Genomic DNA, 65,000 nt, shown 5'->3' on the forward strand with positions numbered 1-65,000 from the left:
TGTGCAGTGGAGCCATTGGTCTCATTGAGCCGGTTTATCCCTGGGCTGTTGCAGGTTTATCGCTGCCCTTTGGCTGGTTAGTGTAAGAGTATCGGTCAGATCACCTACCGTGTGTGTGTGTGTGTGTGTGTGTGTGTGTGTGTGTGTCAGATCACCTACCGCAGCACCTAAAGCAGGGTCACCCTTGACTGTGTTGATGCTTGGCCATTTATCTTTATGCCCCTTAACTTTGGCTCTAGGGTGTGTTTGTGTGTGTGTGTGTTTGTGTGTGTGTGTGTGTGTGTGTGTGTGTGTGTGTGTGTGTGTGTGTGTGTGTGTGATCTGGTAACATGTTGGCCTTTTGTTGCTGTAATTTATTTTTAAACTATTCCACCAAATAAAAAAAAACACTACTTGGCCTGCTCATTGGGTTCACAACCTTAATAAAACTGCAAAGAAAAAATTAGAAATCAGTTCCATAGAAAATATGACCATTTACATTTGTCTTACATCTGAGAACCACTCTCTGGTAGAACATAGTGTCATGTACTTTATTTGCAAGTATGATTACATACACCTAAGTGTGTGTGTGGTGTTCAGCAGTGTTGTTCACCGATCGACTGCATCTGTACAACACTTTTCAAAAGCAGTCACTAATAATCCTCGTCACAATTAAGCATATGTCAATACATGTTTGGGTCTGGTAATAAGATTAATAAGAGCAGCTTGACAACAGCAACACAAATATACACTGAAAAATGTGCTGCCCTTTGCACAATGATGAATGTGACGATGCCATTACGCAGGCTTTAAAGAGGTTAGACATGCAAAACAGCAGCAGACGTTACACCGGGCAATATCAATGAGGTCCGCTATTAACACCGGGTATGACGGCAAATGCTATTTAGAGCGATGAGCACTCCCCTTAACAAGCTCAACTCAATTTTCCGACCAGCCAATTCCCGGCCTCCCCCTCGGTTTGGAGCTATCTCGCCACCATCTCGCCACCATGGGCCACTCTTCAAATTACAATTGAATTCATCTTTCACGGCTTCATCTAATATAGGCGTTTCACCAGTCAAATCAACCCGCTTCCTAATGTGTTCATCAATATAATGCCCACAGTCTGGCAGGGACAGTCAGTAAAAATAACTGAACGGGAGGAATCTGTTTTCATAAGCGAGTCGCAGATTATGTACCTGTGACGTTTATTAGCTTTTTTATCACCCGCAAGCTCAAAGAGAAAGCAGTTGGCACTGTCGAGATAGCGGCATCGCGGTGACACTGTGCAGAGCTGAATTGACAGACCCAGTCAGACAGGCATAGTGTTATGCTCGCTTTTCTTAGGGTTTTAGTAGGGATGTCTGTATCCCAGAATTCCTTTAACACATTGCCATTCACCATAGGTCTGTTTCTCCTCACTTCAAAGGCCACTCACTCGACGATTTGATTATCACTTACTGGAATACAGGCAAGATCCATTTGGAACAGTTGGAATGAATAGAGTCTGTTATGTGTAATAGTAATCATGGCGAGCACCAGAATAGAAGTAAACATACGCACTGAAGCACAGTGTGTCAACACTGTGAATCGATCCATTAAAGTGGGTTAGGCAGTTAAAGTGTAGTAAAAAGGGAATTATTATGGGGCCACTATCGTTAGTTCATTTGTGAGTTAAATTATGTTATGTGTAATTATGTTGCTCGTATTTGATTTGATTAAACAAATGAATTCACAACTATATTAAAAAAAATGTGTCTCTTAGTATGCTGACAAAGTTGTGCCACCCGGCTGTAAATGGGATTTGCCACTCTTTATGTACACACTCTCAACAAGCTGATCCAGATCAAAGTGTGAATAAACAGCTAGTTTAATTTACGCCATAATCTTGAATCCTGTGTTAACTCTGAGCGCTGAGTTTGTGTAAGTGATTGATTGGCCCTGAACTGCACAACTGGCTGGAGCCAACTTATCTACAGCAGTCCCACCGTAGCGGCTGCAGATGTTCTGCCGTTATTGATTAGCGGCCTGAGAGAGGGAAGCTTTTGGGAGATGGAGGGGAGGGGAGGTAACGTTCCCTCAGGCTGTTTATAGACCTGAGTTCCCCTTCGCCTTCAAAAATGTTACCGCTTTAGCCACTGGGGGACTGTAGAGCCCTCACCAGGAGCCAAGCCATTCTTTGCACACACACACACACACACAGACACAGACACACTCACACACACACACACACACAAGCGCATGCACACACACACACATGTGCACACACACACACACATACACACACACACACACACACACACACACACACACACACACAAGCGCATGCACACACACACACATGTGCACACACACAAGCGCATGCACACACACACACATGTGCACACACACACACACATACACACACACACACACACAAGCGCATGCACACACACACACATGTGCACACACACAAGCGCATGCACACACACACACATGTGCACACACACACACACACACACACACACACACACACACACACACACAAACAAACACACACACACTGCTTTCTCTAGCTGTGTATCTATTTACCTGCCTAACTATCTGTCTTTCAATCAGAGGGAACGCTTGACTTCACCTCGCTGCAATCACTTTGCTCTCCACACTACACAGACAATTCATTCACACAGTATGCTCAGATATACATGTTAATGTATGCCTATGAATGATATATACTTGAACCTGTATATCAATTTCATAGTGCAAAATCTCTTTTTTTGCACATAGTGATCACATAGTTGTGATTGATTGATTGTTTTTTTTTTTTTTTTTTGAAATCAAGAAATCTGTTGAAATCAAGAAATCTTGTTGTGTAGCAACAGCAGTTAGTTTTCCCATTGCCAATGACTAAATAATCTCCCTCCGAGTCTGTGATAACATTACTGAGCATGCAACCCTGGCATTTCAAATGAAATCATTTTTCCTGAAACTGCCCTGGGCGTCCAGTGATTAATTGCAAGCGCATCATATTGGTTTATTGTGTCATCGTATTAGGGCGCACATTATTGCTCCATGTGTTTAGCGGCAAACTGTGAGAAAGTAAAAACTGCACCAGCACCAGTTATTTCTAATTGTTTGAAGAACGGGCATGGTGATTATTACGGACCATTCCCGCTGGGTTTGATTTGTCATATTTTACCTAACGTAAGTCTTGCCGTTCAAAATTTAGTGATGCAATAGATGTTTAGATCAGAACCGGTCAATGAGGTGCTAAAATTGTTAATGTAGACCTATAAGAAATAAATGGCCCATAAAAAGACAGTGATACATGTTAAGTGTTATTTCTGAAGAGCTTCAAGTGGTGATGGTTATTAAAGAGGCTGTGGTCACAGTTTATGTGACACTGTACAACGTTGAATGGGATGCTCTCACATGGCCAGAAATTGACTGCAGCATTTATGAGCAGTAATGCATTTTATGGGAAATCTATTTATTACACACAGATGCAATGGAGATGTCATTTGTGGTTGGTTAGTTGGGAGGGTGGGTGGGTGTTTTGACAGCCACCTTATGAAGAAGAATTATAACTGCTTTTAAAAAGGAGGGGGAGGGATACGCTTGATCCTTTGAAATAAAAAACCGATATAGAGTAACAACATGCCATTCACTGTATATATTTCCCCTTCATCAATTAACTTCATAATTGTAATCAGTGGCCTGATTATGCAAATGTGATGAAGTACTTGTCATCCCTATATTATTTCAAAGGCTTTCATTTGAACGCCATCCAGCGCCACAGATATAACTGGTCCCTTCTCACCTAGCGCAGTGTGAGTCGGTCTAGCCCAATAGTCGAGGCGAGAGGCGTTCATTTCAAGGCGAGAGGCTGAGCTGCTGCCCGTGTTTTTAGCCTGTGTTTCAATTCTCATAAGTGGCCGTGCCAGCTACCCCGAGGACAATACTTACGAGCACTCAGCTCCCTGTGACCTCCTGGCCCTTTGAAAAGCAGGGTCTTAGACCAGGGCTTCCAAAGACTTAACCTGTTAGTCCCGTGCTAATCCCCTCAGAAATCCTTTTGTAGACTTTCACTGTGGAAAACAGACATTAGTGGCACTGGAGCATGTTTTCCATCAGTGTTACCTTTTGGTTTTACAGGGTGCACACAGGTTCTTTTTTTTTTTTCAAAGGAAAGGTTGCGTGTTTGAATCATTTGTGGTCACAATTTTCAAATTGCTCTAGTAAGTGTGGGCTTTCATTGTCTGTTGTGTGAGCTGAATTTCTCCCTGGCAAAAAAGAGAGGGTGATCTTTTTTTTCTCACGCATTAGCGTTTGGTTATAGAAAGAATAAAAAAAAATTAAAAAAATTGAAACAGGAAGTTGTTTGCATTTACATTTAAATGCATTTGACCCCTAGCCTGGAAAATGGCAGATAATTATTTTCCCCCAAGTGCTTCTTGTTTGTGGGGAGTGGAGCAATTGCTTTAGCATGGTTCCCAGCTCCACCAGCGAGCCCGGCAGAGTGGAGCAGTGGCGGGTGCAAATTGCCACGCTGGGCTGTTTGCTGTTTCATCAACATGCAGCCACTGCGGCGCAATTGCCCCGGATTTTAGAGCTCGAGCTCTTCTGCGTATGCAACCCCAGCAACCCCCCGCCACAGCATGCGGAGGAATGGATTTCTGCCAGCCCCCCACTGTGGACGTCTGTTGAGACGAGAAACACGGGAGAGGCTCATTGTTTTGATGCGTGTATGTGTGTGTGTGTGTGTGTGTGTGTGTCTGTGTGTATGTTTATGTGCATGTACTGTATGTATGTGTGTGCATGTGTGTGTGTGTTGTGTGCATGCATGTCGGCAGCAGCAACGTTTTTTGATGTTGTTATCTGTTCGCATAAGAAGCATTGTGGGATAGCGTGCAACACCATGATGCGCTTCTCCACCACCCAGAGAATGGGCATATCTGGGAGAGAGCCCAACTGAGCTCCATTGATAACTCCATGGGGCTTCTGACACACACTCTGGAACAACAACATGCTGCAGGATGATTCTCTCCGTGCATCTCAACAGTAAACAGTGGCTGAGGAGGCACATACATGACGAGACCTATGCACATCTTTATTTTTATGTTTATTCACGTAGTATAGTATGCTGGACCCATGCACAGTCCACACTTTTTCTCAGTGTGTGGTCTTTCTAGGAAATGGTCCCAAGATCTTAGTGGGGCGTGTATGTTGCTGTACCTCACCAGCCTCGTAAAAAACATTTTTTTGTAAATCAGAGGATTAGAACTGTGGACAAGGCTCAAACAGCAGTAAGTGCACTAATAGCATGAGCTGGCAGTTTTAAAAGTGCATACTTCTCAGTCCGTGGACTTGTTTCGCTGCCAAATACCACGTCTTCTCATGCGTCCATCTCTAATTTATTTATTCAGCTAGTTATCGATTGCTCTTTGTTCTCTGCAGAAGCTTGTTTCATTCCCCAGGACATGATGTGTGATCTCAAATTCTGACTGCAAACTTCTCCCCGACCTTTGCTCCACCTCATGGATCAGATTAGAGTAAGCTACTTGCGCGGTGCTTGAGAGCTTTATTAGGTGACTAATACAGATGTATATACAATTTCAAAGTTTTACTCGCAAACAAAAGGCAAAAAAAAAGAGTGAGCGTGTTATTGCCGCAGTTCGAGCCCTTGCAATTATCCGCACAAAAACAAATAATTTTCTCCGATTTATATCCCGCTGTGACCCCTTAGCACAGTAGCTGGGTTCAGTGTGCAAAACGTATATGCGGTAGTGTGGGAGGAATGGAGCAGGGTGCCCACATGCTTTTACGCTTTTACTGTAGAACTAGGTTGACTGTGCCGCCAAGTGCCGCCAACGTCATGTTCCATGTTTTGCTTTTTTTGGCTGTATAGATACGCACAAAAGGTGAGGGGGTGGGTTGGGAAGCCATTAGCAATAATCACCTGGACCAGTAAAAACCTGACGACTGCTGTGAGAAACACTCTTAAAATGAATGTGTTGAAAACAACACAACTTGCATTGTTTTTTTAACACATCTCTGTGTCCAGATAGGGACAACACATTTGTTTTAATAGTGAAGGATTTTATCTCAAAACGGGCCCCACTTTCGGCTGCTGCTGATTCCATGATGTCAGTACAAGGAGATGCCAATATAGCGAGCCGTTTCATCTCTGTCGCAAACTAACGACATTATTCCTATCATATGAAAAGGCTCAACCCCGACACCCCAAGGGTGTTTGAATCATCGCATCCCCCACCCTGTTCACCTCGTATCTACACCCCCAGCCCCACACCCCACCCTGGGTGTTATTCATGGCTTCCATCTCCTCAGAGTCACAGAACCCTTGCAAATGCATGCCATTTACCATTTGTTTACTTACTCGGAGCCAAATTAAAATATGTAGATCACAGACATCTTAGAGCAGCATATTCATGAATCTCTTTACCTCGTAAAGCTGTGTAATTCTGGGGTGTTGTGCAAAAACCCGGTTTCATCATGACACAAAAAAAAAAAACACAAACATAAGACGTCAGGTGTATTTTTTTAGCCGCTCTTTTTTCCCACTGAGCGGCTGCTAAAGGGGACTTGTCTAATTACTGACTCGGAGGCAAAAGTTCAAAAGGGTCCAGGGGAGAATTGCTTAAAGTGAAATGTCCATCTTCAGCTCTTGAGTTATGTTTTAATGCTGTAATGTTTCAAGCATTTGCTATGGCTGTGTTTGATAGTTAGCCTGACAAAGAGTGCACAGAGTAGAAATAATGAAGCATTATGACACATTTCAAGCATATCAGAAAGCAGCCGAAGGTTTACTCTATCAGAACCTGCACACCCACCTGTCTGGTCACAGCCTACAATATTAAGTGATGTTATACCTGGCTGCAAGTGTCTCCATAATTGCATGTGCTCTCCAAAAACAATAGTTTGCTAATCTTGTGTCAAGGTTAAGATTATTTCTCAAGTAACCTTTTGCGTGATACGTCTGTTTTGTTGATTGCTATGATCACTGTTAGTTACCTGGATGTGTGTTTTAAGTGAGTTTGCACACAGAATGTGCAATCCTGGTGAATTGTACCATTTATTCTCTCCAAAAACATCCCCTGAATTGTCTGAAATTGACCAAGAATCAACAACAATTCGGCCAGCTAACACTATGTGCAATGTTACATAACATGTCAAACAGCATTTTGACTGCACATGAAAGCAACCCCCCCCCCCCCCCCCAGTGAGGCAAGCGCACCCTGTAATTGGATTACCACTATGGGCGTTCTATACTGTCGAAAGTCTCCGTTTGCTGTACCTACAAGCTGATGGAACACAGACACTCTGTAACCAATCTGTCATTTGCTGTGTGTGTGTGTGTCGGGGTACCACGTTCAAGAGTGACTGCCACTCCCCGTTCTAAGCCTCTTAAAGGCTGTAGGTCAGAGTAATAGAGTGATATGACAGCAGTGGTTGTCCCCTAGGTGACGGAAGTTGCTGCGGACGACTCAGGCCTTGTTCACCGTGACGACCATAAGTCATCGGGGCTAAACTCTGCTTGTAGTACCACACTGGAGTTACTGCTTCGCTTGACATTTCAAGTTTGCACTTTGCCTCTCTCCACTTTATGGGTGATGATGAAGTTATGTGTGTGTGTGTGTGTGTGTGTGTGTGTGTGTGTGTGTGTGTGTGTGTGTGTGTGTGTGTGTGTGTGTGTGTGTGCGTGTGTGCGTGTGTGTGTGTGTACTTTTTCCCAGGACAGCCTTTAACTGCAGTCAACACTGAGAGGGTGTTTGAGTTGAATACTCAAAATATTAGATCACATTTGTTTATTTTAACCACACTGATTCAAGTGCAATAGCCTGTAATGATTTGCATCATTCTGCGGGTCTCCCTCCTCTCCTCTTCTCTTCTACACTGCTCTCCTCTCCTCTCCACTCCACACTGCTCTCCTCTCCTCCACTGGCCTGGCTGTGAAGTTGTAAACATATCCCTGACTCATTTTTTCCAACAGAGGGGGATAGACATGGTGAAAAAGGAGAAGGGAACTTTATCCCCAGCCTGCCTTGCTTTCTCTCTCTCTTTCTCTCCCTCTCTCTTTTTCTCTTTCTCTCTCTCTCTCTCTCTCTCTCTCTTTTTCTCTTTCTCTCTCTCTCTCCCTCTCTCTTTCTCTCCCTCTCTCTCTCTCTCTCTCTCTCTCTTTCTCTCTCTCTTTCTCTTTCTCTCCCTCTCTCTCTCTCTCTCTCTCTCTCTCTCTCTCTCTCTCTCTCTCAAGCAAAAAATAAAAATGACCCAACAGATTCCTTTGCAGTGGCCACAGAGAGGAATGTAATTTGCATATTCTGTCGCCACTGTTTGGGATACTGTGGGATTTGGTTTGTCTGATGTTTTTTATTGTTCATGATGCAAATGCTTTAGTCACATTTACGAAGGGCCCCAGAAGTACTTAGATCTGTTCTTTTATTTTAGGAGATGGTAATACATAGGTTTGTGCAGCATAGGTTTGTGCAGCATAGGTTTGTGCAGCTTTTTTCACAAAGGCTGGGGGAAAAGGAAAACTTATTTTTGTTCTATTTCATAGTCAGTATTTGACCACTGTGTGGCCTTAATGTTTGGTGTATTATCTTACTTTACATTGTAATAATAACAAACATAATCTCATTGTGTCATATGGCACAAATGTTGATTCACACTACTCAAATAATTAATAACCTGTGGGATGGATTAAACTTGTGTTGTCGTTTTTTGCTTTTTTCATGTGTCAGAACTCAGTGAATGGCTTGCATTAAAATGGAAAACAAAATGAGGAATTTGGCAGTTGTTATCATTTACTTTGCTTGGCACAAGATATGTCTTACAGTTGAAAAATATTAAATTCTTCACACTTTCCTCCCTAACTGCAACCTGAAAATATTTTCCTAGCATTAAGATGTTAGTTTTAATATAGTTTTGCACTGCCAGTGACTCCTCATACATTTATAAGCATTAGTCAAAAAAGCAAACAATAGACTAACTAAAACAAACTGGGCCCAAAGACAGGCTTTGATCTACAGGCCATCATCATGGGTTCAGCGTTTCACCTCGATTAGTCCCGTCTGTAGTTTCACCGGGTGGCTCAGGTCCACGGTCAAATGAACCAAGGGTCAAATTATAATATTTTCTTGGAAGGAATCGGTAGGTTTCTACTTCCCCCTGTGTGTATATATCAAACTAATAGAATTTCAACCCTAAACCTTTGACAGATCGCCTGGAAAATTGATTAGTTCAGATATTTAAAGCAACGAATTAAGCTGAGAGTGTGTGACCAATGGAAAACTCCCATGCTGTCTAATAATACCAATAAAATCAACTAGACCTAAAGTCGCAGTACACACTAATACTTCATACTGCATGTCTCTGACACTCAACTGACTCTTGTCATCTTTACAGCATCACGTTTTTGCCTAAATCCAAATTCTATGTGCCATAGAAATAATAAAACCGAATACATACTTTGAAATGCTGTGTGTTGATTTGGTAGTTGATTACCCTGATGATTCGCTGTCCACTCATGAATCAAGATAGCTATTTATAGCCTGCAAAAAGAGGCTGACCACAAGTATCCAAACATGCCACTGTTTGTGCAATTATAGGGAGCAAGAGGTGAACGACTCCCAAAATACCACATTACTACTACTGAAATTATTGGGACAGTTTAAAAAAAGTGTGTGTGTGTGTGTGTGCCTACTGTATATTTCTGTACATGTGAATGCATGTGTGTAGATGTGGTATGTACTTATATTTCAGTACAGCAGTCTTGTACATATACATTGTGTTTATTTTCCTCATATAACAAGTTTAGTCTGAAAATCATAACCTCAGATGCTAAACATTAATGTTTACATAAAAAAATGTTCTCACCATCTCTGTCCACACTTCCCAATCCCCTCCCGTCTCCCGTAACAGTTTGGTGATAGTCTCATTCCACGCACAAGTTGGCTTGGCCGACATTTTCCACTATATCACTCCACATTCCATATCATGCAAAAATGTTAATCTATTGTTACAATCTGTAGTTTTTTGGGTGCATTACCTTTTCCGTGTGTTGGGCAGACAGGAGGTTTCTGCGTCCAGGTTGAGAGGAAGTTCATTGCCACGGTCCGGCCTGGTTAAACAAGCATCACCACGGGGCTGTCGCACGAGTGTCATCAGGGTAATCCCTCAACCACACCTTATCTCATGTACTGTTTTGTTTAGCCTGGACACGCCATAAAGCGTAGGTTTATGCTTTGATTTCTCCTGTAGAATGGCCTGACGTAATACATTTTCGGTGGGAGTAACTGTTGCAACCAGGGAAAAAAACTGCTGTAGCAAAATCTTTCTGTTTCATTCTGGCGATAGTTTGGAATTTGAACTGAACTTCTCAACTTTGCAATCTGTTGCAGAGTTGAGAAGTTGATAATATATTAACAGAATTTGCAGCTATGACCAACACAGCCTGAGCAAACGTGTCTTTTAATAATTAGGCCTACTAATCAAACCTCTGCTCCAACAGGTTTCCCCTTGTCTCCAGGACTTTAGTTTACAATCTGGATTTTAGTGTTTGCGACTGGCGGTGGCCAGTATAAATAGCGTTATGTGTTTGAACATGTTGACAAAGCGGCCACTGCTCCTTGCGGGGGTTGATGGATGGCTGTAGCGCGCGGCTAATTATTAGAGCACATAAAAGGATGCTGTTATTTTCTGCTTGGATCCTGCAGGCTTCGCCTCGTCCGGGTCACTGGGTAAACGTGCGCCGATCAGCCCTCTGCCCATATCACTCAATCTTGATGTATGAGAGCGGAGGTACAAATTAAACCTTTAAAGGGGGGAGTGTACTGGCTCGGCAGGATGCTATTTGGGCTAATTTTGCCCTGTTTGAATCAGACAAAAAGGCACTATGCCACGCTCTATAATTACTTATACACACATCTGGATTCAGGTTGGAATCTAATATACACACAAAATGGAATCCAGCTCTGTTTCTTAATGTGCAAAACGTGCCTTAATGTGAAATGCAGAAACGTTCAATTGATATTCTGTTTTTTGCTTAATATGTAAGCTGTTAGAAGCAGTAAGGTTACATTTAAGGTTAGGAGCTTGCAAGCTTGGGTGTGCTCATCCATACACAGAAATCAACATAAACACACAAACGTATATACTTATATGCAGACACACACACACACACACACAACACACAGACACACACACACACACTTGCAAGCACACATACTCACTCACTCATACATACACACACACACACACACACACACACACACACACACACACACGCACCTGAAGGTAAACTGAGGACAACAACAGGATGATGAATGTGAAGGAAATTAAGGAAAAAAAGGAAATGAAGGGAAAAAAACAAAAAGATTTGCTACACATAGTAGCCTTAGACTGCATGAGTTAGACAATCTCTCTAGATTATGCAGACTCACAGGTCAAAGTACAAATTGAATGTGCCATCAGAATGCACTTGATCACCAACGCACATCCGTAGATAGTTGTCTAAGAGCAAACTCACTCTACTCACTTGACAGGATTTGCTGTGAAAAGTATGGTGGACACCACTCTGAATGTAAAGCCGAAAGATATCTCAGGGCTTGAGTGTGATTGGCCCTCACCAGCAAACTCTGACTTTCACTCAGTTCACAGCAGTGATTGAGAGGAAGGATAATAGTGAAGAAACTAGAAGTACAAGAGGTACCACAGGCCTGTCAAAAGCCAGAGCTGTAACTCAAACACTTGAGCACTACGGTTGCCTTCCGCTGCGTCAGTAACCTGATGCAGCCAAGGCTTCAAGCACACATGTTATAAGACGTGTTACTTACAAGATACAGATCGCCACTACCGTTTTACAGCATCACAGGAAATAACAGCGAGCTATATCCACGTTTGATCGTTCTCCTATGCCCTTGAATAGCTTTCTGTTACTTTTTTTTTTGGTGTATGAATTTCATTTGCTGCTTTGCACCTCTGTATGGGCCACAAACAGGAATTAAACTTTGGATTTGTTTGACCTCCAGCTATGAAGATATGGACACCTTGTTAAAAGTTCTATACACAGTTACTCTTTCTTAGAATGTTACACAACATTGTAAGGCTCTAAAATGAATCCTTATGAAGACTTGATCACTGTCAACACTCTAAGGTTTTACAATCTCCTTTTGTGTAGACTTGCTGTATTAATTTAGAAATATAGACTTTTGGATAGAGAATCATGTTGTTTATTTTCCAGAAGTTACAGAAGAGTGTCATAAAACCCCATTACAAATATGTATAACTTTATTGATAGTTTACTTGTACAAGATGTACATTCATATTTTGTGAATCAGCAGAAAAAAAAAATCTCTATGGTGAATCATGTTTACGCATGCTTGCATATGAAATGCCAATAAAAGTACTGATGGGTATATCAACAAATTTCATGGAGCGGTATACGTAAATCGCAACACAAAGTCTTATGGTTTGATCCACCATCCCTGAAATGTTTTGTAAACCCAGACACGCTACATTTTAGCCAAAAAAAAGAAACATAATCCGCAATCATACTTTGCTATTCAAAATGGTGGCAAGGGAAAAAAAAGTTTACATTTAAAAATATATAAAAATAAATGCAAAGCCATGTAGAAATTTACACTTGTAGTCCAACTATTTTCCTTCATAAACCTTTGGACAACATAATAAATAAAAGCACCCATGGATTTAATTTAAAAAATGGAAACATCACTAAAACAACTCTACAGGCGGTGGATAGAGCAAATGCAGCACAATATGTCATACCGGTGGAGGTAGACCTTTCTGGGTTCTACTGGTTTGAAGGCAATTGCAAACAGTATGGTTATTCAAAACATACTGAGAGTAGTGTTGCAAACAATGCCATTTTTCCCCCACACCCACATCCCAAACTGGTGGCAACTACCCAAGTGTCTTCAGTTATTTTCAAATGGATAGCAACATAATGACTAGCATGCTTGTTTTTGTGGCAGAGAGACAGTTTTCTTTCAAATGTACTCCGTGCCATTCAGATCAAAACGGTTTTGATCGTCATCAAGCAGTTATGCCATACAAAGAATGGCAGAAGATTGAAACCAAATCATAGAAAATAAATCTGCGTTGAACGTTAACTTTGGTGGACTTTTGTTACCCTTGCTAAACCCAGAGATGTCGATGATACCTGATCCAAGCAGTTCTGCTGCTGATCAGAACAGAATTGAACAGAATCGTTTCGTCTACCTCAGCAAGTTGCCATGGTTTCCTTCAAAATGTACAAAAACTATGTTGCAATACCATCAACTTCTGCAGATGATTTACCATACACAGCCTAAAAAAGAAATTGTGTCTGTTTGGCAAAGAAGTTTCATACACCGATATCAGTGCCAAAAATGACTGAAAATCGCTGTTCTTTTAATTTTTTTTATTAATCATTAACAATTTTAACCGCTATTTTAACTTTTTCATATTTACAGTATTGCACTTTAACTGCACATAATTGCATTTCAGTTTAACTGATGCCTCCTTGATATTTTAAATTACAAAATTGCAGTTACCCTTTCTCCTTTTAAAACGTGTCACTTGAATGCCTTTGTGATGACATGAGACCCCCCCCCCCCCCAAAAAAAAAAAAAAAACACCCTCACCCTTATTCCCCTTATCCCCCCATACACACACACAAAAACTGTTTTTATATTCCTTCCCCCTCCCCCTTTTAAGAAGTAGTATCTTCTTGCAGTGCGAATTGTAAACTCCTTAAACAAGACCTGAAGTGCAAAGGCTATCATCACTTCTATTCCCAGGACACAGCACAGTTGGACGAACGAAAGCCAAGAGAAAGCCGAGAGGGAACACTCCAAAGCAAAAGCTCTTCCAGACATGCCCAGAAGAAAATACAGCAATATAACGTTACCAAACAAACCAAAAAATAGATAGAATCAGAATTATAATAATAATCATAATAATAATAATAATAATAATAACAACAATAACTTACCCCAAAACTAATACTTTTTTTCTCGTTTTTGTGTTTTGTTTTTTTTTTTACAGGTGGTGTTATTGCTGCTTCCTAGCTCTGTCCGCAGCAAAACAAACAAACAAACAAACAAACAAAAAAGACAAAAAGAAAATGGGCGTCTAAAATCTTAGCACTAGATGAGAAATATAGTGGAAAATTGTCGTGGCAGTGATCAAAACAACAACAAGGGCAAATTTCAGTAAGAGTGGAGGCCAGCCCCAAATGGTGTTTTTCTTCGTTTGAGCACATGCACTGAACTGTGAGCAGTGACAAGGAACACAGTGGCTGGAGGTGAACATGGAGACCATTCTGTGTGTGTGTGTTTGTGTGTGTGTATATCTGTGCATGTGTGTGTGTGTGTGTGTGTGTGTGTCTTTTGTAACGTGAGGGCATCCCCGCGCTCCCGAGTCTTGCCATTACATACACTTTTTGGCTCAAAAGCTCAAGCTCTGTTGCCCCCCCGCGCTTGTTTCATTCTTTTCATTTTGTTTCTCTTTGCCCCCAGTTTTTTTTTTTCTGTTTCACTTTGATTTTTTTGTTAAAAAAAAAAAGAAAAAAGTCTTCTCTTAAATGCAGGTTTGTTCAGACAGACATCCAGAGATGTTTGTACGGTCCTGGGGTTGTGATGTGAGACTGGAAAGGGTTGAGCCACTGGCCTCCAAGAAGTCCTGCCTGTTGGGCGAAAAGTAAAAGGTGATTTCATTGGTATTTAAGTACCATTTTTTTTTTCGTCTCTGCAAGTGGTTTGTTTTGGCAGCTGGTTTTTCTTTTTGTGACAATTTTCTTTTCTCTTTCCCTCTGTCTTTCTCTCTCTCGCTCTCTCTCTCTCTTTCGCTCTCTCTCTTTTTTTCTCAGTTTCAGTTTCTTGTCTGTAGGTTTTGTTTTTGTTTTGCTTTAAACTGTGAGTGTCACGGCCCCCCTGTTTTTTTTTTTCACGGGCAACAAAGTCTTGTGTGAGAAGCAATTATCAGTTCAGAGCGGCGAGAGAAGCCCGTGCAGGGGTGAGGGGGGGTTTGGGTTTTGGGTGGGTGGGGGGGAGGTGAGGAGGGGGGTCAGAGTCCTAGCGCCTCGGCGTGTTTCCTTGCCTTGAGTCGGAGGTCGGCGATGCTGGAGTTCTTGCTGTTGCTCTTGGCGGCCGCCACCGCCGCAGCCGCCGAGGCCGAGTCTGCCAGCGACGCGATTGGTAGTCCGAAGGGTGGAGGCGGGAACATCAGGTAAGGGGCGTGCGCCGCCAGGTGCGGGTGGAGGTGGGGATGGGAGTGGGCGACGCCCTCCAACTGGAGCTGAGCCTGGACCTGCAGGACAGAAATACACACTTAGTTACTGGAGCCCAGATGTCAATGTCTGTTTGTGTGCTGTCTGTGTATGTCTGTGTGTGTGTGTGTGTGTGTGTGTGTGCGTGCGTGTGTGTGCGTGTTTGTTTGCCTGCGAGAGGCAGAGAACGACAGTGCAATAGTATGCATATGTATGTATGAACCTGTGTGCATACCAGGTTGTTTACTGTGTACTCTATGCACTGAAAGTGATCAACCCACAGTATGAAAGCTCATATCCTGACCGTGTTCAATCCCCCCACCCACCCCTCAAGGTCTCCATAGCCTTTGTCCTGACTGTATGTTTTCAGTGAAAATAATACAACACTCAAAGACTCGCTCTGTTTTGATGTTCCACCATTTTCACGTAATCGAATCACACAGTCTGCTCTCACAGTCAGAGAGGCAGAGTGGAAGGAGCCTGTCGGGCCCAAATCCAAACACATTAGTCTGACATTTTACGTCCACCCTTGAAATTGCACATCATCTCCTAATCCTAATTATGGATTCAATTGCATAAACAAACAGCTTTGCACCACAAATATCTGCACGTATAAAGCCATAAATATTTATCCAGATGTATTTCAGAGTAGCCTTCAGTGGGGAGGGGAGCAGGAAAGGCAGTATAAGCAGAATTAAATATCATGTTGCGCTCAGTCGGCGTAATTATTTCGCTGAAGTGAAAACTATACATCCCCCCCAACTTCAAAAACTTCAGGCAAAGATCTACAGGACGCCTCTATTTTCTCCCTTTTTCTTGAGTCACTTCACAGAACAGTGAGTATATAAATATATATTTTTCAAATAATAAGTAAAGCATGTTTTGTTTCCACCCAACCAAAATAAATCTTGTGCTTCAGTTGGTAAGGCATAAGTGGAGCAAAAAAACCCTGAATTTCATTTAAATTCATTTTGCTGTCGGAACATACCATTGGCAGAGAGAGACTGGCACCATATGCTAGTCACCAAATTGCAAGCTGCAGTGTGAGCATGCTTTTCTTTTCCAAATGACTCCAACCAGCATTGAGTACTTTTTTTCCTTAAAAAGGCGTCTTTGATATCATTTTGAGTTTGAGAATAGCCTCATAAATAACACTTGTGACAGTTGCAGGCTGCAGCTCACACGAATCTTTGGCCTTGGCCTTTAGTTTTGTTTTGTTTTGACTTGTTGTGTTATTTCCAGTTGCCCCGTGCTACAAACTTCATTTGCCTCGGCACTACGTGTCAAAGAGGACAAGCCGGCGTTCCTCGAAAGTTGCGGCGACCCCTGAATTCCCGTTCGTGATACTAGACCCCTACCATCACCCCTTTGGCGTGTCAGCAGCCTAGTGCAGTCGAGGTGAGTCACGGGGGTTGCAAGGGGTAAACGTGACTGGCACTGCCCAAGTGCCCAGCCCTCTGACCACCAACAGGTGTTGGGTATTCGGTGCACATACATTTATACATGCATACATACACAGAGCAAACGTGCGATAAGAGCTGGCTTTTGCCGCAGCCCAGGGCTGCTCTGGATGTATGCAGACTCCCCACTTGAGCCCTGCCAACGCAGCTCAGTGCCAATATTCACCAGGCTCTTTATTCCTCTTCACCTCTCATAATCTCTTTTATCTGCCCGCACATTGCACTCTCTGTTAGCTTAATTAGGCCTTGCTGCTGCTGCTGCTGCTGTTTCTTCTTCTTCTTCTTCTTTTGGATTGATGTGTGTGTGTGGGGGTGGGGGGGGGGGGGTAGAGGAGTAGAAGGGTAATGCAGGCAGTTCTTAGTCAGTCGTTATGGCCGGCTTCTAAAACAGATACAGCATATCAAATGTCTGCATTTCTTCTAATCTTGCTCGCCTATCAACAGGCCCTCGAGGTGAAAGGTAGGCTTGGGCCAAGCCGCACCAAACACACGCACACACATATACACACACACACACACACACACACATACACACACACACACACACACACACACACACACACACACACACACACAAACATACACACACAAGCACTTACACAGACACAAGCATACACAGTATCAGTTTTGCTCCATCCCTACCTCACACACACACACACACATTTGTACCCACATGTACATACTGCCACCAAAAACACTTCCCCTTTGCCCTTTCCACAGAGCTATCAATCGCCAGTCCTCTGAGAATAACCCTAGACCAACGCAGTCCATCCAACGCACTGTGTAACATGTAGAAGTGTGCACAAAACGGCTCTAAAATAAACCATCCTTGGTTTTTGAAGTCAAAGCACAAGCTCTCTCATTTGGATGCAACTGTCAGTCTTTTGCTATGCAGGCACATTATGTAGTTGAAAGAAACAAAGTTATGCTGGGTGTCCTGGAGAGTGGGACTGCACTGGGATAAAATATGCATATACGCCCAAAGATAGCAGAGGCACTAGGCTACTGTCTCTCTCATGTCAAATGAGTATTTCATGAATATATACATATATATTCATATTCCCTATACACAACACTGGGTATGAATTGCACATATGTGTTCCAGTGAAAGCAACTGTGTGTGTGCAATTTCACTGATTTATGCTCATGATATTAAACATAAACACTGGCTAAGCACTTGTACCTGCTGGAATGGCATCCTTAGGGCCCCCATGTTGACATATGGCGCGACTCTGCAGGCTTCCAAGTGACTAGCCGTCCCCAAAATAACGCCTGGAAGTAAAGGTGGAGAAATGAAATGGTGTTAATATGTGGCAGTGTTCTTATTTCTGTGCAGTTAGTTGGTGCCCATGTGTAAAATTTTTGACCCGTAAGACTTATTGATCACAATAAAATACGCGTCTTTAGAGAGCTAATTTACCGCGTCCTAGGGGGAACCAAAAAATACACGCGCTTTGTTTTCCATAATTCTCTTTTGAAGACTCTGACTTGTGTAATGCTCTGGAGATCTTAACGCAGAGCATTAACTGTTGGGTAGTTCAGCTCAATCGATTGAAATAAACTCTGTTGGAAAAGCATCTTGCAGGAAGAGCGAAACCCACCTTTGTGCATCTGATTCTCTTGTTTTCGACACTTGGCTCGTCTGTTTTGAAACCACACCTGCAAACAGAAAAAAACTATATTTTAATCTAAGAGTAACAAGCGTGTAATAAAATATCTATATAAAGAGATTGCTTGTTTCATTGGAAACCTCACATGCCGTTTACATGCAGTGTCAATATTCTAAAAAAAAAGGCTAGTTTAATTGGTACTGGGGTGGCAACAGACACCTGTAAAACAATGGTTCGTTTTATCCTAAACGTTTGAAAATGTTATTTTCATTCATTTGTTCATATTAAAAATAATCATATTTAATAGGGTATACTAAACATCGCCCTTTTGATCAAAACACACGTGTTGGATCTCGACCATGCACCGCCAGTTGAGCCCAAACCTCTAATCACCATGCCGTTAATTGTTATTAGCTTTATTCCCTTTGGAGGGTTTCATTATAATCCTAGCCCTGCCTTTTTAATGATTATCATTTACAGTGGCTAAATTAGTGAGTGGATGGACCACAAAGGGCAATGTTTAATCATCCCAGGTGCCGATCGCCATTATGCTGCGGACGTTTCGTTCAAAGCATGTCAAGGGAAGTTGGGTAATATGTTAGTCAATAACATGTGCATTATTGGACAATAAGTGTTAAACCGTGGATTATTTGTCAACCCCAGCCTCTGGAAGCAGGAGTGCGTGCTGGCCGATTTCACATCAATTACGGCTATTTTTAAACCTGCACACTCGGGAAAGGGTGTCTGGCGCATCTCGCTTTGAAACTTGTGATAAATCAGAGAGAGAGATGGGAGCGAGAAAATCGATTGAAAATAAGGAATAGTTTGCCTCCTGATGTTGCATTTGTTGTTGCACTATTGGCCAATTATTTTTTAAAAATTAGACTGCGCATTATTTCTACGTCATTGTTATTATTACTATTAATAATAATATCATTAACATTGTTATTATTATTATCGTTATTATTATTATTACTCGCGTTGTCATTTGCGAAATGTTATATTTACATTGCTCTCTTGTTGGAAATAAATCAAAAGAATTCAGTCTCCTGATCGATTCCAATTATCCAGCAGCATGGTAAGCAAAGTGAGCTACACTGCTTTAGACAGTTATTTCTTCATTAAGGGCCACTCAATGATGCGTTTCTCAAATACCCTAATCTGATTTCCTTTTGATTTTTATTAGAGACAGTGAATAATGACATTTAATTTAGCTCTGCACCAGAAACCAGAAAGATATTAGTCGTAATTGAATTACTGCCTGCTGCTCACTAAGGTCTCATAACTTTCAATTAGATTCTTGACAGCTGGTCGGTGTGGGGTTTCTGTTGCACGACAAAGTACAGGTTAATATCAGCTATCTACAGCATGGTGTACAATTGACTTACAATGGATTTTCGGTTTAAATTGAAATATGTCCCTCGGCTACTGACATAAAATGTGGCGACTTTTTTTTTCAAACAGGCAAAAGGAAATATGCACAAACCATGTCTTGCTCATGTAAAGTGGTCCGTTTTTTAAGCGGAGTACATTTTTCTCTCGTTGCGTTTTGTATTTGGTGTTCATACAGTATTCGGTCACCCCCTTCCCTTAATTTGATTTCGAGTCTGCCTCTAAAACGACATTTTAAAAATGTTGCGCTTGCAAGCTGTCACACAGACTCACAATATTACTTATTCTTCCTATTAAATTGCCGAACACGAGGCATGCCACAGTAGGAGTTACATTAGAATTGAATTATTTCTAATACATTTTTATGGGAACAGTATATCAAGCCAATGGCAGATATTACAAAGATAACGCCGGGGAAAATGAGGTGACTGACATGGGAAGGTGTCCCCCGCAGCAGTAGCTCAATCTCTTCATTAATTTTAATGATGTGGTTAGATCTATCCGCAGCACATAAGCAACTTTTCCTCTGAATTTAGCGCCTGGAAGAGCCAGGGGAGAGAGGCAGTCTTCCTTCACTGCATGCAGTTCAACCGTGCATCAAATTGGCAATGGGTACAAACGAGTCCAGCGTTTATTTGACTTTGACATAAACACGTAAACAGAACAACAGCAACTCTTTCAAAGCCTCGGCAGCGAAAGATTAACCCGCAAGGGCCGCGGTGCAAAGTGCTTTATTAAAATGGTTCAACTGTCCTTCAGCTTTCCTGCATTCTTTTTCTCATGTGGATATTAATTTATTAAAGTGCCATGTTGGTTACCCTATAGTTATTAAACTGCATCTGTAATTGTAGGCCTAGTTAAAGTTACCATAAACGATTAGTACTACTTTTGATATTGTTGCCTGTTGTAAATATTTTTATCATTGCTGGTTTTTGTATTACTGTGTTATTATGGTATTATTATCGGGCCTACATTGCTGCTCTTCTTCACATATAATAATATTCAATAGTCGTTCATCCTCCATCTAAATGATTCCAGAGATTAATATCCAGTTAGCAATTATTAGCCTGCTGTGTTGTGCATCAACATTTAACAATATTGGATGCAAGAACACTGATACGACTCCGCCCTCAAGTCACAGGCTTCAAAACATGCAGCACATACTTTTTGAAATGACAAAAATGCAGTAAATAAATGACTGAGTAAAGATACAATTATTATTGTGAACACAGGTAAACAAATGGTGAGTTTTGCATTTAAGCCTGCCATATAGTTAGGCTGTTGTATACGATATAATGCTTAATACGTTTTTGAAATCCAATACATGTCATATGGGGGATAGTGACACTTTTCTTTTGATATTTCATTCTTGTGTAGACTCTTGTGCATTCAAATAGTGTCCACTCGTGGCGAATATCTAGGCCAGGCTACACGTACCTGCACACGGGCCTCCGACAGGCCGAGTCTCTGGCTCAGCTCCTCTCTCATGAACGCGTCCGGGTAGTGCGTCTCATCAAATAGCCTCTCCAGCTCGTTCAGTTGCTCCAACGTAAAATTCGTCCTGCTCCGTCTCTGCTTCAGTTTGCCTTGTGCGTCCTCGTCCTCGGATTTGACGTCCTCTTTCTTCTCTTTGCATTCATAGATCCCTGTATAGGGAAAGGCATACAGTCTGAAAAGGGTCGCTGTCTGGAGACGGGAAGGCCTGATGCGCACAAGACTCAAGGACTCAGAGTCGGTTGAACAGTACAGGGGTAGGCCTGTGCACCGGTTAGGTAAATGTGTTTGTTTACATAAATGAGTGGGTCATTTATACAAATAATAGTTATTAAATCACGAAATTAAAAAAATGGACGCAAAGGAATTTTATTGTAAGTCCTCTATGTAGGCTACACGGTAAACACTGATAATCCATAACAGTGGAGTCAGTTAATGCACTGCAAAAACAAAACATGTTACACTTATTCGATATTCTTTATTGCCGCTATAAAAAATATTGTCAATAATTGCTGCATCATCCTAAAAAGGCCTGTATGAAGTTCCAGTGTACTATTCTAAACTTTTATTTAGTATAGTTTTAATGATGACAATGATAAGAAAACATTGTTCACTTTAGAGATTTAAGTTTTAGAGAACTTCAATCTGTAGGCTAATACAACATATTTGAATGAACATCTCGTTCATTAGGTTACATTCTGACATGATTTCTATCAAAAGTGCTGGGAGAAATTATCCAGTGGCTATATAATCTAGCCTATTATATCCTATACATTTTTATAGTGGCATGTTGCTAGACAGTTTTATAATGGCTAGTTTTTTACTCTTTAATAGAAAGACCATTTAATTCCATTTTCAACCGTTTCTACTCAGGAGAGAAATGTTGATAACAGCTGTTGGTACAATCTTACAAAAGTAGGTCAAATATGTTAGATTCTCGCTATGTGTAACAGTGATGTCATAAATATGTTATTATTCTCATCAGTGATATTATAATAATAATAATAATAATTATTATTATTATTATTATTATTATTATTATGCTATTATCATTATTATTATTATTATTACGAGAAAATATGCTGTTTCAAATATACAAATGCAAATTATTACCTGGCATGATTATTGTTATTTCAGCTTGTTTTTATTTCAGTATATGTCATTCATAAAGTATGATTATTACTTACAAAAGTACAGTTCAATGAATCATTAGGTCCATGCTCAGACACAATCCAAACATGTTCAATATTGCCCATTTGGCTGTTATGCGAGCATATACAACATGTAACTTATAATCTAAATGTATAATAGAAAGATGGTCTTTTGATTTCAATTCTAATATAAGTTACCTTTATAGCCACGTTCTGCCAGAGTCTGTTTCAGTATATTGGGTGTCTGGAACCGCGGCCTAATGTTTTGAGTAGCAGGTATTGTGCAATGACAAACGAACATCTGCACGTCATATAACTGCGATATTTGTTACAGTAGATTTGTAAAAGCGCTAAATCTGGGGCTTAAATAGTCTATTTTGTCAACACAGTTCTTAACCGAGCTCGCGTTTATCATGCACACATCAAGTAGCCAGCAAGACAATCGGTTAAATTTCACAACACGCATGTCTGGAAAAAGGGAGACAAATCATATCCGTCACATTGTGAAAATGACTATTTGAAAATAATACAATGACTCTGTTCTTCGAAAGCATGTTTGTTATATAAATAAGCTAACATTAACCATAACATTTTGTCACCGGTTCGCTCAGAGTAGCTTAGGGATTCCGCTTTGCCATCGAATGGAACATTTTAGCCGCATCTAACTTACCTTCTGAAGCCCTTGTAACATTAAACTCCTTCAGTTTTTCTTTTTCAAGCTCTACGTGGTCCTTGAATAGATGCACCGGACAGTGGTTGCTTGTTTCAGTAATGTCCTGGAGGTTTGTCTCCGAGTTTCCCAGCTCCCTGGCTCTCGACAAGCCACTCTCCAAAACTTCCCTGTACGTAATACTCTCCTTGGTGCTCTCCTTGGGTTTTTGATCGAAAGATTTCGAGACGAACGCCGTAAGTTCTTCCATGGCTGGCTTTCAGTGGTCCTGCTCACAGAAATCCACTTTAAAATCAGCTAGCGGTGAATGTCTGTTCTTTTATTTGCTCACTCGGTTGTGAACACGGCAATATCAGGGTGTAGAAGGTTAGATCACTCCTGCTGTTATGTCTCTGTTTTTGAGATCACACTATTTATACATGGCTACCTCGGCCCAGCCCCCATCTCCGTGACTTGAGCAATTACGGGCGGCTCTGGCGTCTGAATTCAACTTTCAGCAGCTTTTGCTGAAATCAATGCAGCAATGGAGTTCGCTAATATAATTACAATTCATTAAGATGCCTGGAGTGGCGTGTGGTGAAATGGATGGCAGATATGGATATTTAACTAATTCGCTGATAATTTCATTGACGCAATTACGAGATATGAATATTAGCAGGGAATTATTGGATTTGCTGTTCCGGTGCATTTGTTCGAATTTATGTCGATAAAATGTGATAAAAAAAAAAAACGAGGCGACGTATAGCCTACCTTGGCGACCATAAGGAGGCAATGTTCTGACAAATTGTCAACTTTTGTGAAAATAATGACATAAGATAATTATTTAGATCAGTCTTCTCGAAAATTGCATGGGCATGTTAAGGTAAGACACTGTTACATTCAGGGATTTTCCTTAATGAGATAACCTATTAGTGCCTAACTATTTTTTAGTGCCTATAGTGCCACAGCCTGAATGATGCATATGAGAACAATGATTTATAAAACTGAATTGGCGAAATTAAATTTGGTAGTTTAACCTAATTGGCAAAACCTAGAAAACTTTTCACCCGTAATTACTCTTTTATGAGACGTATAAGAAATTACATGACAAATGTATTTTAAAATCTGACACAGTAACACAGCTGTGTCCATATAATAAGCGCAAAATGTCTATATGATTAAATGCTATACTCCCGCATTTAGGATATTTTTTATTCTATTCTTCGATTTAAATCTCTATATGGCTGGCATAAGTAACCTCTCTAAATGAATCATAGGCCTACATCTTACATTATATTGCCTAGAAAATCAAGAAAGATTAGAACGAAAGAAAGAGCTCACATCAAACATGGCTTCTTTACACATTTCGAGGTTATGTCCTTTTAATTCAAACAAGGAGAGATCCACGACAGAGCCAATTCATGTAAAATTAGATCACCTTTAATGGTATTAGTCATTTGGAATATTTGGGACTTTTTGAATAATGACGGTCTGATTATTTGATTATATATATTCATATTATGTAGGTGGGGGTGGGGGCACGTGCAATTTTGATTTATATTTATATTGATATTTTCAAATAATTTCATAGGCTGAACATCTGCATATATAAATGGACACATTTATAAACACTATTGCAATAACATTTCAAATAAGCTATATCAAAATACATAATGCACTTGTAGCCAAAGTAAGTCGATAATTGCTGTGTTTCAAATGAGACATGATCAAAATATTACTACAAATGGTAGTGCCCCTGCCGGATCAGTGGAGCGATAAAGGGCCGAACCAGAGGGCTTGTCCCCCGTGTATACAAAGCTCCATGGTGTGAAATCACTCGTGTAAACCTCACTGATGACGTCTTTTGATAGCTCTTCATCTGTCCTCGGCCTCTACATTTCGCTAAATCTTTCATGCCTACAAACATTTCCTGAATTGCGACCTCACTGTCAGATAAATGTGTGACCTGTGTTGCATTTCACCCATTTTACTGCACACACTTGGCGTGTTTTAATTATTTAATTGTTTGACCTCTTTTTTTAATTTCGATAGCCTATTTACAGGGCACGTTGTAACCTGTATCTTACATATTCTTCTTGAGGTGTTTTCAAAAATTAGGCCGCTAGTCTTTGTAAGCTTCATCCTCTCGCTTTCTTAGCTCGTTAAGCGAGAATTTGGTATTTGTGAGGTATTAAAAAGAAACCCACAAGTGACAGGATGAAAAGATTTGTGACTCATCGTGTCACCTCTGTTAGAATCATATGTCTCATTTCGGAGCTCTTTTGAGATGAGCTAGTTAACCATATGCATAGGTTGGACTATTGGGTAAAAATGTAGGTACCGCTGGCTGCCTACTGCGCAGTTTGCCATGCTGACATATGGTGGATTGCAGCATAAGACTGGCACAAATGTTAGCATATAGGCTGTCTAACAAGTCCTAAAGTTAGACGTCCACAACATCATATCTATCTGGGCCTTCTCTTTGAATTACGTTACATTTGGGTGTTTCTATATAGACTACACCAAATAATAATTGTGGCGCTTCAAAGCGGCCCGTGCAGATGTCTGTAAATTACTGAGTATATAGGCCGATTGACGTAAAGTATCCACATGTGGTTCCCAATCAGCAACAGCCTCGGGGGTATCGGAATACATGAGCGCAAATCGACAAGCACTGTTCTTCTTCTACCCCTCTGGTGTCGCCGTAGTTTAGTGGCGAAACATCCTTAAAGGCATACGAATCATATTTCTAACTCCCAGTTATTGCCAGCATCCCTCCCACTCAGTATGTGCCTTCTCTCCCTCTCCCTCTCTCTCTCTCTCTCTCTCTCTCTCTCTCTAACGGAGTATTTTATTTCAGTGTGGCTGCAGAGAGCAGCGTTTGTGGAATGGTGAGTCACTTGCTTCCCGGGAAGGTTAGCCTGGCCGGCTACTGTAGGTGGACTGTTTGTTTAACTTATGAAGAACAGCAGCAGTTTAAGCACCCAGGACAAGGGAACCCCACCCTCTACCTCTGTGCTCATTGGGCTCATATAGACTATATATAGACTGACCGGCCATTGTGCAAGGTGGAAGAGATTCTTGCAGACTAACACACAGCAGGACAATGAAAAATACGGTGGTGGCGACCCGATGTATATTTCAGAAACTAATATCCATGTGTATACTTTCTAACCTCTATTAAACATGACGTTTTTATTCATATGCACGTTCTAAAGTGTGTCTGCATACAAACCCCTGTCACACACACACAACACACAAATTAAAACTGGTTAGTAAATAATTAATTCCAACCTCTTCTTGTTATTATTTTCAATTAATTATATTTATTAAACTGATTCCTGTTTGTGCTTGGTATCGTCAGGTTAGGTTATCAAAAAACGCAGACTTTTTGTCATATAAATGTGTAATAACCTCAGTTGTCGGGATATTTCAAAATTTAACCTATCCGTTTCTTTCTTGAATATAAGAATCATGGTAGAAACACGTTTATAATTGCGTTTAATGTCACAGTAAGCATTTCTGAAATATTTCCCTAAATTTTGCAGACATCAGCTTTTGCCAGTTAGAATTACCATGACCGCTTAGTTTGCATGCAGCCATGAAAGCAATTTGGGCAACTTTGATCAGCCAAGAGCATCAGCGGCTGAGGACTTTAATAAAGACTAAGTTTTAACACTTTCTGTTATTTTAACTGACGGGTGACAAAAAGCGAAGTTTGTAAACATTAGATCATCTCATACAAATGCTCATCCAGTTTTGCTGTATAAATGTCGCCTATTTAGTTAGAACATATCAACTGAACTGTGTTGCTGGTAAACACACGCATATTTTGGACTGTTAGCCAAATGCAAACAGTGCGTCATGACCGTCAAGTTCAACAAGGCTTCTGTCTTTGCCATTTCGTCGAGGCGCGTCTGTGTGACTGGAGGCAATTCAAGCCATTAAAGCTCAACAGCGAGCTCACAAAAACCAGCAGGTGGAACACTGCCACTTTAAGAAATAATTGGTTTGAATTATTTGCATTCCATTAATCAGTTGGCAGGGACAGCGTGCGGGGTCCTGATTCCAGTTATGCAAAACGTAAACGTAATTACGCCTTAGTACTCGTAATTGTGCGATGATAACACTCTTCCTCCTCTCCTACCTTTGATTAGCTTTTGGCACATTATTAGCTAATAAGACGCTTTATTGGGTTTGATGCAACTGCTGGGAAACGCAGGCACCGAAGGCTGTGTGAAGCAGGACTGGTCTGATGTAACTTCTCTGTCTGCAGAGAACGCATTTTGGCAAACGTCCATTTCATCATTCGCTTTATGATCCGTTTGTGCGCCGGCCTGTCCTTTGTGGTATCGCTACGGCAAAACACGTTAAGCGCTTCTTATTCTTACGCGAGTTAGGCAGCTTGGTTTAGGCTATAAAGTGACGGAGAAGGGAGACTCAAGACTTTTCTCCGGTAACACAGGGCTAGATCCGACAAATGCCATAACAGCGTTTGAACTTGTTCACTCATTCAGATTAATCCCTTATGTGTGGAGAGATGAATGCTGCTAAATTCATATTAAAAACTGCGCACATTTTTGGCATGCTGTTTTCAAAGAAGTTTCATCTGTACTACTTGGGGTAGAATTTAAAGTTTGGATTAGTTAAAATTGGCTCATTTAGCAGTGGAAAGTTACCCTGAAATTTAAATTGGTAATATAAAATTAGAACAGTAAACGATAGACTTTGGACTTTCTTCCATTCGTGGACAGGTCCCACTGTCACCTGACTTACCTAGTGGACATAAATTGTCAGCCACATTACTGTGTTAACGTGTTTAACCAGCAAATATAATTTAGGCCATATAGTCTAAATATTTTATTAGCACTTGGCTCTCAATTCAGTGGCTTTTCATTTAAGCTTCTCAGTAAGAGAAGCTCACTACTCATAAATGTAAACTCTAAGAAAATGCATATATTTTCCACAAACACAGTTTTACTTACTCAATTTCCAAATGTCATCATCTTGTTTGCGCTGCTAACCTGAAATGACTGTCAGAAAAATCTGGTTTCATTCAGGGGACCATTTGAGATGTTTGGAGCTGAATGCAATTCACCCATCAGCATAATGCCCAGACTGAACGTGGGGAAATATCCCCTGGCATACGCATGGCATATGCCCATTCCAGCTCACGAAAAGGGGGGGGGGGGGGGGGGGCAGTGATCAGAGCATGTGCCACTTAAGACAGCCAGCGCCCTCAACAGAAAAAAAAACCTGGGCTTGGAGCCATGCCAAGGCTGTACTTTATTCTGCCATAGATATTGAGACTTTTACAGCCCTATCGAGTAACATTGTCTTTGAGTTGGTCAAAGCATTTCCTTTTCAGATATCCACACTGATTACCGTTTTTTGCATTGGGAGTCAGCAGGTCACAGTGGCAATGTGATGCTCTTCTCTAACAAAGCAAACACACATATCTGTAGAAATGTGTCTGAAGGGCCTTCAAAAATCGAATTGTTTTTTTTTGGGGGGCCTGTCTGGTGCCTTTATTTCTGCCCAGTACCAGAGGGAGAAGATCATGTTGTTCTATTGATTGCGATCAAAATTATCATTGCTGGCAAAACCTACCTCTCCTTATGGCAAAAGATGAAGCTCGGGGGAGTCTCCCACCAAAGCATCGCATGCAGAGCTGGGGGTGCACGCTTCTGCTTATTTTTATAGTTGTGTGTGTGTGTGTGTGTGTGTGTTTGCGTGTGCGTGTGTGCGTGCGTGTGTTTTTTTTGCTGGCTACTTAGCCACAGGCTAAAAGGCCTCAGATGGAAAGAAGGCATGAAATTGACATTATACTCGAAAATGCAAGGCAGATTTGCAGCAAAAGCACACTAATCCATTGACATTTTGTTAAAAGTCCTACATACACACACATGCGGCCCCTCCTCTCTTGCCCCTCTTGCCCCTCCTCTCTCTCCTCCCACCTCCTGTTGTCTTTGGTTGTCTTGCCTGCTTGTCTTCCCTTTCTTTCCACCAAGGCTAGATGCTTTAGAGCGCATGCAATGCAGCCTTGCTCAGGTACTCACCCACATGCATGCTCACACAGAGAGACGTGTGTTCATGCTCGTGTGGACATACACACACATGCACATGTGTATACACACACAGACGTACACACACACACACACACACACAGATGCACATGTGTATACACACACAGACTTACACACTCATGCACATGCGTATACACACACAGACTTACACACATACACATGCACATGTGTATACACACACAGACTTACACACACACACACACACACATGCACATGCATAAACACACACAGACTTACATACACACTCATGCACATGCGTATACACACACAGACTTACACACACACAGACTTACATACACACTCATGCGTTTACACACACAGACTTACATACATACTCATGCACATGCGTATACACACACAGACTTACATACACACTCATGCGTATACACACACAGACTTACACACACATACATACACACTCATGCACATACACACACAGACTTACACACACACACATGCACATACACACACAGATTTATACACACATACATACACACTCATGCACATATACACACAGAGTGTGTGTGTGTGTGTGTGTGTGTGTGTGTGTGTGTGTGAGAGAGAGTCGCTCCAATGATCTCGTCTCTCCAGGGAGCTGGTGGAGGTTCTGGAGGCTGGCCCTGTCCACTGCACACATTCCTGATAGCCAGCCTCATCGCATCTCTCTGTGCTGACTCACTGCTTACTGGTGCTGCTTACTGCTGCCGTCACTATCAAGTCATCACTGTCGAAGCCCAACTCGTGGTTTATCCCACCACACCCACCATGTGTCTGTCTCCACACACACACACACACACACACACACACACACACACACAAACAGACACACACACACACACAAACAGACACACACACACACACACACACACACACATACACACACACACACACACACACACACACACACACACACACACACACACATACACACACACACACACACACACACACACACACACACACACACACACACTTTCAATATGGTGGTCAGTAAGACAGCAGTCCGCTGCAGGAAGCATCACTTTGCCCGTCAGCAGTAGAGTTCACTTTCTGACAGCTCGTGCTCCAGCAACAGAGAGCCCCCACCCCCCAACCCACAAATTACCCCCAAAGCAATACCTCTGACTTCATTTGCCATTCAAAACATTCATTCGTAGCCTGTACTGTAAATGTTTGAGGAATGCAAGAGGGTGTACAAACATACAGCCCATCTGGAAGGAAGCCCAAAGTGGAGAGTATACTGAGCCACATTGTAGCGACTCTTAACACTTGGCGAATATCCTGCCTGTATACCTGTGTTACTGTCTGGTGCGGGAGACTCGGTGGGTCCAGTGCTGAGAGCCGATGCTTTGTTTTAGTGATAGGAGGACAGAGGTACAGTGTTTCATAGCCAAGTGTTGTCTCTGTGTATTTGCACTAATAACAGGCCCGGTGTCCAGTTCAGTGTAATAGAATACTACTAATAATATCCTGCATTATTAGTAACACTGGGCTTGACTTCTCAGGATTCATAGTTCATGTTCAAGGTTCTTCCTTTCACAGGGCCTTCAACCACATTATAATGGAGAGCTTCCAACGTTTATCTTGGTTTACTTTTGTAGTTAATGCTTGCGTGCTTCTTTAATGATCATTCTGATAATGGTTAGCAACACAGTGTAAATCCATGGCTATGATGTTCTCTCTATTTGCTGGGGCTGGCAGGTATGCATAATGACTACTATAAGCTACTTTACTGTGGGAGCAATAGGATCACACTGAACACAACATCAAGATAGTCTATGTGTTGACAATTCATCAGCATTTGTTGATGCATGCTGCCATATTCCTGTCCCATATCAACTTGAGCCAAATCAGTTACTGCACACAGACCATCACATTGATCATTCGTGGTTATGAACTCAACGACTTCCAGGTCTGTGACCTCATTTGCTAGGTTGGCCGTCGCCATAGTAAACAGTCAGCGATGGCAACCTTTGCTCTTGTAGCTTCATGTCTCTGAGTTTACAGCAACAAAAAGAAAGTGTGAGGGGGTGAAATTCCATGAGAGGCTCTTTCCTGATGATATCAGAGCTAATAGGCTCGCATGCCCAGGGGAAATAAGATGGTCGTGTACAATAAGCTTAAATCAATACCATAAAAAAATTATAAAAGATGCACAATGTGGCATTTTATCTTTACGTTTGTAGATAAGCTTGAAGCTTGAAGCAGTTGTCTCAGAGGGATTATTGATCAATGTGTGTGTGTGTATGTGCGTGTGTGTGTGTGTGTGTATGTGCGTGTGTGTGTGTGTGTGTGTGTGTGTGTGTGTGTGTGTGTGTGTGTGTGTGTAAGTGTGTGTCTGTCTGTGTGTGTCTGTCTGTCTTTCTCTGTCTCGGTTTCTTTGTGCAAATGTATGATGGGGAACAAGGAGCTGAGTTGTAGATGGACCAAACATGTAAGTTATCAGACTAACACTTCAGTTAAAGATTAAAGTTCTAATGCAGTTGAATTCAATTCATATATTATTTATTATTGTTTTTATTACCCCATAATTCTTTGGCTCTCCATATTGCAGCATTCAGATGGCATGTTTTTTTTATTTGTTTGTTTCTTTGCTTGTTGGTTGTTTTTCTAAGAGCAAACACCCTCTGTGCACATCAGAGACCTCTAGATCAGTAAGATCCAAAAACAAAAACTGCGTGGTTGCATCATGTGCTTTGTCATCTGCCTCAGCTAGCTCCAGTTGTTCACTGCCTGTGGCATCCATTCATTTGGCTAATGTGGAGATGTATCGCGTTCTCCTCTGGCGGACGATGCCCCCCAACATGTTAACAATGTCTTCAGAGACCGATGAGCTTCGCCTACTGTAAGTGTCTCTTTGAGTGCATGTTATCTTAGCTATTACCAGGGGGCAGAGAGAGAGAGAGTCCCTAGTGTCAACTCAAGACAGCAAACCCATTTGCCTCGGCCACCACAGACCAGCTTTTATGCAGACGGCAACACTTACTCAATCACTCAATTAAAGCATCTTTCTCTCTTGTTTTTTTTCTCCCTCAAAGATGTTGTTTTTGATGTATACATATGTGAGATTTCTTTTCATCCCTACCATGATGAAATAAAGAAAAGAGAGGGGGGAAAAGACAGATGATGGTTGTGGCCATTTGCAGCGGGTCAGATGTACGTGTTACCCTCTGAGAGAGTGTGAGAGAGAGAGAAAGAGAGAGAAAAAAAAGAGAGATGACTGCGGTTCATCTCATTAGGATTAATTAGTGGCGGGATGTGGAGGGGCAGAGCCCTGATGAAGGAGCGATGGGGTCGGCCGGGGAGCGCTGGAGCGCTGGAGTGGTGGAGTGCTGGCAGGGGTGGAGTGGTGGCAGGGTGGAGTGGTGGCAGGGTGGCAGGGGTGGAGTGGTGGAGGGGTGGCAGGGGTGGAGTGGTGGAGTGGTGGCAGGGTGGAGTGGTGGAGGGGTGGCAGGGTGGAGTGGTGGCAGGGGTGTCAGGGGTGGAGGGGTGGCAGGGGTGGAGTGGTGGCAGGGTGGAGTGGTGGCAGGGGTGGCAGGGCGCAGGGGTGATGCTGGGGTGGAGTGGTGGAGTGGTGGCAGAGGTGGAGTGGTGGCAGGGGTGGCAGGGGTGGAGTGGTGGCAGGGTGGCAGGGTGGAGGGGTGGCAGGGTGGAGTGGTGGCAGGGTGGCAGGGGTGGAGTGGTGGCAGGGTGGAGTGGTGGAGTGGTGGCAGGGTGGCAGGGGTGGAGTGGTGGCAGGGGTGGAGTGGTGGCAGGGTGGCAGGGTGGAGTGGTGGCAGGGTGGCAGGGTGGAGGGGTGGCAGGGTGGCAGGGGTGGAGTGGTGGCAGGGTGGCAGGGTGGAGGGGTGGCAGGGTGGAGTGGTGGCAGGGGTGGAGTGGTGGCAGGGTGGAGTGGTGGAGTGGTGGAGTGGTGGCAGGGTGGCAGGGGTGGCAGGGTGGCAGAGGTGGCAGGGTGGAGTGGTGGCATGGTGGAGTGGTGGCAGGGGTGGAGTGGTGGAGTGGTGGCAGGGGTGGCAGGGTGGAGTGGTGGCAGTGGTGGAGTGGTGGCAGGGGTGGCAGGGTGGAGTGGTGGCAGGGGTGGAGTGGTGGAGTGGTGGCAGGGGTGGCAGGGTGGAGTGGTGGAGGGGTGGCAGGGGTGGAGTGGTGGAGTGGTGGCAGGGGTGGCAGGGTGGAGTGGTGGAGGGGTGGCAGGGGTGGAGTGGTGGAGTGGTGGCAGGGGTGGAGTGGTGGAGTGGTGGCAGGGGTGGCAGGGTGGAGTGGTGGAGTGGTGGCAGGGGTGGAGTGGTGGAGTGGTGGCAGGGGTGGAGTGGTGGAGTGGTGGCAGGGGTGGCAGGGTGGAGTGGTGGAGGGGTGGCAGGGGTGGAGTGGTGGAGTGGTGGCAGGGGTGGCAGGGTGGAGTGGTGGAGTGGTGGCAGGGGTGGAGTGGTGGAGTGGTGGCAGGGGTGGCAGGGTGGAGTGGTGGAGGGGTGGCAGGGGTGGAGTGGTGGCAGGGGTGGCAGGGGTGGAGTGGTGGAGTGGTGGCAGGGTGGAGTGGTGGCAGGGCGCAGGGGTGATGCTGGGGTGGCAGAAAGGACAAGTGCCAGTGGCGTGTGGGGCGCATCGCCCCTCCAGCCTTTGGAGTGGCTCTCTTTCAGTCGAACGCTCCCAACGCCATGTTTTGGGATATAGCCTTGTAGGACGCCATGTTTTGCGATATAGCCTTGTAGGACGCCATGTTTTGCAATATAGCCTTGTAGGACGCCATGTTTTGCGATATAGCCTTGTAGGACGCCATGTTCTGGGATATAGCCTTGCAGGATGATATACTTTGTTTGCTTGTTGAAATGTAAACCCATTTGGTTGATGTGTTTAATTCATTTATTTCTTTTAAGGCAATGTTAGTAGCATGCAAATCATTTTTATTTGGTAGATAATCCATCATAGATTGCCAGGTTATCTACTGATCTCATGTGTTTTGAGGGACACATGGGTATATCTCTAAGCAACAGTTAGAGGATGCATATCTCTAAGCAACAGTTAGAGGAGCCTGATGTCCTACACCTCTCTCTACTCAGCTTCTCCTCAGCATTGGGATGGTGATTGTGTGTGTGTGTGTGTGTGTGTGTGTGTGTGTGTGTGTGTGTGTGTGTGTGTGTGGAGAGAGGAGGGAGTGAAAGAGAGCTTTGGTGGTGGTGGTGGTGGAAGAGTAGGGGGAGGTGTCGGTGTAGGTGTGTGTGTGTGTGTGTGTGTGTGTGTGTGTGTGTGTCTTGGTGGGAGAGAGTGAGGGGTGGGGTAGGATAGGGTAGTGGGGTGGGTGACACCACCATCTGTGGATGCGTCCCCGAGCAGAGGCACCAGTCGGCCCCATCTGTCATGCCGGGGCCCTGTCCCCCTGGGCTGCACAGCCTCCATTGAGCCAGCCCGCCCGCCCGCCTGTCTGCATTCAGACGTTCAGCCACTGCGGACTGCGGACTGCAGACTGCAGACTGCGGACAGGGGCAGGAGATTAGGGGAGAGGGAGCAGCACGGGGGACAGTGAGCCCCCCAGCTCAGCTCTGCTCTGTGGGGATGGCCAGGGATTGGCCCAGTTGGGATGAATTGGGTTACGTTGGGTTGGGCTGGACCACAGGGCTGATGTAGTCTTGGTCGAGTTGGGTTGAGTTGCATTGGATGTGTGTGTGTGTGTTTGTGTGTGTGTTTGTGTGTGTGTGTGTGTGTGTGTGTGTGTGTGTGTGTGTGTGTGTGTGTGTGTGTGTGTGTTTCAGAGAGAGAGAGAGACAGATAGATAGAGAGAGTGAAAGAGAGAGGGAATTTTTGAAAGAAAGAAAGAAAGAGAAGAAAGTGAGGGGAAGTATGTGTGCATTTTGTGTGTGTATGTGTGTGTGTGTGTGTGTGTGTGTGTGTGTGTATGCGTGTGTGTGTGTTTGTGTGCGCACCTCTATGTTTGTAATTCAAAAGGCACTCAGGAAGCACCCTGGGGCAGTGTCTATTGGAAGGGGACGGGCTTTGATGGGCCAAATGACTCCCTCTCATCCCACGCTTGTCTCCTTCTGTTCTAGTGGCAGCCCATCCAGCCCTGGCCTCCACCACACTAATAGCAGCCAATGAATTTAGAGTTCATTGCCTACCTGCCTTTCTCCTAATCCTTTTTTAAATCTCTCTTCTCTCTCTCTCTCTCTCTCTGTCTCTCTGCGTCTTTCCCTTTCACTGTCTTTCTCTTTCCATTTCTCTCTCTCCTTCTTTTTCTCACTCTGTCTCTTCCAATCCCTGTCTCTTTCACCTTCTCACTCTATCTTTCATTTTCTCTGTCTGTTTGCTTTCTGTCTGTCTGTCTCTCCCCCTCTCTCTCTCTCTCTCTCTCTCTCTCTCTCTCCTGCTCTCTTTCTCTTGTTCTTCCTCTCTATCTCTTACCCCAAAAGACTGGGAGGATATAGGAGACAAGGGTGTGAGACTCAATCCTGTTAAGTTAGCTGAAAAAAGGGATGTTATAAATTGCCTTGCAATCAAACCACCTGTCATAGGCAGTTCTTTGAACGTCCTGGAACTGCGTAAACGCAGGGTGCCATATGGGAGAGGCCTTCATTTTAGGCGCTGGGAGATCAAAACAATGAGTGAAATAAAAAAGGGGGGGAAAGGTAGGAGAAGAGACATTGATTTTTTCCGAAGGGGGCCATATTGCAGTTATTCATTAGAGAGTGTGTCTGAGTGTGATCACTTTGACCTGTAACTCCTGAGGTTGAGGTCTTTTTGGTCATGATCAGACAATATGTCCGCCAGGTCTATTCACAGTTTAATCACTTTGGTGTATCGAATCGAATAAAAAAAAAAAAAACAATGTTAGCACACCATGCAGAGAGCTTTATTGTGTGAGAGTTTACATTCATAGCTGTGTTCATTACACAGCTTTAGAATATTTGTAAAAGTGAATATAGAATGAATGTCGCAGGCAACGTGTTCCCCAACTTTAAAGACGTCACTCAATCATGTCCATCTCCTTTACATAATGAACATTACAGGAGCCTGTACACCTGTTCACTTTGAATATCTTCAAGGGGCATGAATCCCAAATGCCCCCCACCCCCCAACACCCCTCTCCAGTAGGTGATCAGAGGTAAAGGCTGCTCAGAAGTAAAAAAAAAAAATCATCTTTTGCGGCCATAAGCAATAATTAATTTCATTCCATTTCAATTTGCCTGACACCTGTGATCTATAGGTAAGAGGTGAGGGTTGAGTGTAGGACTGAAGGCATGGTCTGTCACATTAAATATACACCATAACAAATCTCCCGACGGAGCACCAGAATTCAAGGTCCCTCATTACACACATGGCCTACTCCCTACCCCGAACATGGGACCCCCAACACCAATGAAATATAATCACATGGTCTGTATAACGTGTAATCTCAAAATATTAAGCCACATTGCCAGCCACACACCCAGGCTTGGCAATAAGATACCCTCCCAATTAAAAAAAAAAAAAAACGAGCATCGTGCATGGCAAACAAATGGCCCTAAGCCTCAAAGCTATGCTCCATTCAAAAGTTGTTTTCCTGAAAATTAGCTGATTGACTAATGGTCTAAATGCTGTTAATTAGCGCCGCCGAAGTGCAAACAGGCCTTTTTTGCCTGTAACTAATAAGAAATCAATTAGCTAATGAATTGGTCATTAACGGAAAAGCTAATCTTAGCCAGGGTATTTTTTAATGATTTTGCCTATGATCCCGTCTAATTGCCGTTGTCATACGGCTCTCTCTGCCTTCAGCATGCCTAATGAAGCTTCATTAGATCATAACTGGCACTCTTGGAAGATTTAGAGGCAAACCTGCTTCCCAATTATTTTTAATTGCCAGACATTCGCACAAACAAGTGCTGCACCTTGCTGAACAGGAGAGAGATATCTGGCATTGCCAGTGTCTCCTTCATTACTTCATTTGAAGCGATTAAGGCTTGGCGCGGGGTCGACCGTTTGCTGTGCTGTTGTGTGTGTGTGTGTGTGTGTGTGTATATGGTTTTTTTTTCTTAATCTAAAGAGCTCCATCGTTTAAAAAAAAAATATGTGGCTTCTGCTGCTACTCAACGCCACTTTGATTTGTGTCAGCGTGAGAGCTGTTTTTCTTCCCTCCGGTCTCACCATCTCATCTCACCATGAGCCCTGGCTGCGTGCGTGCCGCACAAACAGGCGAATGCACAGGCGACACACACACGCACACGTGCAATGTGTCTGTCTGATCGTGCTGCCTCTACATGCATGGGTTGAGAAGAAAACAATGAAAATGCACAGGTGACATCTGTGTTATGTGTCTATGTGATTGTGCTACCTGAAAATGCATGGGCTGACTAGAAAACAACAGGAGCTTGTACATCCCCCCTAGCACTGAATAATTAAGAAAAGACAAAAGAGCCTTGTTTTGATATTTTTCTCTATCATCTCTTAGTGTAGGACTAGTGGACCCACACTTGTCGTTTGTTGGGTTTTCCCGCTAATAAGTATCTCTCTTTCTCCTCTCTCTCTCTCTCTCTCTCTCTCTCTCTCTCTCTCTCTCTCTCTCTCTCTCTCTCTGTCTTACTTTTGGAACCATGTCTAGCACATGGTTTCAATTTGATTCCATAAAAACATCTTAGACATGCCCAGCATTAAACGTATTGTGGTGAGAACAGAATTGTTGAACATACCCCAATCCCACTTTTGCGGGCACGTGTTCTTTTCACAGTTTACCCTGAATTACCGTTTTTTAAACATCACAGGTCTCCATTTTCATACGCTCACAGTCAACCTAGAAGCTGACTGCACAAACTCAATAACTCAAAAGCATTAAGCAACATTTTTAATCTCTCCTTTTTTTTCTTGAAGGGGAGAGTACCCTTAAGAGTGAAACCTCTTAAAATCTTAAAAGCAACGTGGCATTCCTCTTCACTAATCTCATATGAGCAGCCTCTCTCTCTCTCTCTTTCTCTCTCTCTCTCTCTCTCTCTCTCTCTCTCCTCCACCTCTGGTATTCCTTTCCATATGATCCTACTTCTGAATATGAAGTGTTGAGAGCCATTTCATGCCGTAGACCAAACAATGTTATGATTGTTCCCTTCCAGAACAACTTCTCCCTCCCCAGCGTAGTGCAGAGCACTGCACACATTTTCTTTCCCCCCGTCTGTATTAGCAAATTTGTTGGGCAAGCACTTATTCTTCCTGTCCCGGGTCTGGGCTAATATGCTTTCAGTGGCTTGCCAAAAATCCTGTGCCTTTGAGGCAATTATTCGTGGAGAATAACAGTGAAAGTATGCTATGGCAGGGCTGGACTTATGACTCATGATGGGGCCAGTTGGTGGGCTCTCGTGCCGTTAAGTGTGTATGTTTCTCTCTCTCTCTCTCTCTCTCTCTCTCTCTCTCTCTCTTTTTCGTGTGTGTGTGTGCGCGGGTGCGGGTGCGTGTGTGAGGGTGAGAGAGAGAGTCGGAGAGTATGTCCTACTGTAATGGAAAGACTTTAAGGGGAAGTGTGTGTGTGTGTGTGTGTGTGTGTGTGTGTGTGTGTGTGTGTGTGTGTGTGTGTGCAGAGAGAGAGAGAGAGAGTAAGAAAGAGAGGGAAAGTCACAGCCCGACTGCAAGGCTGGCTCCTCTTCACTGACTGGCTGCTGCGTGATTGGGGATGAATGGGACACCAGATGTCTATCAATATTTAATAGTAAACATCACAAACACACATCAGAATGTGGCAGATGAGACGTGAGGACGCAGCGATGGAGAGTCACTCTTCAGTGACAGAGCTGCAGGGTGGGATGGGGGGGTGGAGGGATGCGGGGGGTGATTGGTCGGTGGGGGGGGGGGGGGTGGGGGGTTAACGGCTGGTGGGATGCTGGATCAGCATGAGTATGGCCCCCACAGAACCATCATTCCCCACAACATGACCGGTTGAAATACGATAGCCAATTTTTAGTGTTTTAATATGATAATCGTTTCATTCAGAGACCTTTGTTTTGGAAAGGAAAATATGTGATGCAAATTGGCACCAAATGATTACACCCACAGATCTGAGCACTTATGGTGATGTGAAACTGATCTAGAAAAGATTTGTTCCCATTCAGTCTCTACAGATACCTACAGAGGTCATAAAAAGGAGCATTCCTCATTGTTTGACCAGGTATGTGTATAACCACTGTGTGACCAGGTATGTGTACAGTATGTCACAACCCCGTGGTTTGGCATTATCTATGTAATATGAGCTTGTTGTCCATTTGTACTGTAGAGTAGGGCGAGTAATCAGTAGTTTCTCACGTATACTAATCAGGAGTTCCCAGTAGTATTTGCTAAGTGGTAGTTTCGTTGTGATACTCTTGGAACATGCTGTCATTTGGGGGATTTCGCCCATAGATGCTGAAAGGTTTTCATATCTGATTTATGATTTACTTTACCACGGCAGCCAAGTTGTAGAAGCCATTTTCTATGGTCAGTGAAGATTATTGATAGTTGCACAGTAATATGAAGGCAGCTCATCGAAAGACATTATTCGCTTTTTCAGAGTCACTCATGATTAGGTCAACATTCGCTTTTTTTAGTGTTTGAGTGTGCAACAGCCATCCGACTGCAATTTCACTGTTGCACTTGGCCGTGGGCTGAGCTCATGCGGCGGGGCGGGTCACAGGCAGGCCGAGCAACATCTGATGGCCAGTCAAGAGGGCCTGTGTGCTCGGGGGACGAGCCGCTTTCATCATCATTTAACGTTTGGAACGCAAGGCGCCCTTAGCTCGGACCCCACCGACACCCCCCTGTGACGGGAACAGACAAGCGTCCTCTCCCTCTCCGGTCCGGAGCCAGTGGAGCGATGAAGGAAAAAAAGGTTGCAAATTAAAAGTCTGTTTCGTATTGCATTTTGCCATCTTTCAAACTCAATAAACAAGAGCGAAATCAAATTACTGCATGCATAATTTAACTTTATGGCGCAGAGGCGAGCATATGCTCATTCACCCAATTGAATCATTTGAAATGTACACAGTAGGCTCGCGGAGCTGCCAACACTGCAACTGAGAGGAAGTTTGCGCGCACGCGTGCGTGTGTGCGTGTGTGTGTTTCTACTATATGTGTCTGTGTGTATGAATAAGACTGTGTGGATGTATAGAGGTGTGTGTGTGTGTGTGTGTGTGTGTGTTTCTACTATATGTGTCTATGTGTGTATATAGAGGTGTGTGTGTGTGTGTGTGTGTGTGTGTGTGTGTGTGTGTGTGTGTGTGTGTGTGTGTGTGTGTGTGTGTGTGTGTGTGTTTCTACTAAATGTGTCTATGTGTGTATATAGAGGTGTGTGTGTGTGTGTGTGTGTGTGTGTGTGTGTGTGTGTGTGTGTGTGTGTGTGTTAGTGTGTGTGTGTGTGTGTGTGTGTTTGGATTGGGTGGGCTTTCTTTGCTCAAAGGTCCCAATATTCTTTGGACCACACACTACTTCATTCGCACTCTCAATCATTAGTTTTGTGTCATGTAATTTAAGCAGTCTTGGAGCAGAGAACTGTGGGAAGTGTAGTGAAAAATAACTTCCTTTTTCGTCTGTATGAAGTTCAACTTCCCATGAACCTCACGTTGTCTTAATAAAGTTGAAATGGTAATATTATCATAGCCACCCCACTAAAGATCCAAATTTGATTATTACATACTTAAAATTAATATCACAAAATATTAGAAAATTACAGTTGTTAAGCCTTTTGACCATAATGTCCTTTTAAACAGCTGTCTGGAACACTCACCTCCCCAAACCGCACTTGACGTTAACCAGAAACGCAAAGTGATTCTAAGTACTCCCCAAGATGCCAACGCGACTTTAAACCAGGGTGCTGTTCAGTCTCATTCCTCTTCCAAGGGAGGAGAGTGCACACTCCAGTCAAGGCCTACAGTAAGGGCACACACAGGTTATAAGCCTTCAAGCACTCTCTCCCTCTCAGCGTGCCTAAAGGGTTAACAGAGGATTACTCCAGCCTGAGTCTCCTTTCACAGTCAGTGGGTGAAAGAACTGGTGGGTGGACATCTGGGCACAGTGAAATAGAGAGTGAGGAAGAGAGAGAGAGAGAGAGAGAGAGAGAGATGGCCCCTGTGTTGCTTGCTAGTATTATGTAAATTGAATTAGTTAATTCAGTGCCCCTGTTTCCAGAGAAGCCACCAGCACCTGCCACGGTTTCAAGCGCAAGGACGCAGATCTGCTCTGACACGGTCTTCATTAAATAAACAAACCAGGTTCCCCATAACAGCATTTGGTGGAAGGCACCATCAATTCTTATACATTTAGATCACCCAGATTGGAGGCGACACTGAGGAGCTTCATCTGCCAATCTGCAGACACACGGGGTGAAGAGAGGCTGTGTGTGTGTGTGTGTGAGTGTGTGTGTGTGTGTGTGTGTGTGAGTGTGTGTGTGTGTGTGTGTGTGTGTGTGTGTGTGTGTGTGTGTGAGTGTGTGTGTGTGTGTGTGAGTGTGTGTGTGTGTGTGTGTGTGTGTGTGTGTGTGTGTGTGTGTGTGTGTGTGTGAGTGTGTGTGTGAGTGTGTGTGTGTGTGTGTGTGTGTGTGTGTGAGTGTGTGTGTGTGTGTGTGTGTGTGTGTGTGTGTCTGTGTCTGTGTCTATGTGTGAGAGCCAGGAGAAGGGAATATAGTTAGACAGAAAGAACAATAAATAAAGTCGCAAAAATATTGAAAGTGTGTGTTTCTATAATTGTGTGAGAGACACAAAGGCAAAGAGACTTGTTATATGTAGTGTAGTGCAGTGTGTGTAGTGTAGTGTGTCTGTGTGTGTGTGAGAGAGAGACAGAGAGAGTGTGTGTGTGACTGAGTGATCTGTGTGTGTATGTGTGCAGTGCATCTACTTAATGTGAAGTTCTCCTCCTGACTGATGTATTTTTTAGCTCTTTGGTTTGACAATCAAAGCAACTCTTGTGGCCTTTTCTGATGCATCATGCAAATTTCATCTGGCCTCCACTGATCCCCTCCTCTCCTCTCCTCTCCCCTCTCTCTCCTCTCCACTCCTCTCCATGGCCCTCTGCTCCATGCGTCTCCTCTCCTCTCTGTCCGTGTCTGTTTGCCTGGCTGTGCCTCCCCACTCTGACGCTCTGACACCGGGGGTCTGCTCTCCTGTCTCTCCCACTTCTCCTTCACTTACACTTCTTTCCCGGGGATCAAGGCGAGGGCCGCAGAACAGAGGCGCACGGCAACGGCGAGAGACGGCCCTCCTCTTCTCTGCTGTAGTGTGTGTGTGTGTGTGTGTGGGGTGGGTGGTTAGTTTGATCAGGGGCCCAGAGGTATGAGATGAAGAGTCGGAGCGGCTCTTGTCTGATTGTAACGGACCGTGGCTGGTCTGTGGAGATCTCCAGCAGGCGGCCATGTTTGATTTAGCCACAGGATAGGCGTGTGATGATGAAACTGCCATAGTAGAAATGAAGGCGTTGAGGGAAGAGAGGAGAGATGATGTAATGTGTTTAGGATTTTAAACCACCTATGTGATGTAGAGGGATTAGAGGGTCCTGTTAGAGGAAAGAAGAGGAGAGATTAAAAAATCAAGTGTTTTTCTTGCTTTTGTTTTAACAATGCTACCAGGAAATAGAACAGCAGGATTTCAGCCTAAGCTTTATGGAACAGCATTCCTTAACTGGAAGGAGAGGAGAGGAGAGAAGAGTAGAGGAGAGAGGAGGAGGAGAGTAGAGGAAAGAGGAGGAGAGCAGAGGAGGAGAGGAGGAGGAGAGTAGAGGAAGAGGAGAGTAGAGGAGAGAGGAGGAGAGCAGAGGAGGAGACAACAATAGAGGAGAGAAAAAGAAGGAGAGGAAAAGAGGGAGAGCAGGTGGAGACAAGTGTGCAGCTGAGAAGCTGGTGAAGGTTCACACCTCTGTGTGGAGAGGTTAACACATCAAACCCACAGCACTCGGACGGCGAGACCTAGCTTTGCCTTATGGGTTATTTTTTGGTGCTGGGCAGCATCTTAAGTGTGACTTTCTGAGCGCCTGAGTCTGCCAACCCTTCCATCCCTAATGTTTTTACCAAGAGCAGCGAACAAACCTTTAAAACACACTGGAACGTTAACACTCCGTTAACAAGGAGTAATGACAGGGCATAGTGCTGTGGTGTGTGTGTGTGTGTGTGTGTGTGTGTGTGCGTGTGCGTGTGCGTGTGCGTGTGCGTGTGCGTGTGCATGTGCGTGTGTGCGTGCGTGTGTGTGTGTGTGTCTGGCCTGAGATTGCAAGGCTTTTGCAAAGAGCCATGGAGTAAGGTGTGGGAATTATTTCTCTTTTCTGTCTCTCTCACACACACACACACACACACACACACACACATACACAGTCTTAAACTCTCCAGCAGAAAGGATGATCTCTGTCACCATCACCCTCTCACTCTCTGGCTGTGCCAGTAATTATATTTCTGGATGGATGGTGAATCCACCACATGTCTTTAAGTGGCAGTAGTTTTAATGCATGAGGACTGTGAAAACTCCTTAAAAAGCTGAGCGCCTGTGAACGTCAACGGACACGCACCCCATATTCTGCTCCGCCAGCGCCATGTTTATTCCTCTATTTTTTTAAAAGAAAAACAACAACTAGAGGGGTGCTTTTCATGCTGCGTAATTGACTTCTCCCTTTGATGAGTGAACCAACGCCAGCCGTGACTGATACTGACACACCATTTCTGATCAGCGCTTCCTTGGCTTCATTGCTGAGACAGGCACCCCGGAATAGGCGACCGCGCCAGCACAGGCTTCTTCTTATTGCCACTTCATTATGCGGACAATCCCCAAATTAAACGAGACACCATGGTGGGTGATTACAGGCACGCGGTGTCTGCTGCTGATGGAAGTCGGGAGGGGAAATGAGTTTATTTTCACCGGTGACGCTTCCAGTCGTGTGAAAGGACTCTCGTGAAATGACTCAATCCCAATCAGCAGTTTGGGACAACGGTGTAGTGATAATGGAACTATACAGTGTTGGTTCACAGTTTAGTCAATCATACGACACAATCCTCTCATAATAACAAGCTATAAACATCACGAGATAGCACCAACACATGCCAACAGTGAAAGACTACAACGATAATATAACAGACTCTGTCAGCATGATTAAACACCAAGGTTTTTTTATATATATATTTCCTTACATAAATGATTGAAATTTATTTTATATATCATTCTATCATCAAATCAGCGTAGGCCTACAGAATTTATTCTTGGTTGTTTACTTCCATCATGGCCATCTAGATTTCAATGTTCCAGACAGTGCACATTCCACAATAACAGGCCATTTTCTGCTGCGTTTGTTTTTGGCTTGTGTAAGACAATGGCAACGCATTTGACAGGTCCTTTGACATTTATTGCAATTAGAGGTAAAATGACATGCTTTCAGAATGTGTTGGTCTTTCTGCTGGACTTTAAGATTTTCTTTTTTGAATAGGCCTACCAGAGAATTGTTCTGCGGCCCGACCGAAGGCATCCATCTTTAGCATTTGACAATTTCCATAAGTGCTCCTGGCTGTCTACCTATTACCAGCTTTTTTTTCACCTTCCTAAAACAGAAAAATACACTTGGGCTAAATGCCCTGTCACATCATTTGCGTTTTTCCCCTTCGCACCACTGCCATTGCTGCTGCTTTTTTCCTGAAGGCCATATTCTCAAACAAACGCCCATTATCATGAAGTCCTCGGCGGCCGGACGGTGAAACTTTGAGTCCTCGGCTGAGATCATTGACAGCTTGATGTGACGGAGGTCAATTGAAATAACAGGTCTCGCGCTTTATTATAAATGTACCACTTGTGTATTTGGGGCTTTTTTTTATATATAAAGCGAGCTGGGGAACAGGGCGTTTGGCTGGTGGCAGGAACCGAGTCACGCCACGCTGACAGGGTAATGAGCAGTTTATGCTAAGGCACACACACACACACACACACACACACACACACACACAGGTTTTACAATAAATAAATAAATAAATAAATCTGTGGCTGTGATTAGTCTGGCCTGAATATTTTTAAACTGCAGTGCTGATAATGCGTCTTGGTGGTGTTGCTTGTGGGGACAGCTGGGGTGAAAGTGTTGAGGTCAATCAGAAATTGAAATGGGGAGAGAGAGAGGTAAGGAAACGAGGACATTTCGCCTGTCATTATTTTGTTACCAGGTGAAATATTTCATCTTTTCCATTTAGCAGGTACAGCAGCTGACACTGGGGCAGGGCAAAACATTTCTGTTTACATTCAGGTGATGATTTAAGAGGAGCGAGGTTCATTCTGCATTCTCCCATTGCATTCAGTGTTTACGATTATCCCAAATGGCGGCAACTCAATTGATTTTGTCAACCGTAAAATGCAGCCATGTCTTGGGGAAATCTTTCAAATTCCACGGTGTGGTGTTCAATATTTTTTCACATCCTGACAGCTCGTATGTAAATATCCCCACAATGTTACTGATGCAATTGTTTATTTTTTTATTTATTTATTTATTTATTTTGCCATGCGGTGGACTCTGCAGCTATTGTTTTGAGTACAGGGCTCCTTCTGCTCGCTGTCTTCAGTTGGAGCCACATATGGAGCAACATCTGGAACATTCTCCAGTGACCTGCGTTGCTGTTATTCAGACCCTCTCTTCTCCTTCTCAGTCTTTTCCTCTTTTTTTGCTTTGAACTTGTGTATGACCTACCCAAGAATTTACTTTAGAATCTAAAACAAACTCCTGTTTTATCTCCTGTAATTAAGGGTGGCTCTGCCACAAAGTGAAATGAAACAGAGATGAACAAGCAAATAAATTAATAAAAAGGAGAGCTTCTCTGTGTATATGTACGTGTATCCCAGAGTGTGAGCTGCTGGCTTGTGATTATATGAGTTTTGAATCTGTTGTCTATTAGAATGTCTGGCGTCCTATCTCCTCCCCTTCACGTGAATCAGCCCTGATCAAGTCAGACACTCATAGTGAGAAGCTGTCAACGTCTCCGGCTCTCTGGCGAATCCCTACAGCCCTAAGCACTCACACACACACACACACACACACACAAACACACACACTCAACACACAACACAAACACATAAACACTCCCGCCATCAAATGTATTCCTGTAATGTAATCTTGCGTGTCACTCAGGCTCTGCCTTTACAAAGGTTACGCACATTAACGTCAGTCAGGTGAAGTGGTGTGTGTGTCTGTGAACTGAAGGGGGGGCCGGGTGTGTGTGTGTGTAGGGGGGCGTTGTTGGCAGGGGAGCATCCCAGAAGAAGCAGGGGCCCTCCCCCATAGCCAAGCCCCCCTCACACACACACATACACACACTACTTTTAAAGTTCCAACAGCGCGAGGTGTCAGCGTTGGTATGAAGATACAAACAGGAAGGCAAAAGCGCATCAATCCGCCACAGCCCTCACGCTACTTTGATCTGCCTCCCGGCTCTCTGCTCTACCGTGGCACACGCAAACACACACACACACACACACGTGTGTCTGTGTGTCTGTGTGTCTGTGTGTCTGTGTGTGTGTGTGTGTGTGTGTGTGTGTGTGTGTGTGTGTGTGTGTGTGTGTGCGGGGCTGTCAGATTAAGGGCCCATTCGGGAAGCCTCCGTCACTGTTGAGCCTGACAGGCCTTGTGATGGATTACAGACAAAAACAAAAGGGCTATCACCTTGTTCCGCGCCGCGCAAAAGCACTTCCCCATCGCACACGCCCAGAGCACAGGGTGGAGAATGCGCCCATCAGCGCCGCTCGCCATCGCTTTCCCCACTGCCTCTCGCATCTCGACTCGCCCTCCCGCCAGCCAGGGGGAGCGGGGTGGAGGTGTGCGGCGCTCAAATCTTTCCCCCTCTTCGCCTGCCACCTCATCATCCCCACCTCCAAAAAGCTTTGTTCCTACCGCAGCAGCTCCTGGGAAACATTCACCCTCCCACCTCTGGTTCCCCAAGAGATGACCATGCAATACCCACTCCACGGGCACATACGCATCTTTAAACACACACACACACACACACACACACACACACACACACACACACACACACTTGTACACACACACACACACACTTGTACACACACACACACACACACACACACATGTACGCAGTCTTTCCATCTGTCTGTCTCTCATTTTCTCACATACTTACTCACACAGACTGTATGTTTTATTCCGCACAGTCTCTCTCTCTCTCTCTCTCTCTCTCACACACACACACACACACACACACACACACACACACACACACACACACACACACATACACACACACACACACACACACACACACACCCACAGCTGTAGAAGCAAACGAAGCAGTGTGCAGTGAAAGCGATCCCTGGCACAGTGCAGCGCGGCACACCTGGCACACGGCTACACAGGTGCGCCTGCGTCCGCCTGGCGTTCCCTGACGAGCGAAGACTGATTGCCCCCTGGCCTCGACCCTAACCAACGGCCCGCACGAACGCCAATTTCCTGTACGAGTGATGAGGTGACCCGTGAGTGACTCGCTCGCCTGGGACTGGCTTTGACAGCGTTGTCCGATCTCTTAAAGGGGCTAAAATTTTACTGCCTGAGCACCATCCCTTTAACACCAGGGCCCGAGTTCCACAGGGGCTTCAGTAGTACTGTAATCAGAAAATCCATTTCAATGGTCAACACTGATTGCCAATACATTTGGTCAGAAAATTATGGAGATAGAGAGGAATATAGGAACATAGAAATGTAGTTAAACACCCTCAAGCTTTGTCTGAATATGTCTACTGCGTGAGTTAGGAACATAAAAATCTCAATTTAGGAAGAATGGCAACAAGGATCAACATTGTACTGTAACATTATCTCTCCTCTCACACACACACACACACACACACACACACACACTCTCTCTCTCTCCTCTCTTTTTCTCTCACTCTCTCTCTCTCTCTCTCTCTCTCTCTCTCTCTCTCTCTCTCTCCTCCAATTGAAATGATCATGAGAGTGACACTCCAACCCCTGAGCATGTAATATGCACCAAACCCACTTGCGCCACAGCAAATTCTTCTCCTGCCCAGACAGTCCCCCAAAACAGGAAGTTGCATAAGGCAAGACATGGCGGCATCCAGATGCCCGCTTCCCATTGCGTTCCATTATTTATTTATTTTTATTTATTTATTTATTTATGTTCTTTTTTCTTGAATGGCCTTCTGTTGACAAGAAAAGCAGTGCACACCACACCGTGCTCAGAATCAGGGACAACAGTAATTTCAGCGAAGGATTTCACTCCGTGGTCTGTTTCACCTGACAAATTATGAAAGGTTTCATTAAACGAGCGTGAGTGGCTTTTTTCTCTCACAGTCCCTTCTCTAGGTGAGACATCTGTTATTTAAATAAAGGCTTGAAGAGGAACGAGCTGGGAGGAATTGTTATTCCATATTGTAGCCCTGCTGACAGTGAGAGAGAGAGAGAGAGAGAGAGAGAGAGAGAGAGAGAGAGAGAGCAGCATAGTTTAAAATACCCCCGCATTGAATTCAAATGACAGCAGGAGATAATGAGATCGTTTGATGTGACACACAGGAGTGGGGGGATTTAACAAAGGCAGTCTGCATCACTAAGCAAGCACATTACAGGTCAGTTTGAGACATGCCGTAGACACACACACACACACACACACACACATACAAATGTGCATGTGCTCGCAGGTAGACAGGCACACACATACACATAATCTCAGGTGCAAGCGCACCCATATATTGTGCGCACACACACACACACACACACACACTGAGAAGAGTTTGCTTATCTGTCAAAGCTCTTTACAACCAAGACACCATAAATGAGAGATGATCTTTATCTATCCTTGGCAGCCCCCTAATACAGAGATCTGTTTTAAGGAGACATGAGGTCAACACAGAAAAAAATATACACATATGCACAAACATCTCAACTAATTTAACACTTCTTAACTATGTTAGGCGGCTGTGGCTTTAACACCCTGTCAGATAATGAAGTGGGTTTTAACGTAAGCTGCACTACAGTAATTTAAAGGGATCTGTGTGGAGCTTTTTGTGCTGTCTGTGTATCTACAGTATGTGGTGTGTGTGTGTGTGTGTGTGTGTGTGTGTGTGTGTGTGTGTGTGTGTGTGTGTGTGTGTGTGTGTGTGTATGTGTACGTGTCTAAGTCTGTGCAGGCAGAAGTGTGTGTTTACATGTTTGTTAGAGTACACACACACACACACATACACACACACACACACACAGTCACATTTTCCCTCACTGTCCACGGGTTCCATACAGACTACAATGGCAAAACAAGCAGCTCTGGTGACAAGGCAGAGCCCATCCCCGGAAACAGTGAGTGACAGATTTGAAGGAACATGAGGATGCGCTTATTCCAAGTGATGGAGAGATCACAGCCATACACGGCAGCCGTTGTCATTGAGCGCAACACCACATAAAGACACGCTTCCCAACATTGATGTCGCATGCTCATCTAGGCAGCCTTAACACACCATAGCAAGCAGAGGGGACACACACTGACACAGACACACACACACACACACACACACACACACACACACACACACACACTGCTGGAAAGTCGAATGGTGTTGGTGGGAGGGATGGTGGTTGGTGTATACAGATTCAATTATGGATGGGGGGATTTGAAAAAAGATCCATGTTAGACAGGGTTGAGCACTTTGTTGACAATTTCTGAAGGAATCGGGTCCCAGACAATGCTTTGTGTCATGTGATGAATAATAGATTGAGGGTGCATGTTTTAAGAGACAGCTGATAAAAACGAATGCAGCATAACTGGGGGAAATAGCTATGAAATGGTTATTTGTTTTAAATATGTGCTATTTTTAAGTTAAATATTTATTGGTTTCTATTTCCATTTGTGCCCCCTTGTAAGTAGTGCATGAACAGTCTTATTCATTTATTTAATCCATACAGAACGTAGGGAATATACAAATACAAGTGGTAGACATGAAAGTTAAACATGAAAATCACACTCAATTGTTGTATCATTGTAGTTATGCTGAAATGAAGTACACTAAAAAGGTTTGGAAATATTACAGTAGTATGTTCATGCTTGTAATAAATATATTTGGTTGTTCATGCTTTTTGTGTATGTTTGTGTGAATTTATTTGTTGGTGTACATACTTGTTTGTATTTGTTTGTGGGTGTATGTGTGAATGAACACCTATTTGTGTGTGAGAGAGAGAGAGTGAGAGAATGAGAGAGAGAGAGGTGGAGAAAGTGTGTGTGCGTGTGATGGCTTGTACTCTATGTCCTCACAGAGAGAGTGAGGGCCATGGGATAAAGATAGAGCACTGGCGCGGATGGAGCTTGGGAGAGGGAGAGAGAGAGAGAGAGGGAGTGAGGGAGAGAGGGAGAGAGGGAGTGAGTGAGAGGCAGAGAGAGAGAAAGAGAGAGGGAGAGAGAGAGGGAGGGAGTGAGAGGCAGAGGGAGAGAGAGGGAGGGAGAGGGAGAGAAAGAGAGGGAGTGAGAGGCAGAGAGAGGGAGAGAGGGAGAGAAAGAGAGAGGGAGAGAGAGAGAGAGAGAGAGAGAGAGAAAGCCCATCAGGCTGCTGAGAGCTCCTGCACCTGGCACTGGCTGTGCCGCCCGTGGCTCCTCATACCCGTCAACACAGACACCACACACGGCCATTAACCGGGCATCTCAAAGTGACATCTGAGGCGCCCATCAAAGCCCCACACCAAAATAAACCACAATATTTACAGTCGCACCACGGCTCTCATGAGTAAAGCAGGCCTTAATGGCCAGCTGACTTACATAGCACATAATCACTTCCAAACGAGGGAAGGAACAATTGCTTCTACCTTTTCTTCCCTCCTTCTTCCTCTACACCCCCCCCTCCCCTCCTGGTGCACAGCAGAGCCTTCCTCATTCCTACTTTCCACTCATCTCCTCTCTCCCCACTTTTACTCCCTCTTTCTCCATTCATCGGTTTCTCCGTCCCTCTATCTCTCTCTACCTCCCTTTCTCTCTGTCTCTGTCCCTCCATCCCTCACTATCTCTTTCCCTTCATTTCTGTCTCCTTCCCTCTTCTTATCCATCCCTCCTCCTTATCTCTCTATCCATCCCTCCCTCCCTTTCTCTCTCTCTCCATCCCTCTGTCCTTCCTTCCCTCTATCCCTCCCTCACTTTCTCCCTCCCTCCATCCCTCCCTCTCTCTCTCCCTCCCTCACTCCCTGGCCTGCTCAGAGTTCTGGCTGATTAGCAGTGACGGGTCCTGGCATCTCCCCTGGGAACCGGTGTGGGTCTCATGACTGGGTTTAGATAGAATGATCTAATGGGGTCACACTTTAAGTCAAGAGTCTATTAATAAGAATCAATAAATACGCCAGGCGAGATGCGGCAGATGACAGCGGACACCGGAGCATTGTAATGAAGGAGGGAGAGGAGGCACCAGTTCCTTGGCAAGGTAACAAAGTGGTGCAGAAAAAATGTATGCCGCATCACGAGTGTGTGGGGGGAGGGTGTGTGTGCGTGTATGTGTGTGTGGGCAGGACTGTGTGTGTGTGTGTATGTTAAGAATGAAGCGTGAATAGGGGGAAGGGTTTTTGTGAGTGTGTGTGTGGCCGGTATACTGTATTTGTGTATGGTTAGGACGGGATAGGGTAGAGGGGAAGTGTGTGTGTGTGTGCGTGCGTGTTTGTGCATGTGTCAGGGGTGAGTGTGTGTGGGGTGGTGATTTTGAACCTCCTCAGTGCGGACCTCCACCCGTCCCAGCCTCCTCGGTGCATGAATAGGGTTTCTGTGAGCATCTTGCCAGTTTGTTTGCCAACACGTATAACTCAGCTTTACTGCAGGTTTATAGCACTGTATTTAATTTCATCTTTGCCGTGCAGTGAATTTGAGTCAAGCGCACCCTCACTCTTACCTACCTCAGGCCCATGAAATCCCACGCCAAGTTACGGAGCAGCAGTCATTCAGGAAGTTTTAAAAAGACATTTACTGCCAAAAGTATGACCCCGTAAACTCAGCAGTGCGAAACGTGCGCTAACAGGTAACATGGTGTGCTATTTTAAAACAGGAACCCCTGTGGCTCCTGTGCTGTTATCGATCTGTAAAGGTCAGTCTTTTTTTTTTTTTTCGCTTCACTTAATGCCCACATAGCCCTGAAGTCCCCACAGTGGTGGGAGGAGTTTGACTGTTAAGAACTGAGCCTTCGACGAGTCCTAATTCAAGTTAAAGCAACACCAAAGCACTTTTCTTCTGTCGCACACACGCTATTTGTTTATCCAGCGCTGGCTTTGCAAATAACGATGTCCACAGACAAGGTAGAGTATGTTGCATGATGTTATGAAAGTATGATGTATTGCGACATCAGAAGCAACAGTGTTGTGCCTGAAAGCGTTCATTAAACGATACTTCATGAACTCGTTCATATTTTGGGCGAACGTGAACTGAACGTAGCCTACTGTAGCCTATTACTGCCTGATGAACGTTACTGTGAACTCGTTCATTCTGGTGTCTGTGAACGGCACGCTCTCTCAGTTTAACTTCGTTCGATAGGGTGCCAGATTTCTATAGAGCCTTCCAGGTGAAAATCCGGCTAAAACACACCTTAAACAGGCCTTAATATGTAGCGGAAAAAACACCAGATCTGGTAACACCAGCCACCAGTGTCGCACTTCCGCATGCGTCATCAAAACAGAAAGCAGCATGTAGGCCAGCATTTCTCAAACTGTGGGCTGCGGTCCGCAACGTGGACACTGCTGGTCCGCAGAGTGAAACTATTCGGGGGGCTTCATCTGATCATTTGCTGCACAATTGATCAAGGAATCGCGGACTGACAGAAAAAGAAAACAAACGTTTCTGCAATCAGTAGGAAATACTTGCTATTTGGTGTCATCAAACATAGAGGCATACAATACTAGCGCTTATTCAATGCATGCATGTGCATGTCTGCGCGAGAAACCACTCTATAACGTTGGTGCTCCGCTTCAACCTATTGGAAGGTTCGTTCAGCATGATGCGAGCTTGTAGGTACTCAGATTAATTGGAAGGCTATTTAATTATGAAACTACATTTAATAGAATGACGTGGATTTATGCAAATTCCATAAAAACAGAGCACAGACTATATAAAACACTGTCTAGCATTAAGTATAGTCAAATTTGAATATAATGTGGCCAAAAGCTATTAATTAGTCTTCCTGTTAACCCTTAAAGGTGTAGGTTTTTGAACATTCTAAGTTCCGCAACAATTGAAGGTTCTAAAATTCTATGTTGAATTCAATGAACCCAGATATTCTTTAGAATGTTCATTTCTCAACATTCCCGTCACACCGGTGTGACGGTACTCCTTTAAGGGTTAAAGATCCCCAGATCACTGATTTACGCCTATCTGATCCGCCATTTAGGCTACCATTCACAAAAGCTGGTATTGTGTTTCCTGAATCCTTACATTCAGGCATTCAAATGAAATGTAATTAGCATGTCAATATTCTTTCTGCCTAGCAGTGTATGATGCTTGCGTGAGGGAAACATCCCAAAACAATGGCACCCATGGGCGATATGGCCAGACCGTCAGCGTAATTTGTGACCAGCAACAATTCAAAATGCACACACACAAAGAAATATAGATATCTAAAGATACACTACCAGTCAAAAGTTTGGACACACACACACTTATTTGTAGTTTTTTATTTGATTCCTTTTTTCCTACATTGTACAGCAATCCCTACAACATCCAAAGTATGACAGAAGACAAAGGTCTCTAGATTATTTCCATGTGCCACAGTTTACCTCTATGACAACTTTATTGATGTTATTAAAGCCAACTTCATTCTTTTCAATTAAAATCAGTGAAAGACAAGCAGCTAACAAATGCTCACAATGTATGGGGAATCCATCAAGGCTGTTGGAAATCCATTCCAGCTGACTATATAAAGTTGGTTGAGAGACTGAGCAAAAGGTCTGTACCTTGAAGAATGTAAAATATTGAAAATGTAGCTTTATTCACATTTTTTGTATGCTTACAACATGAACCCATGTGGGCTATTTCATAATAATAACCACCTACTCAGATAAATAAAGATAAAAAAAAAAAAAATTTGAGAGTTGATGTGTCCAACTTTTGACTGGTAGTGTATATATTACATAAAGTGTTAAACCTCTTTAAAGATAGATAAATAGATAGATAGATAGATAGATGGTAAGACAGAGAGAGGGGGGAGACTGAGAGGGTTATGGAGTGCTGGAGTGTTCGCTCCACTGCACGGCTCAGTGGCTCTTCTTCAGTGGCAGGGAGGAGAGCTCTGTTAATTTGAGGGTTGCTGTGGGACAGTGAAATAAATGGGGCCCAGCTGATGTGTGTTTTCTCCCATGCCCCAGGGGATCCTGGGTAATTGAGCATGTTCACTGCAGCCATGTTAAAAACCCCTTTAACAGGGCGATGAAACTAGCACTTCCACCACCACCACCACCTCACAATCACCCTCCCCTTGAGTCAGTATAAACGGCCACCGAGCACTGTGGGAACTGTAGTCTTTACGGGAGGCCCCACTGTTCTCTGCAAAGCCACATCTGAGACTGCAGGGAAACTCTGAGGGCAGAACAGTTTCCTAAGCCACAGAAACACACCACCTCCTGCTCTACTGTGTGCAGTCAGTGTATTAAGAAGACTGTGGGAGTGAGATTGTGAATGTGTGTGCCTGTGCGTGTGTGTGTGTGTGTGTGCGCGCGTGTCTGTGTGTGTGTGTGTGTGTGTGTGTGTGTGTGTGTGTGTGTGTGTGTGTGTGTGTCTCTCTGTATGCATACATGTGCGTGTGTGGACCACAGGCATGCGTGCAGTGGCCAGTCAGGAGTTGCCATACAGTGGGAATTCCGGCTAGCCGGAGCATACCCTGATGTGAAGCATATGATATTACTTAGGTAGGCATGAAAGCAATCTGTTTTAATATCAGACACTTTGCTATGAGGAATGTCAGGGTCACTGGAGGGGACCGCGAAACGGTGGGAGAAAACAAAAGCCCATTAAACATGGGGCTATGTGGCTGCGGCCATCTTGTATGACTGGCACATTAAAGCGTGCTGTAAATTATTACACACGCCCCGTAAAATGGTTGTGAAACTCAAGAGTGTGGATAATAGCTTGCTTGTGACACTCCACTCTAACGTTTTTTTTTTTTAAATACAGTGGGAAGAAAAGAAAGAAGGGGAGGGGGGGTGTCTTAAGGAAAGACAGATGGACCAATCAACTGTGTGTATAAAAGCCCACCTGTCTGTGTAGACACACAAGGGAATGAGGACCTGGAAACGCAAGAGCGTGAAAAGCCACCAAGCCGGCCACAGCGGACCTGCTAGAGTCAGGATAGCTCAACAGAGATTCATCTCACCAGAGTTTGGTGAGGAACATAGTAAGGAATGTAGGTTTGAACAGCTGAACGGAACACCTTCAAGCTCTGTTTGAATGTGGCTGCACTGCATGTTAGAAATACAATAATCTAGATTTATTAAGTATGGCAGATAAGCAATGTATGTAGAGCTTCTGTTCTCCTTCTTCCCCCCTTTTCTCTCTCTCTCTCTGCCCCATCCATCTCTCTCTCTCTCTCTCTCCCTCTCTCTGCCCCCATCCATCTCTCTCTCTCTCTCTCTCTCCCTCTCTCTGCCCCCATCTATCTCTCTCTCTCTCTCTCTCTCTCTCTCTCTCTCTCTCTCTCTCTCTCTCTCTCTCTCTCTCTCTCCCTCTCTCTGCCCCCATCCATCTCTCTCTCTCTCTCTCTCTCTCTCTCTCTCTCTCTCTCTCTCCCTCTCACTGTGGTCGGTGCTCCTCTGCTCTGCTGAGCCCTTGTACTCATGTAAGGATGTAATGAAAATTCATGATGCGAACATGTTAACTACATTACAGTCTCCCGAGTTCCTTGACATGAATATTGGGCGAGGTGGGGTGGGGTTGAGAGAGACTGAGAGATAGAGATGGAGAGAGAGAGAGAGAGAGAGAGAGAGAGAGAGAGTGAAAGAGGCGAGTGGGGAAAAAACACTCTCCCGTTTTGATGCCTAATTATTTTAGGACTTGACAGGCTCAGAGCGGCCAGCGCATTGTAGGTCAGAGTGGTTGCAGTGTCTTCCTGAAAGGCAGCGCAGCAGTGAGCATGCCCATAATTATCTGGCATAATTAGAGCATTCCTGCAACATGATCGGCCCTCCGACCTTTTGTAGCGTTTTGTTGTGGCACTCGGCTGAAGGCTGGGAGCGCAGCTCCGCGGTGCGTCCGTCTGGAGACCATCACTAGCCTGAGAGCCTGGCGAGCCAAGGCCCTCTCAGATCTTCTCTGTGGATCGCGTCTTGTGTCTGCATAATAGGTGGATGCACTTTTGAACTACTCCACATCTCATAATGTGCACTCTCACTTTGTGTACCCACGTGCATGTAATTAAATAGGTGATCTGTAGAGACGTTCCTTCATGAAAGCTACTTGTAAATAAACCACCACGAACCACGATAATATAAGTATAAGTATATATACTCTTTTGATCCCGTGAGGGAAATTTGGCCTCTGCATTTATCCCAATCCATGAATTGGTCAAAAACACACTCAGCACACAGTGAACACACAGTGAGGTGAAGCACACACTAATCCCGGCGCAGTGAGCTGCCTGCAACAACAGTGGCGTTTGGGGAGCAGTGAGGGGTTAAGTGCCTTGCTCAAGGGCACTTCAGCCGTGGCCTACTGGTTGGGGTTCGAACCGGCAACCCTCCGCTTACAAGTCCGAAGCGCTAACCAGTAGGCCACGGCTGCCCCAATCAATATCAATAACCACTTATATATAGTAGTAGTTTTGCTTTTCCCAAAAGCTACTTGCTTTGCAGGGTTAAGTCAATGTGTCAAACAGCAATCTTATTATAAATCACAGGAATACATAAAATGTTAAGATATGGATGGCCTTGGGTATGTATACATACACTGTATGAATATGTAAATGAAATCACATCAACAAGATCAGGCCACAAGTAAACAATTAAATAGGTCGTCTGATACATTAACCAGCATTAATGTTTTCATCCAGAGAGTGATCCATGTCAGAATCTCCCCATTCTTCAGCACTTCCTTAAAGGCAGTCCAACAGACAGACATTCTTAGCACATGTTTTTAAATAGACTCTGGTGAATGTGGTTGGTTTGATTGTGGCAATGTTTGGAGCACAAAAAAAAGAAAAAGTAGCAAAAAAAGGGAAAAAACCTTGGGGCTCTCTTCATGGATAAATGGGTCATGAGGTTCTGTAAACCAACATGGTCTGAGAGCCAAATGCTAGTCATGCAGGCTAATGATGGGTTCAGTGATGGCATCCTATCAGCGTATAATAAGAAGCACCTGTCATTCTGCTGGGTTGGCGAGGGGTGTGTGTGGGTGGGGTGGGGGGGGGGGGGGGTGATTGCAGGAGGCAAACTTTCTAAGGGGTGTAATCAAGCCTCAGGAGGCCCAATTGAATCCTTCCTCTTTCCTCTCTCCCCCCGCGTGGAGTCGCGCTCCAGCGCAACGCATCGGCGTCCGAGCCACGCCGGACCGGGGACGGTTGAAAACGGATCTCCCCCTGGATTAGCAGAAGCCACGCAGCGGCGGATGGGCCCTTATTGGTTTATGATTGTCCGGAGCCTCTCTCCATTAGAGCTCTGATTGTTCAATGAGACATTATTAAGGGGCTTCAAACAGGAAGAGGAAAAAATTACACTCTTAATCATCCCTGTTTTTTTTTTTTTTTGCCATGCAGGAAATATGAGGCCAGGCCAGCCTAGCGCCCCAAAATAGAGCCCAAAAGGGAAAAAAAAAAGAAAAAAAAGATGTGCCCCTGTCGTCGATTAAGTAAGGCTATTGTGCAATTTCATTTCTCTCCCAACCCCAAGCCCCACCCCACCCCAGTATCCTTGCACAATGAGCAATGAGATTAAGCTCAATTTGGGCCCGTGGTTGGATTTCCCCACCTCCATCAGGGCCTAAGCCTGCGCCGTGTCAGCTCGGCCCCATGGGAAATCAGCTGTCTCCCGACAGGTCACCGCTGGCCCATGTATATATTCATGCACTTAATCTGGCATCGTTTCTGCACTGCCAGAGGAATTGGGGTGATGGTGGAGGCACGGGGGGGGGGGGGGGGACGGTCGGAGGCGGGGGGGGTGGCGGTGTAGAAATGTATTCAATTTACACACAAGGTCCTCCTTCGAGGTCCCCAGAAGGTCTATTACAGTGCTTACACACACAGTCCCCATTTAGTCCCCTAATAGAACACACATACACACACACACACAAGTGTGTCTTTCATAACATGGATCTTTTTGGTTAGCTGAGGCATTGTCGTTATTTTTCCTCGTCTTCTTCTTTCTTTTTGAGAGTGCAAGGCAGATGGAAGTTCATCAAACCGAACCTTGGTGCCCCTGACTGTGCACAGCTTCTTGTGGGAGGGTGATTTCGAATGGGAAGGGGTTGTGAGTCCTCATCCAACAGATGCTGAGAGTGTATTAGACGGATTAATTATTAAAACATGCTTGACAGATGAAAAGTGGGACCTCGGGCGAAAAAAGGAGAGAATGTTTATTCTTCTGCCATCCGCTGTAGCCGCTCAGCCTTCCCCTCACTCACTGGTTGTTGGGCACCTTGTTGAGGGATTTTTTTTTGGCAGGGACCCTGCATCGCGAGGACCGTAAACTCGCACGTGAGCCACTATCAGTCGTCAAAGTGAGGACATCAGAACAAGTTGACACACGCCGAGGGGATTTGTTTCAGGTGATTACAGCGGTCAATCAGCAGGTGGTTATGAAGGCTGACCGTAGCTTTCCAGCCCCGCCCCCCCCCTCCCCCCCCCCCCTACATCTCCCACCTGAAGAAACACAAGCAAGCCTTTCAACCATGCTCTGCTACTCACGAAAACAACAACAATCGTATATTGCTCAGTCTTCTCCCAAAGAACTACCATCAACCGATACCAGTTACAAAGAGCAGTCAGAAGCCTCTTCGGTGCACAGAAGAGAAACTACTGTGCTGTTCATGGAAAAGGACGGAGGAACCACGACACCACGTCACTCCTCCATGTTGAATTGCTCATGCATATTTACGACAGAAGAGGATTCCGGATGCATGCCAAACGTGCTAAACAGTGCCGATTTATGAGTCCTCCTTTTTAAGGACGAGAGAGCGCAAGGGAGTCAAGATGAGGACAAGCACTGGTGTGCTGCAGCAAGTCCAAGGATGGCCCGAGACCGATTTCCCAGCCAAGCTGATCTGCCCAGAACGCCACCTGCTCCAACAAGTCCCCAGCCTCCTGCAGAAAACATGTGACGATGCAAATTGGCAACAAATGATTCGAGCTACAGATCTGAGCACTTATGGCAACGCTGAAACGATCCAGAGAAAAAGATGGACACATCCTCCGGTTCCCCATTAGCCACTACAAACAGTCTGTGGCAAAGACCTTTATTATTCACATCGCTCTTCTTCGTCAATGGCCACTAAACCAAACACATACTCATGAATAAGGAAAACACGTCCTCATGTAAACAAGGCTGTTATTATAGTCAGCCACCCTCTTTATTATAGTACATCAGCTAAACACAGAAACAGGTGTACTGTATCTGCGCACACACACACACACACACACACACACACAATATTTCCTTCCCCCACCTCTGTACCACCAACACTGATGTGACAGAAACACACACACAATCTACCCCCCCATCCCCCTTTTTGTCAGCATCACTGTAGCAACAATCAACACACTCCCTCAACACACACACAGACACCTACACACACTCCCTCAACACACACACACGTTTGCACACGCTCCTGTTCTCGGGGGACTGGGTCTCAGATGCATATCAGTGTGATTAGTGCTCGGAAGCCTCCTCCTCGAAGCGATTACCATTCCCCCGGCGTGACCTACAGGTGTAGCCCAGATTAAGTGAATAAATTCATCGCCCCCCCAGGAGCGCTCCACCTGACCCCGCACACACCACGCCGACTCCACCTCAATCAGGACACCACACCGGCCCCTGAGCCGCACCAGCCGCTCCCGATTGGACAGGACTCAGGATGCGGTGCGTACTGTGGTGAGGTGGTTGGTGAGGGTTAGGTGAGGGTGGGGGTGCGCTTGACAGGAGAGTGAAAGAGATAAAGAGATTCAGAGACATTCAGAGTGGAGTTCATGGAACAAATGTTCTGGTTAGCAGCATGCATGCATTTGTTTGTTTACGTATTTTGATTTCATATGAGTCATTTCCACATGTGGGTTTATGTTGATGTTTCTATGTATGTATGTGAGTGTATTGGTGTCTATGCTTGTATCTGTCTGTCTGCCTGTAAATGTGAAGAGTAAACAAAAAACAAGTGCCTTCGGAAGGCCCCAGGCTCATGTTTTGTTTCCGGTAATTTCATCTGAAACCGGCTTGTTTGCCTTTTTTTCCTCCCTTGTTGGACCTGTTGTGTTGACATTTTTTTTTTTTTTTTTTGCGTTTCCTCCCTGTTATTTGTATACGGCAAAGTGGTCCATTTTCCCCCTATCAAAACCACTTTTCTCGGCGTGTGTCAGGATGTCTTTTGAATTTACCTTCAGCTGCTGTCAGCAGCGCTGCAACCCGGGGCCAGCCCCCGTACGCACGGGTGGTACGAGAAGGGAGATGCCTCCCTCGCCCCCTTTGTGCTCAGGAGCAGGCAGCAAGCAAGCGGCTCAAAGCCTGTCAACACAAACACACACACACACACACACACACACACACACACAGAGAGAGAGAGACACACACACAGACGCATGCTGGCAGTGCAGAACGCTCTTAGCAGCGCTTCCAGCAAAGACGAGGTTTGTTTGAAAAACCCTACAAGAAAAAGACAAAAAAAAAAAAAAAAAAAAAACGCCTGCTTCCATACACAATGCTCATTATGTGCTGGTTTCATCTCAGGCATATTTCTCATGCAAACTGTTAGAGGTTACATGGGGAGAGAGAGACAGAGAGAGAGAGGAAGACTGTGGAAAACGCTACCTTTCTTGCACAGATCAAAGGAGAGATAAAATTACAGAGGCTAAAGGTTTGACCCCTCGGTAGAAAGCACCATGTCTGATTCTGTGGAAACCCCACGAGAGTTTACCGTCCAATTAGACAGATAATGACCAGAGCTGGACCGAGCCCAGCACACTGAAATCTGTTGGTAAATTGTCCATCCAAGACCCCTCATTGGCTGGAATGCACACACGCACACACGCACACACACACACACACACACACACACACACACACACACAATGTTCTTCTTCTTCTTACCACACAGAGGGAGCCAGCAGAATCAGTGGTTCAAGATGGAGGAAAATAGGAACAAACAGCTTGCCAAGCCAGACATAGACAGAGGGGGAGAGAGAGAGAGGAGAGAGAGGGAGAAGAGAGAGAGAGACAGACATGCAGAGAGAGAGGAACATCACAAATATAGAGACAGACAGAGAGAGATGCAAACAAGCTCAGACACTTTTTAAATGGTTTGCCCTGACACGCTGCATTTCCTTAGCTCAGTGTCAACTGCCACAGAACCATCACAGCTGACCAATGATGAAACCTCGCGCATAACTTTGAAGAACTGACGCCTTTTTGGAGCCGAGTTGTGCTATCAGACATACATGATGAAGTGGGGACAGTGCGAGAGGCCATGCCATGTTTGTGCCTGTCTTGGTCACTTGTGTGAGGACCAGATTGGTTATAACAAGACACTGGAAGCTGGAGCGCTTTGCCTAGTACATGATGATGAAGCATCATTCTCTGAACACGCGGCACATGGAAACAGAGAAGGAGTGGGGACAAACCGTCCCTTTACTGACAGCGTGTTCGTAACAAGAGCGCTTTCTTTTTGTTGTTGCCCAAATAAGCCATGGAATTTGAGGCCTTTACTTTTCACTTCACTTCATCTTCCTCCTTTTCTCCATCGTCTTCGTCTCTCTCTCTTTCTCTCTCTCTCTCTCTCTCTCTCTCTTCTCTCTTGCATGGATGACAGCACATTTGGCCCTTTGTCTCCGCGACATCAAACCGCTAAGCGGCTCTGGCACCCTGAAGACAGCCCGTACTTGTGGTTGTTGTTTTGAACTCTCCAGACTTTCGCTGCTAGCTATGTACAGAGAAGACCCATGCAAGGAGCATGGGGGTGGAGGGGGGGTGGGTAGTGGGCGGATGGGTGATGGTGGTGGCTGGTGGAGGGGGTGGAGCGAAAGGCAGAAAAAACCACAGCTCCACTCCACACTGTCCTTATGCATCCTGGCTGACCAGCTACACATTTAGGTGGTTGTCCTTTTAAAAAAATGTTTGGTCTCCACTGACACCGCAGCCATACGGTCAAACACGGTTTGCGTTTCATGCGAGTTCAGTTCAGAGATCAGATTCCAAGTGATCCTGCATGTCTCTATCTGCGTCGCTGCTGTTGTTGTTTTTTTTTGCTCCCCTTGCTGACATCCTCCAGGTTTTCCTCGGTTGCGTTAGGAATGCGTGGAGTGACCGCAGCTTTCCACTGGTCCCGTGTCATCCCCAACAAAAGACAGAGGCAACGAGACTGTGTTTGGGTTCTTCGATAGGCCCCAGGGCCAATCTGCCCCCCCCCCCCCTTCCTCTGCTAACCTCCGCCATCATACTTTTTCAATTATGCTGCCTGAAGAGCTACGCCAACAGTTTGCATTTAAGTGTTGTTATGGATAAGTTTTGGGTCGGGAGCAAGATGGTACCAAAAAAGTCCCTAGTCCAGTCCAAAGTTATCCAGTTGCCTCGACATTAAAGACAGTGTGTTATTTAACCCTGGACAAAGTGGGACATTTATCATGCCTATTGGATCCTCCATCTTTCCGTTTCCATTGAGAAAAAAAATCTCAAGCCAAACGGGGGCCCTCAGTCTCCAGTGAGTGAGGCCAGCTCACCCTGTCATTATGCAGAGTTTACGTAGGAATCAAGAATATTACCGAGTCATTTAACCCCAATCACACTACATTAGCCTGCCTTAAATATCCACTCGTACTCTCCCCCTCTGGATTTCTCCCTGTTGCCGTCTCCCCTCGGACCGGCGAGCACGCATGGCCGACCGCTCTGCTCGTCTCGTCTGGATTGGCTCTTCATATGCAGTATTAATTAAGTGATAATGAAGTGGGATCGCTGAAGATTATGTCACCAGGAGTGAATTAATTTGAATAAGGCCCGGGTGGATTAGCGAGGGGTCTTAGCCTCCATGCGGTCTGCACTAGAGGGAGAGAAAGAGAGAGAAAGAGAGAGAGAGAGTGAGATTCGGCGGGGGATCAGTTGGCCAAGGAGGAACATAAGGTCCATTTACATACAGGTCAGACCGCATGTGTGTGTGTGTCTGAAGGCGAGTGTGTGTTCGCCATGACAATACCTGTCTGTCCAGATCACTCCCCTGGCTACCTGTGGGAGTGGCCCCTCAGTATTGGGCATCTGATTAAAAAGAAAGGCCATCATTAAGCTGGACAGTGTGCGTATCGCTTTGGCACCAGCAGTGGATCGGTACGGCTTGACATGTTTCTGTCCGGCACCGTGTCCAGTCCAGCCCTGCTCACTCTCTCTCTTTCTCTTTTTTCTCTGTGTGTCTCTCTCTCTCTCGCTGTTGTCGTTGTTATCAAATGATACAGTTGCTCAAGCGCAGCGTTTGAATCCTAAGGACCTTGGGGAGAGGATTTGTCTCTCGCAAGCCCCCTTCTAACGGGGATTAAGGGGATTAGCGACCATAAAATGACCAAGCTCCATCTCCCCCGAGCCACTCTGGCCCTTTTTTCCCAGCTCTCCTTCTCTTGCTCCTTCTTCTGCTTCTCCTCGGGACCGGCCTGGAAAGACCCAGGGGCTGGTTTACAAAGTCCCCGACCCCCCAACCCCCCGCAAACCAGCCCGCAAACCAGCCCACAAAAAGAACGACTCCTTAGCATGACAAAAGGGGACCCAGCGATTTAGCTGATCCGCCAGCATGGCAGACAATGAACTCTCTTCTCGAGTCCAGCCAGCTCATTTTCATCTGAACAAATGGCATTACACTTGGCAGTGACATTGTTCTAAACTCGAACATGGCGCTCCGCTTTCTTCGCGGAGCTCAAGGTGTCATATTAATTATTTAAATCTGCAGAAAATTTTCAGCTCAATTCCTCCAAGGCCTTACCCAGTGCCAGAAGGTCTGGAATCCGCATTAGTTTTGTTAATTAGAGCTGAGTTGGGGGCTTTGATCTCAATGAAAATCTGAAAAAAAGGAAACTTCCAGAATGAATTATTTTGATTCTAACCTATTTTCTTTAAAGCGTTTTTCTCCCCCTCTCCCTCTCTTTCTCTTTCCTCTTTTTCTTATTCTTTTATCCCTCCCCTCTGTCCTTTTCTGAGAGTGTTTGTCAAACTTTGACTTAAAGGCACACAATGGTGGCAGCTCAAGAGGTCAGGGCTTTAGAAGTTAACCAGCTTCATCGGGTCACTGAGAGAGACCAATACAGTAAACACCACTAATCTGGTCATCCAATCTGACAGAGCACGTTCACACACAAGCGTTCGCCTCAAAAGAAACTAAAGATGTAGTCACGTGCAAAGACACACTCTCTCTCTCTCACACACACACACAGACAAAAAAAGGAGACATAGATGTAGAGTAGGAGGGTGGTCTTTGTGTGTGCTAGCTACAGTATCTCCTTATCTTCTCTGTTTTAATCCTTATTCATTCCTGAGAGCCCATAAGACAAATAAGCGTGTAATTAAAATCCTTGTTAAAGTACGTAGATAAATTACGAAGCCTCAGTAATCACTGTGCATTGGCTTCCTCACAAAAGAAATAACTTTGTCAGCTTTCATTGGCCTGAAGCCCCTATTCTTTTCCCCCATCTGAATGAGATTGTTTCTGACAAGATAGAAATTAGTAACATATTTGTAATCACTGAAGTTTATAATGCATATTATGTACGACAAGCCAGTTAATAAATGAATGACCTTGAAGTTGAAATCACAGCACTCTGACCTTGGGCTTAAGCCTCAACACAGGCGAAGTCTTTTTTTCTTTCCT

At 44.5% G+C, this 65,000-nt stretch overlaps 2 protein-coding genes across 2 annotated transcripts; both read right to left on the reverse strand.

The window, feature by feature from the left end:
- Positions 1-13,625: 13,625 nt before the first annotated feature.
- On the reverse strand, positions 13,626-23,397 carry shox (short stature homeobox). The gene is made up of 6 exons (XM_042084240.1): positions 23,025-23,397; positions 21,147-21,355; positions 18,309-18,366; positions 17,891-17,979; positions 15,079-15,288; positions 13,626-14,665 (listed from the first exon to the last, which is right to left on the reverse strand). The coding sequence occupies exons 1-6, from the start codon at positions 23,272-23,274 to the stop codon at positions 14,576-14,578; spliced, it is 906 nt and encodes a 301-aa protein (XP_041940174.1). The 5' UTR covers positions 23,275-23,397; the 3' UTR covers positions 13,626-14,575.
- Positions 23,398-32,334: 8,937 nt separating this feature from the next.
- On the reverse strand, positions 32,335-37,646 carry LOC121697094 (extensin). Its single transcript, XM_042078392.1, has 4 exons — positions 37,635-37,646; positions 35,480-35,488; positions 34,446-34,554; positions 32,335-33,644 (listed from the first exon to the last, which is right to left on the reverse strand). Exons 1-4 carry the CDS (start codon positions 37,644-37,646, stop codon positions 32,335-32,337), a joined length of 1,440 nt encoding a protein of 479 aa, XP_041934326.1.
- Positions 37,647-65,000: the final 27,354 nt, after the last annotated feature.

The sequence above is a fragment of the Alosa sapidissima genome, chromosome 2 (genome assembly GCF_018492685.1).
Source record: "Alosa sapidissima isolate fAloSap1 chromosome 2, fAloSap1.pri, whole genome shotgun sequence".
NCBI lineage: Eukaryota > Metazoa > Chordata > Actinopteri > Clupeiformes > Clupeidae > Alosa > Alosa sapidissima.

Coding starts and splice junctions, on each gene's coding strand:
- shox (XM_042084240.1), bottom strand. CDS start 23,274: ATGGAAGAACTTACGGCGTTCGTCTCGAAATCTTTCGATCAAAAACCC. Junction 18,367..21,146: donor TGTCGGAGGCCCGTGTGCAG/GTACGTGTAGCC, acceptor TTCTGTTTGCAG/GTGTGGTTTCAAAACAGACG. Junction 14,666..15,078: donor TCGCCGACCTCCGACTCAAG/GCAAGGAAACAC, acceptor TTCGCCCAACAG/GCAGGACTTCTTGGAGGCCA.
- LOC121697094 (XM_042078392.1), bottom strand. Junction 33,645..34,445: donor CCCAGGGGGACAGGGCCCCG/GCATGACAGATG, acceptor CTGCCACCCCAG/CATCACCCCTGCGCCCTGCC.